This window comes from Atractosteus spatula, unplaced genomic scaffold, assembly GCF_055471065.1.
Source record: "Atractosteus spatula isolate fAtrSpa1 unplaced genomic scaffold, fAtrSpa1.hap1 Scaffold_4, whole genome shotgun sequence".
Lineage (NCBI taxonomy): Eukaryota > Metazoa > Chordata > Actinopteri > Semionotiformes > Lepisosteidae > Atractosteus > Atractosteus spatula.
The window spans coordinates 121,466-193,554 of NW_028296868.1; the positions used below are offsets into that span (position 1 = coordinate 121,466).

A 72,089-nucleotide genomic window follows, 5' to 3' on the forward strand; every position below is an offset into this window, starting at 1 on the left:
TTCAGTTTTGTCATTTAAAGTGAAACTAGATGTATAACTGGAGCCTCACTTATGCAAATATTGCAAATTTACATAAGTGAGGCTCCAGTTCGACATCTAGTTTCACTTTATATGACAGAAGTACATCAGACTGTGCCGGACTGGGGGATCACTTCCGGTTATTTTTACCATCTTAAACATTTGAAATCCTCCCCTAGGCAATTGTGACACTTCATCTTGGCTCCACCTAGGACACTCTTCAATCTTCCATCACTTCTCTCTTCTCCCACAACACTCTCGTCTGTCGGCAGTATGTGGCGTCTTTGAATTACCACCAATCTCACCACAGCAAGAAAGCAACGGGTTTTGGCAAGAGAGGAGGAGACTACCTGGCCCGAACGGGGATCGAACCCGCGTCCTTGGCGTTATTAGCACCACGCTCTAACCAACTGAGCTAACAGGCCTCGTGCCCGCTGTCCTCTCTGTGCTGCAAAAAATGGAATTCAGGGAAGTTTCTTTTGTCCTTCTTTGAATAGAAAGCCCTGCGATTCAGTGTACGGGCTTTCTCGTGCTGTTTAATTGTTCTTGTAACCCAAATCCTACACTGGCCTGAAGTGCCCCCCCATTTCACAGCATTTTTCAGCTGATTTCAAATGTACCTAAAGGAGAAGCATTATTGAAGACCATCAATTACCAAGAGCTTTTGTCAAAGGTTTTGGTGGTCACTTTTAATGACCACAGAGAGCTATGACCTCGGTTTTACATCTCATCCAAAAGACGGCGCCTTTTTACCACACAGCGTCTCCGTCACTATACTGGGGCATTGGGACCCGCACAGACCTCAGGGTGAGCACCCCACAGCTGGCTCCATTAACACCGCTTCCAGCTGTAAGCTTTGCTTTTCCCTGTAGGTCACCCTCATCCGGGTACTGACCTGGCTCACACCTTCTAAGCTTTAGTGGGTTTTCAGTTGCGAGTTGAAAGGGGATGCAAGTGATGGAGCCGCTCGCTGCAAAAGCCACTGGATTGGCCGGGAATTGAACCCGGGCCTCCCGCGTGGCAGGCGAGAATTCTACCACTGAACCACCAATTCACGCTGCAAGGGGCTCCAAAAAAGACGCTTTTTTACCACTCTGTGCTGGATGTTGGGTCCCAAGGGAACTTCTGGACGAGTGAGAATTTTCTGCTATCAAAATTTGGTTTCGGAGACTTTTGGCAGCCTACAGATGCAGCCATTCAAAATGCGCGGGCGATACCGCGTTATTTTGCGGTACGCTGTACGCAGTCTACCGCAAGCTACCGATAAATACCGCGAGTTACCGTAAATTCTCCTATAATACGACAAGCAAAATAATAGTATCCGGAATTTCCGCAAGGTGGAGCTAATAAAGCTCAACCTCTCATGTTTGAGCTGTGGCCATCAAAGTCTTTAACGAAGATATTACTAATAGTATTAATAATGAATGACCTTGGACAAGCTGTAAGTGTAAACTCAAAGTATTGCCCTGGTCAACATTCTTTTTTTCATTGACCGTCTTTGTAAAAGTAACACCACAGCATTTCGCAATCACGCATTTGTTTCCAATCATGCAAAGTACAGTAATTTTTGAGAATCGATTCACCATGCCTTTCACATGCTCATAAAAGAGATTGATTTAGGAACATAAACATATTACCGTATGAAAACTGTACTGTATACAGTATGTATATGTATATTTAATGTCTTAACTGTGCCCGTTTAAGTATTGAATATTCATATCTGATTTTACCACTGAAGGGAAATCTTAGTAGCTGAGCATAAAAAGAATAGGAGCATACTGCAACGCGTGTGAAGGCCATAAACGATATTAATTTTGGAACATAAACATAGAGTATATGGCTGGTCTCGGTACTTTAAAGAAAACTTACACGAAACATGGTTTCATTATGACCAGAATCGGTCTTGAGATATTTTTAACTTGATTTACAGTATTTGAGAGGTATGTCTTAACACCGATACTACAGTGCTTAAGTACTGCTCACGTATATGTTTCTAGGTTTATATTATGCATTTCATACGGTCAAATTACTTTTGAGCAACTAATAAGAAGCGCGAAACGGTATGCGTTTTAGTTTCGTTTTGGGCTGGGACCCGTGGATTGATTAGAGATATCAAGTACATACAAGTCATTTTTTAAATGTTGTAGTTCGTCTTGAAAAAATGTTACGAGTACATCATCTATCAACAATTACACAGGTTCTGTTTCCATATTGCGGATTTTGGTTACGTGATATTATTTTCTAGATTTCACGTTGTGATTATATGATATGGGCAAACAGAGCCGCAAAGAAGTACATTATGGGTTGCTGTTGTTTTTTTTGCAGTTTTATCTAGAACAAGCGATGCTTAAACCTTTGTCTGATTCTTGTGAAACTATCCACACGACAGTTACAGTACCTAGGAGTTGACTTCAGTGATGTCACTGATGGGATGTTTCTAAAAATCCATCCTCTGTAAAACGTCTTCTCTAGTTGTCCTGCATATGTATTCGCTAATGAAGCTGTGTGTTCTGAGCCTGGATCTCTACATTTCTGTATGAACCAGCTTAGAGGGCTAAAGACAGCTTGTGTTTAAATTGAGTGTAAGGCAATTTATGCTTCTAAAGTCATGGTCAGCATTTATTATTGTACTGTGCTGTAAACTTGTTCTGTGCCTAGTCACATTATTTTATAGCGTTTATATAGTGTTATCAAATCCGGTGGCGCTGTGTGTTAGTTTCCTGACTCCCATGTCACATGGTCTGTGATTGAAACCTGTGAAACCGGTTTAATTCGTCACAGCCAGCACTCCGGCAGAGAGGGGGTTGTGCTCGTAAAGTAGAAGCAGGCGAGATTTCCAGCGAAAGACACCTCCCCCCCCACCCTCATACGATTCGCATTGTAATTACACATTGTAATTGTATTACACATTGTACACATGCTTAAAAGAGAAGAGAGAAAACGCAAGCCTTCTTCAGGTGTGAGGGTCTTCTGCTCAGAATGAAACGCTAAAATGTAATGTAGGCTCTGAATGGGTTCAATTATGATTTGGGCTTGATTAAGGTCGCTGCCTTTCATCTAAAACCCTACTTGAATCCTTCGAAACTAAAAATCAGTGTTTGTGAGTTCTAAATAAAGAGGTATCCAGGTAACAGTGATACGGGCGGACAGTCTGGGGAGATCGCCCGTTTTCCATGTAAATAGTTCCCTGGTTCCGCACCCCTTGGTGTTTCTCTCGCTCTCTCTCGGGTCACCTGATCATTAGCTCGAAAGATTTCAGTGCTTTGTGTATATTCTAATGGTAGTGGGGGCAGGGTGTGTGCGAACAGGTTTGGTTGAAATTGCATTGGAGATCTATGTTCTTCACACCTGAAACATTTCCTCTGAAAGCATTTTCTTCGCAGTTTAACCGATCTTGTTACAGCATGTTACAGTTTACTATTATTAACCATATTAATTTTAAGTGCTTAATGCCATTTTTTGACCAGGCACGAATATTCTTAAGTCCATATCTTCGCAAGGGAATCAGTGCGAATTGCAATACTAATTAAATTAAAACTACTAACTACTAACTAATACTAATTAAAACAAACCAGAAACGTGTTGTTCTGTCTAATGACATTACAAGTGGAAAGATTACAGATTTTAATCGTCTTTAATTTTGTTACGTTATACATTTTAGAAACGTTTCATCCATACAAACACCACAAAACTATTTTCGATTGTATTTCTGAATAGTATGTTACACTTAGTTCACTGTTTTAAATACATCTAATTAAGAAAGTTAGGTGTTAGCATAAACTATTAGCAATCAATAATATTAAATTTAGCACTGTAATAAGCTGTTGCACTTTCCCCCGCATCTTGTAAAAATATATTTTCATTGTTCAAATATACATTAAGTCTGACTATCATATAATAAGTTAAATACAAAACTAAAGAAAAAATAGGGTTAAATATAATTCAAAATATTTTGCTAACAATGTTAACTGTTTATGAATAATAAAATGTATTAACTAAGGAGTAGGATGGCACAGTTGTTAGTATGTTTTTTGTTTTGTTTCTTTTTCATAAATACAACAGTAGTACCTGATGTCTCAGTGGCTTTCAAAATTAAATTATGCATGCAAACCTGTGAACCAGAAAGATAACTAAGATACCCATCCATTTATAATGGTGGCGAAGTGGTTAGCATTGCTATCTTGCAGCACTGGGGTCTTAGATTCAATTTCTGCCATCCTGTGTGTGTGGGGTTTACATGTTCTCTCTGGGTTACATGGTTTTTCTCCATATGTGTGATATGACTCCCTCTCGCACTCCGAAACATACTGGTAAGTTAATTGGTTTATGGGAAAACTGGCCCTGGTGTGTGTGTGTTTGTGTCTGTCTGTCCTGTGATGGACTGGCGCTATGTCCAGGGTGTATTCTGCCTTGTGTCCGTTGCTTACTGGGATAGGCTCCAAATCCTCTGTACTGGATAAAGAGATTAGAAATGGATGGAAGTAAAGGCACTGTGTGGATGGAACTATACACAGTGTTAGAAACCCACGATGAAATGGCAGCATCTCACTGAGAATAAAATATTTTATAGTGCTGGCTTAAGGAAACAGCCTTTCCACCTCTCTTGCACATCAGTATCCATACCTAGTTATTTAAACAAATTGCCTCTAATTATAAACATCTTAATATGCTGGCTCTGTGGATCCGCATCAGCTATGTTTGCCCATTCCTTCAATTCATGTGCATCCAACACACAGTTCAATGCCAGCAACTACACATAATCTAAAATACAATCCTTATTTCAGTATCTATGTAAACATATAGTCTGTTAACTTCATCATCTTCATCAAAAGTATGCCTAACCCCATTAGGAAGTGTTCTTGTTATAAGTGTATTCCTCAGCTTTCCCCAAATTATCTTCTTCTTGCCAACATCTCTAGTCTTTTATCCTGCAATAACTCAGCCAACACTTAAATCTCCAAAAGCTGCTTGTGTTAATTTCTTTAAATCACAAATATCATGTGTAAATACTGGCCATGTAATACTCTGCATTGCGGAATAATAGTTTATTTTAAAGGGAACTAGAGAAATCAAGAAAAGCTTTTTTTCTAGAATTAATAAATGCACATCCTGTTCACTGGGGAAATTAAATCCACACTGAGCAATCTTCAATATGTTCAGAATATGACAGCAAGAATCCTATCAGGGATGCATTACACCTGTTTTCAAGTCCTTGCACTGGTTACCTATCAGATTTCGAGTCAACTTCAAAATCCTTATCCTCCTTATATACTGTCCTACAACTGTTATTATTGATCACCGAATTATTGTACTTGACATGACTTCATTCAGCCTTTCCTGAACGTCTATGACAGGCAGAGAGAGTGCTGTTTCTGGTGCGATCTTTTGCAGCTGACATTTCACTGTTTTAAACGAACAAGAAATTAGATTGCTCATAAATCAGTTATTCTATATAAACACAGCCCTCCGAAATCTATATAAATTGCCCTCCGAAAATCCTCTTTTTCTTGTTCGTTTTAGAGACCTTGATCGAAACTGATTTTAGATGTCAGAAAGGATTTATTTTCTCTGTATTTCCTACATTGCTTTGTCGAGATTTTAACTTTATATCTAAATTTATATCTAGGCTCAGATTTCAACTATAAATCGAACAGTAATTAATAGCAGTAAATACTGATGTTTTGCGCCCTCTTACCACAAAAATATATGTTTTGTAGTTGGTATTAACTTTATTTCGTACGCGTAGCTACTCCGATTCGGACACCGAACAGTTAAAGATGGCGGCAAATCAGACACCCAGAGAGGGGGGGGGGGGGCGTCTTCTTGCCTCCATAACTAAAATGCCAAATAGGAGTGGCTTAAGCGACATACACAGTCGTGTAACTGACAGTTTGAGGTAGTCTATCGTGTAAATTTCGCTTTGTTGCTGATAGGTTAAGCTTTCGAAACTCTGCCCCAAAGTCATGTGACTGATTTTTCGCCCTGTTTCGTTGGTTAAACGCAATGATCACAAGCACCACCGTGGTAACTGGGATGTGTAGTTTTTAATTCCGTTTGAATTATAACTGTACGTACTGTCTTCATATTTGGCCAGGGCTTTAAAGAGAAGGCGCGCCAAAAAAATTCGGTGCCGTCGTCTCCGCATTAAAGGTACCCCCGTGCTGGAAGAATTTGACCTCGGAACGTTTGCCCAGCGTAGTTATAGTGGACATAAAAACAAGAGTTCGCTGGCATTATATCCTAGAAGACACAGACCGGCACCAGACCGGTAAATGCTTGATGAACTAGGGATTGGACAGTTTCCAAGTGCTTGTACAATCGATGGAAATGTTCAAATAAATGTGCAAAAGAAATAAACAAAATAATTATTTATTTCTTTATCATATTGGCTAGCTAATGTCCTCTCTTTGCTAGTTAGTGGCTGTGTTTCTGCGTTGGGTAGCAACGGGTGACTGTTCTCAGGCGGAAGATGTAAACAGCTTAATTTTCGTGTTAAATAATTTTTAAAAATTAAAATTCATTCTATACAGCAATCACATATTTGGGTACCGTTTCATAAAAATTTCATGCTTAAAATGTTTAGGGAGAAATGGAAGACTGGTGTGTATTTTTTCTTTAAACTATTGTAGTGGCAATGCTTGTTAATAAGACAGAATTAAGCGTTGGTATGCTCCTAAAGGAGGCCCCATCTCACCCTCCATCTCTGTGGTGCAGCCACAGAGAAAGAATTCATGCAAGCTGATTTAAGATGTTTTTCTTTTGATAACAAGCAAGCTCCCAGACGGGGATGCAATTAGCTAAGCCTGGCTATCATGATCAATGGTCATCCACTGGCGCCTATCTGTCTAGGGAGTGCCGAATGGACATCTGGACTGCATTTCTAAGTGTCAAGAGTAAGTGACTTATATCTCACCTTGACCAACCAATCAGGGACTGGCAGGGCGTGGTAATACCACGTGGGTCTCCAATGCCCGCCAAACTCTCAACCAATCAGCACACATCTGGGTCTTGATCAAAAAGGGAGCGCAAGCTCAGTTCTGGGCTCTCCTTGGCCATTTTCACGCATCCTCAGAGACAATCACGTGACAACTGCTGTTGTCTGCAAAAGGACTTGGACTTTGTTCTAAGCGCGAGGCCGAGGATCCCGTACGTATTCAGAATTCTACCAACGTGAATGCTCCGCTTGATCAACGGCAGCCTACAGTTGGACCCTCGTCGACAACCTGAATAGCTTATTCAGAAGCAGCGCTGGACCGGGAACGAACCAGCTTCTTCCCAGGCAAAAGAGTGACTTGTGAGGACTCGCGGTCACACTCTGTGCATAGAGACTTTCTACTAGCCAGCCGGACTGCTGGTAGATCCCCTCGGAGCAACGACTGCCCTGCGCGCCGCAGTCAGATTCCTCCGCCCGTCCTACTCCGAGCTGCACCTCGACTGGTTGGCCGGTAGCCAGAGGACGCCGACACAACGCCCATTGGACAACCGCTGCAACAGAGCCTGTCAGCTGGTTTGGTGTTCGTGCCGGGAAATTCCAAATCCAAACACAGTGGATAAGTAAACCCCATGTTCTACATTGCGTCTCGAGAATTTAATTGTACCTCAACACAAGTTGTTATCAATTTAATTCATGAGTAATGTATTTACTTCCGAGTTTAGAGTAACAGTGGGTAATAACACTGATTAGCGATTTGGTAACCGAACGATATATATTGACATATATTCTCTGTTGTGTATCTCTTTGTGTTTGCATCTCTTCGAGATTATATACCTTGTATATTGATAACCCTCACAGTAAGGTCTGCCGCTCGTATCCAGGCAGACTAGTATATGTTTGGTGCACAGTTTATATTAATAAATGTATCTCGTGTATTGAACCCGTGTGTGTGCGTTGTTAGTTGTTCTGACGATTGATTTTCTAAAAGCCCCAACGAACAACCTCGTGATTACTGCTACAATTGATAATTGTCTCAGTAAACCCATCAAACCACTACATTTAATGGCGTCCCTGGGTGGGCGAGTTTAGAATGAAATGAGAATCAATCGCACAGAATAACTGATATTGCTGTGAGTTCAAGTTCAGCACAGCACCGCGGCTTCTATACGCGAATACCGGGTGTGCTGATAACTGCGTAAAGAAATCCCCCTGTTTTCTAGCGTTTAGTGTAACGTGTACTGATTGGAAATCCATCTGCTCGGGTGTTTAGATTCCATACTGTATTTTGGTAAAAGAAAAAAAAGTAATACTCTTAAAGTTTCTCTGACGTAATGACAATGGCTGCTAAAATGTCTGAAGTGGAGTCGCTTATAAGTACTATTTCTAGCGACGACAATCCTGGTTACTGGAGCGGTATCGAAAAGTTGAACTTTGATGATATTGAGAAGCTGCAAGTAGATTTAGTAGCTAAGGTAGCGAACCAGCTTAACACAGGAGGGTCCGTGAACGCAGTTCAGGTCCTATCGAGTTTCGCCTTAAATCTAGCTAAACAGCTGGAACTGTCTTTGTCCGAGCTGACAAAGTTTCAAAAGCTTCAGGGAAAGCTAGAAAGATATAAGGCGGAGCGAGTTGAGTTGTTGGATATAATCAGAGAAAAGAGAGTGAAAAATGAGGAAAGTGAAGACAGACTCAGGGAAGTTTTAGGTAAATTAGATGACCTGTCTGCTAGAGAAACTGCGGCTGAGGTAGCTAGGAGAGACCTGGAAGCGAGCTTGAAAGAAAAAGAAAAAGAAATTGAGCGTTTAAATGAGCTCAGCCAGGAAAGGCAAAAGGAGTTAGATGCTGCCGTACTGGAAGCAAAACAGGCTAGATCCCACTTGCATGCCAGCCCACCTAGCAGCCCGGAGCGCTCACCCAGCGCGCCGGGAGGAGGTTTCTCCCGGCCAGGGTCTGTGGTCGGATCGGCATGGGGGAGATCGCCGAGTCCTGCGCGAGACGCAAGGGCGATGCAATTCAGGCATAGACCCCCTGCTCCTGATCACGGCCGTCCCCCTGCCCGCGGAGAAACCGTAAAAATTAACCTCCACTCCCTGAGGCAGTTAGCCAAAGATGTAGAAAGGTTTGACCCGTCAGTGTCAGGGAATAATGTGGAAACCTACATCGATGAGCCGAGACATACTTTGCAGTTTATGCCCGGAGCGTCCGAACAGGAAAAGGCTATGTTAGTAAGGAAAACTACTAGCCGAGCGGTCCACGAGTGGATGTCTAGACAAGGACCGGAGGTCTGTAATAGCTTTGAGGAGCTGTGTCAGGCAATGATCGGAGAATTTTCGGCTTTTATCGATCCCATAGCTGCCGTGGCCGCTGCGCACCATATTAAGCACGAAAAAGCTGAAGCCCCTCGCGACTATTATGAGAGGCTTAGGCGCACTTATTTTGCAGGGCGGAATGAAGAGGGTTGCGAAGAGAACGTGAATTTCAAAGGTTTATTCATTGCTAATCTGCATCCCTCAATCAGGAAAATGATTGTGATGCACACTGATGCAAAAGCGATGAAAATGGCTGACATTAGAAGGTTGGCTCAAAAAGCCTGGGGAGCTGAAGTCTCTGCTTCCTCAGAGCGAAAACCTGCTAAAACGGCCGTGTTCGCCACTAAAGCCAGCAGGGTTGACGACTCGCCTCAGCTCGAGGGAGCTGAGGTTCCTGAGCCCGCTAAGCCCCGGCGCAAAATAGGCAGGCAGGACCGCACTAAGCGTCAGAGCCGCCGTGAGCGCTACGGGGAAGGCAAGGGCACAGGCAGAGCCTATCAGAAGGCTGGACGAAGGGAGTCGACTGCAACCCGCCTGGCCAGGCTTGAACAAGCCCTGCTTGAGAGATCAGGACAGGGTAAACCTTCCGCACTGAATGCCGGAAGCGTGAATGAGCTTAGTGGGACCACGCCCCTTCTCACTGGAGGAGGCGGGGATCCATCCCAAACCCCTCCCTCAGTCTATCTGATTGGGTGGGAGGGTTCCTGCCTGGAAGAAGGCTGTGACTCTGAGTTGGGCGCTGACCCCGCCCCTGAAGTCAAAGAAAAGGCAGGCTTCCAACAATTCTTAGGGAATCTCAGCCAGAAAGGCAAAGCAAGGCGTATTTATATCAAGGTTTCTCTTGAAAACGTCTTAGATAGAGAAGCACTGGTTGACACTGGGGCTGAAATTAGTTTGATGTCAGCCGATCTACTCAGCGAGCTCAAACGAGTAGCGAAAGGAAAAGGCATCAGACTTAAGGTAGAACCGTGTAAGATAGATATTTCCAGCTATACCCAGGATCATGCCAGGATCACACACCGAGTGTGGGTGGCACTTAGGTTCGGGCCAATGAACGTGGTGCATCCTGTTTACATCTCTAGGTTTAAAACAGAGCCACTACTCATTGGCCAAGACCTGCTTGACAGGCTGGAGCCTCTGGTGGACTGCCAGCGTGGAAAATTGTGGGCTCAGGTCAAGCACCCTAAGCCTGTCGTACAGCAAAAAGGGGGGTTCAGTGGTTATGCTGTGATCACACAGTGCCCACTGAACACCATAGCTGAGTTGGAGGATTCTCCTGGTTCCTCTGGACGAGAAATAAATGTCTCTTCTTGCTTTCCAAAACTACAGGGAAGTCCTGCCCAGGCCAGCACTCCCACGGTCTCCCAACTACAGGAGCAGTGCTCCGAGCAGCTGCTTGACCCGCCAGGTAAAGCACACCCCTTTTTCATCCCTGAAGAAGAGTGGATCTCCCTGTCCGGTAATGAATGGGAGTCCTTTCTGTGCGCCCTGGTACCTCAGGGGGACAAGGACTACCACCCCATGGTGGTGGGAGGGGTCCAGGTGGCAGAAGTGCAGGTTGATGATGTAATTCTCAGCCTCAGCTCTGAGAAGTCCATAATCAGTGAAGGTCTGTTCGAGGACCTGTCGCGAAGCCGTCAGGTGACCCTGGTGACGCAATCACAGGGTCTGTGGTGGGCACCCCCACCTCATAGGTCCATTTGGAGCAAAGGAAGCTGTGCAGCTTCCATCTCCATCGGAAAAAGGAAGTTTGCTCACTACTTCCAGGTAGCACCTCAGCTGACCCATTCGGTCTGTATTGGTGCAGACCTGTTGGTTCGACTGGGCGCCCAGCTGGACACAGTAAACAGTGTGCTGTGGACACGGGTGAACCCAGATGCCCACTCTCTAAGCGGCGACCCCGAGAACATTCGGTCAGGTCAGACGATTCCTCAGGCCTGCCAGGTAGTAAACGAATCGGACCTGATCGTTCCTGCGTCAACAGCAGGGTTTCCGGTACGCCTTGTCCTAAAGAAGGGACAGAGGATGGATGCTGGCCGAGATCAGGCATGTGTTGACCCAGCTCTCCCGTGCAGGGGCCAAACTGTCTCTGGCTAAGGGACAGTGGTGTAGGACCCAAGTGGAGTACGTGGGACTATTGGTTGGAGCCCAAGGCATACAGCCACAGTCCAGCAGAGTCCAAGCTATCCAGAATATGAAGTCGCCCACTAACCTGTCTGAACTGCGCAGCTTTCTGGGAGTATGTAATTATTCCCGGCAGTTCATTGAGGATTACGCTGAAATAGCAAGGCCCCTCCACAAGCTGCTGCAGAAAGACGTGCCCTTTGAGTGGGGACCTTCCTCAGAACAGGCTGTGATGGAGCTGAAGCGCAGACTCGGTAGTGCGCCGTGCTTGGCCTACCCTGACAAAAATAAGGTCTTCTACCTTGAAGCAGGGTTCTCAGAGCACTGCCTTGGGGCTGCTCTGAGTCAGGAATATGACCAAGAGCGAAGGGTGGTGGCGTATGCCAGTCGAGCCCTGAACCCAGTGGAGCAAAAGTTCTTGGACTGCGAGAAGGCCCTGTTGTCTACGGTCTGGTCGGTAGAACACTTCCGTAGTTATGTAGGGGGACAAAAGATCATCATCGAAACCTGCCACCAACCTGTGACATTCCTGCATAGCCAGAGACTGAAAGCGGGCAGGGTGTCAAATAGCAGGATTGTGGCATGGATGATGGCCCTACAAGGCTATGAGATAGAGGTACGTTATGCACAGAGCAAGAAAATGTACCTGGGACAGGGCCTGGCTTTGGGCCAAGTGTGTCACGGCTGTGACACTGACATGGAAGCTCCAGAAACAATTCCCGCTGCTGAGCTACCGAACAATCACCGGTACTACGATGAAAACGTGGGCCAGGGCTTACCCATGGCCTATGTTGACGGTTGCTCTTTTCGCCACGAACAGCAGGTGCTAGCAGGGGTAGGAGTAGTCTGGCAAGACAATACTCCCTGTGGGCCGACCCGCTATAAGCTAGGACCAAAGACTAGTCAGTATGCGGAAGTAGCTGGGGTGCTGATCACCCTCCAGCAGGCCCTGACAAATGGCCTTAAACAATTTGTCATCTGTAGTGACTCGAACTACGCCCGACATAGCTTCGTGTCCCATCTTCCGTATTGGAAGGGTACCGGCATGAAAAATGCCCGGGGCAAGGAAGTAAAGAACAAAGAGTTGTTCCTGGCCAGTGACAAGCTCACGACCGAGGCTGGAATGATGGTTTACTGGAGGAAGGTGAAGGGACACTCCCAGGTGAAGGGACCCGACAAAGACGGGAATGATGAGGCCGACCGGCTGGCTAAATCTGGCGCCTTAGAGGGTGAACCCTGGCAGTTCCAGCAGGAATGGCTACCCCCAGAAACCGTGGCTGAGGTCAAGGCGGTCACCCGAAGCAGGGCTAGACAGGATGTCGGAGCTGACCCTCAATCTGTAGTGCTTGGGTCACAGGGTTTTAACACCGATCTTGCGGAAATGCAGAAACAGGACCCAGCAATTGGGCTAATGTATCAGCATATCGCTGACCCAGTGCGTCAACCTCTTTCGGAGCAGGTGCTGAGCCAGTCTCCAGAGCTGAAGGAGCTGGCAGAGGTGAAAGACAACCTAAAAATTATAAAGGGGTTGTTGGTTTGTGTACCAGTTGCACAAGGTGTCCCAAAGTGGGTAGTTCCCCGCTGCCATCGGGGGGTCATGATCCAACACGCTCATGACGAGCCCTGTGGGGGTCACCGGGGAATCAAGGCCACGTACGACACTATCCAGCAGGTGGCATTCTGGCCTCACATGGGCCAAGACATCGCCGCGTATGTAAAGGGGTGTCTGACGTGTAGCCAGTTCCAACCATCACGGCCCTTGCACCGTGCACCACTCCAGAAAAAGGGCATGACATTCCCCTGGTCCAATCTACAAATGGATTGGGTGGGGCCGCTGGTGAGGTCATCCAGAGGGAACAAATATTTCCTCACGGTTACGTGTGCATTCACAAAATGGATTGAGTGCCTCCCAGCACCCAACGACACGGCAGAGACAACTGCAGTGCTGTTGGTGAACCATGTGTTCAGTCGATGGGGACTCCCCCTGACCGTGGACTCGGATCGGGGAACCCATTTCACAGCTACAGTAATGGCAACCCTGTGGAATATGCTTGGGGTCAAGGCCCAGTTGCATATCTCCTACCACCCTCAATCCTCGGGCCAGGCAGAAAGGGCAAACCGAACGGTGGTTAGTATGCTCAAAAAGTTTGTCTCCACCAGCAGTAGGGACTGGGACATTAAGCTGCCCCTGGTTCTGATGGCCATCCGAGCCACGCCCCATTGCTCTACGGGGGTCCCACCTTTTGAGATGATGACAGGTCGGAAGATGACTCTTCCCCTACACTGTCTTTATGGGGTGGAGGACCTGAGCACGACGGGGGCTGCTACGGCCCATCAGTATGTGTCAGCAAGCACATCTGCAGGCAACCTTTGCTTTTGCCCAGAACAATCTGGGAAGGAGTGCAGAGGGTAGGAAAGCATACTATGACCGAAAGGCAGTTAACCAGGAACTCCAAGTAAGAGACAAGGTCCTGTACTTCCAATTTGCCAAACCCACAGGGGTGGCCCGGAAATTCTTACCCAGTTGGACAGGACCCCACGAGATTGTCGATAAGGTATCACCGGTAGCTTATCGAATTCGGATTGAAAAAGGAAGGCAATCTCTGGTCTATAAGTGGGTGCATCGCAACCACCTCCGGTTGTATCGCCCACCTCAAATGGCGCCGGAGGACACAGAATAGGGTTAAAAGTCTAAACCCGATCAAGAGGGGGGTGCCCCTTTGTAGCTGCAGGTAGTTAGGTACTGTAGTGTAGGTCCTCCTAGGAAAATATATTCAAAATTATAGTGGAACTGTACCATGTGCCTCATCTGTGTTCCAGAATGGGAATCCTAAAACTGCCACGGCTGGTCCTGACAGTGCTGTGGATCGCTTCGACACAGCCCCTTGAAGTTGTGGAACCCGGTCCTCCTACCGGCATAGTCCTGCAGGACGCTCCCGGATTGTTGTTAACAAATTGCAGAACATATACTCAGCGAGTGTATGTGCGGCTGGACCCAAGTGATGTGTTTCGGAAGCACATCAACATGAACAGTAGGGTGTCCCATCATGGCAGGCAGTGGGCTAAGGATGCTGTATGGCATGCCCAGCTAGACACTATACACATGCTCCGCCAGCTGAGGAAGGCAACAGTCAGCCAGGAGGAGATGACAGGCCTCAGCCGCCCCAAAAGGTTCTTGGGGGGTCTGATTGCTGCGGCCTCCGCCGTGGGCTCGCTATTTTCAGCTGGTCTGTTTGCTGCTTACACTGTCACCCTGACCACCCTGAGAAGGCAGGTGTCTGGGTTACTTAAGGAAATGCCAGAAATTCAGGACAGGCTGTATCAACAGCAGCAGCGGCTGGAAAGCCTAGGGAAAACCTTACAGGGCACAATATTAGCAGTAAACCTTCATGCAGCAGTGTTAAATAACACCCTCCACACCGTGGGCAGGATTGTCGACGTGTTACAGTGGGATTATGCTTACGTGCAACAGGTCAGGATGCTGATGCAGGATTTGCTTAGGGAGCTTAGTGCCAAGATAACTAGCTTAGCCATGGGACAGATTCCAACTTACTTGGTTCCACTGTCCTTAGTAGAAGAAGTACTTAGGACAACCACTTCTGAGATGGTGCAGCCATTACAGGTACATTTTGCATACAGTCTAGGCAGTGCCATTCCTATACATGTCAACCCTGAAGCCAAGGAAATAGGTTTCCTGTTGAACCTTCCCATCGTGAGTGGCAAGGATATCTATAGACTCAAGTCTATATCGAACGTTGGCTTCTGGAGGGGGGACATGCATGTGAAGTTGACCACCCCACCGCTCGTAGCTTACCAGGAGGATGATCCAAATTTGTATCTTGTTCCAAACCTGGAACTGTGTATATCAACCAAGGATATCCACTGGGTATGCCCAAGTAAGCCATTCCTTAGGGACACAACTCAGAGGTTGTGTGGTATCAGAAAGGGGGCTGCCACTGAAAAGTGTAAAGCCACAGTGACGAGCAAAAGTGAGGTTAACGAACCCCAGGTTGAGCAGGTGGGAAAGAAATGGCTGGTCAGCACACCACAGTTAACGGTTACAATAACATATGACAGGCATGATACAGCTACCGAAGTGCAGCTACCCAACCAAACAGTTTTTCTACAAGTTCCTGAAGGAGCGATAGTGCATCTCAACGATTTAGCACTGTATCACCTGGAGTCAGAACTATACGAAACGGAACTCGAGATTGTGGACGCTTTCAGAGGACACGGCATTGACTTGGATGAGAGAATCCAAGAGACAGTAAGTCTTGAGGGTGTACAGGTAGTCGAATTTGTTCTTAACGACACAAACTTAAAAACTACACTGGTAGGTCCCAAGCACAGTCGTTGTGGATCCTCTGGGGCGCTAGGAACAATAAACGTGGTCATCTTGACACTGCTGCTGGGTAGCTGGATCATGGCTGGGGTAATGTGTTGGATGCTGTTCTCTTGTATCAAAGCCTTGCGGGGTAGTTTGAATGAGACAAAGAGAGCAATGGTTTATCACCGAAATCAGGTAACCACTCCCAAACGTCTGCCTGCTGCAGAGCTATCCGATACTGATAGTGAACTGCCGGAAGTTTAAGGTCTAGAGCTAATGATGATGCCCAATGCCTCATTCCTAGGTACCTTATAACTGAGAGCAGGTATACGCAACGTTCTTTCCAACACTATTTCCTGTACAAATTCTCGAGAGGTAATGTGAATATTGGGTGGTAGAATCCACCGTGGTACAACAAACATCACTTAACTCTGTTTTTGTTTTGAAGGCAACAACGCCTCAGGACCTCGTGACCTTCAAAAAGGGGGGATATGTAGCGGCAATGCTTGTTAATAAGACAGAATTAAGCGTTGGTATGCTCCTAAAGGAGGCCCCATCTCACCCTCCATCTCTGTGGTGCAGCCACAGAGAAAGAATTCATGCAAGCTGATTTAAGATGTTTTTCTTTTGATAAGAAGCAAGCTCCCAGACGGGGATGCAATTAGCTAAGCCTGGCTATAATGATCAATGGTCATCCACTGGCGCCTATCTGTCTAGGGAGTGCCGAATGGACATCTGGACTGCATTTCTAAGTGTCAAGAGTAAGTGACTTATATCTCACCTTGACCAACCAATCAGGGACTGGCAGGGCGTGGTAATACCACGTGGGTCTCCAATGCCCGCCAAACTCTCAACCAATCAGCACACATCTGGGTCTTGATCAAAAAGGGAGCGCAAGCTCAGTTCTGGGCTCTCCTTGGCCATTTTCGCGCATCCTCAGAGACAATCACGTGACAACTGCTGTTGTCTGCAAAAGGACTTGGACTTTGTTCTAAGCGCGAGGCCGAGGATCCCGTACGTATTCAGAATTCTACCAACGTGAATGCTCCGCTTGATCAACGGCAGCCTACAGTTGGACCCTCGTCGACAACCTGAATAGCTTATTCAGAAGCAGCGCTGGACCGGGAACGAACCAGCTTCTTCCCAGGCAAAAGAGTGACTTGTGAGGACTCGCGGTCACACTCTGTGCATAGAGACTTTCTACTAGCCAGCCGGACTGCTGGTAGATCCCCTCGGAGCAACGACTGCCCTGCGCGCCGCAGTCAGATTCCTCCGGCCTTCCTACTCCGAGCTGCACCTCGACTGGTTGGCCGGTAGCCAGAGGACGCCGACACAACGCCCATTGGACAACCGCTGCAACAGAGCCTGTCAGCTGGTTTGGTGTTCGTGCCGGGAAATTCCAAATCCAAACACAGTGGATAAGTAAACCCCATGTTCTACATTGCGTCTCGAGAATTTAATTGTACCTCAACACAAGTTGTTATCAATTTAATTCATGAGTAATGTATTTACTTCCGAGTTTAGAGTAACAGTGGGTAATAACACTGATTAGCGATTTGGTAACCGAACGATATATATTGACATATATTCTCTGTTGTGTATCTCTTTGTGTTTGCATCTCTTCGAGATTATATACCTTGTATATTGATAACCCTCACAGTAAGGTCTGCCGCTCGTATCCAGGCAGACTAGTATATGTTTGGTGCACAGTTTATATTAATAAATGTATCTCGTGTATTGAACCCGTGTGTGTGCGTTGTTAGTTGTTCTGACGATTGATTTTCTAAAAGCCCCAACGAACAACCTCGTGATTACTGCTACAATTGATAATTGTCTCAGTAAACCCATCAAACCACTACACTATCAAGACCAGCCATACACAGTACAGTTTATGTACATACAGTAATGTTTATGTTCCTAAATTAATATCGTTTATGACCTTCAGATGCGTTATGCTCCTCTTCTTTTTATGCTCAGCTACTAAAATTTCCCTTTAGTGGTAAAATTCCATATAAATATTCAAAACTAAGCGGATTGAAATGTGCACAGTAAAGACATTAGATGATGAAATCTTTTCACTACCAACCAATGCACCACGAGTGCCCCTGTCGGTCATTTTGGCCAGCCAATCACTTACCGCGGTGCCCTACGGTGCCCTGCGGGTTGGTTACTGTACCACGGGTTTTTACCGCTCATTTTGAATGGCTGCATCTGTAGGTTGTCTCTCGCAGTGTTCAGGAATTGCATTCCGAAACTGAGTCAGATCAAAAGTTGTAAGAAAAGCACCTATGGTGTCGGTTCTAACAGCTTTATTGATTCGATGTTAAAGGCCGGAAATGGGGCACAAGACACGCGACCGCAAAAAGCGTCGCCATCTGCTTCCAGCTGCAAAATGCCGTTTGCGGAAGCTGAAGCATTTGAACTTGAACTTTATTGCCATATGTAACCGGTACTGGTACAATGGAATTCTTACTTACAGAAGGTCTCTTGATTGTAAAACAAGTGTAAAAAACAAGACAAAGTGCAAACAGTGCATCAAGACAATGTACAAACAAACAATAGACAATGTGCAAGTAAACATGTAGACATTTCTTTCCAAGGCAGCGGGTACAAGCGATCTCGCGTTTTTAAACCACCAGGAAAAGCAAAAAGGCACTTTTCCTTGCTTGCGCCGGCACACAACGACGTGAGGAGGACACCGTAGTCAGCAGGATTCGAACTTGCGCGGGGAGACCCCAATGGATTTCTAGTCCATTGCCTTAACCACTCGGACACGACTACAGCGAGCGCCGCCATTGCTGCGTTCTTGCTACAATCTCACATGGATCGCGAGGCGCCGGCGGAAACCTTTTTCAAAGTCGTTCTCCATTAAAAAAAAAACTTTTCCAAAATACAAGCCTTGCAGACAGACACACCTCAGAGGACTTAAGGGTTGCTTCATGTGGGAATGATAAAGTCTCCCCGTCCGGACAGGAAAATGGCACTTTGTTAGACACAAAAAAACAATCAACAACAGACAAATGTCTACAAGCATTTTAGAAGCCGCTCTTGAAATAGCTCTTACATTCGTGTTAGACGCAGGAATCGCCTTTTTATTGACGCTCTTACGAACGCCATGGAAAGCAAAACAAAGCAAAGCAGAGCAGAACAAAACGAACAAAATAAAACCCTCACGTCCTGCACTTGAATATAATGCCATTACGTTCCGAAGCGGTATTGGACGTCATCCTAGCACTGCAACCCGGGGCGTACGGTATATGGGAACGAGCACACGTCACGAATTGTCTCTAATCACTCTCTGCACTGTAAGGCGCCTTGAAGCGTGCACCCTCAGCATTCATCTTTGCGCATCTGTGAAAGGTAAACTCTTGAGCAAACTCTGAACCAGACACTCAAACTCCAGCTAGCATTAGGGGTAGCATTCCCACGCTACTTGAACACTTTGTTTACGCTCAGTGCTGGATTTTGGGAACTTTAGGACGAGTGGGACTTTTCTTCTATCTGTCAATTCGTTTTGTTTTGGAGACTCTTGGCTGTCTGTGTTGTATAGTGCAGCTTAAATAAAACGTTTTCGAAAACTGTGCCGGCTCAAAAGTTGTAAGAAATCCTCTCCAGCTCTTTTAAGTCTCTTCAGTTTTGTCATTTAAAGTGAAACTAGATGTATAACTGGAGCCTCACTTATGCAAATGGTGAGGCTCCAGTTCGACATCTAGTTTTACTTTATATGACAGAAGTACGTCAGACTGCGCCGGACTGGGGGATCACTTCCGGTTATTTTTACCATCTTAAACATTTGAAATCCTCCCCTAGGCAATTGTGACACTTCATCTTGGCTCCACCTAGGACACTCTTCAATCTTCCATCACTTCTCTCTTCTCCCGCAACACTCTCGTCTGTCGGTAGTATGTGGCGTCTTTGCATTACCACCAATCTCACCACAGCAAGAAAGCAACAGGTTTTGGCAAGAGAGGAGGAGACTGCCTGGCCCAAACAGGGATCGAACCAGAGACTTTGGCGTCACTAGCACCACGCTCAAACCAACTGAGCTAACAGGCCTTGTTCTCACTGTCCTCTCTGTGCTGCAAAAAATGGAATTCAGGGAAGTTTCTTTTGTCCTTCTTTGAATAGAAAGCCCTGCAATTCAGTGTACGGGCTTTCTCGTGCTGTTTAATGGTTCTTCAAAAATTCAAATTCAAATCCTACACTGGCCTGAAGTGCCCCCCCATTTCACAGCATTTTTCAGCTGATTTAAATGTACCTAAAGGAGAAGCATTATTGAAGACCATCAATTACCAAGAGCTTTTGTCAAAGGTTTTGGTGGTCACTTTTAATGACCACAGAGAGCTATGACCTCGGTTTTACATCTCATCCAAAAGACAGCGCCTTTTTACCACACAGCGTCTCCGTCACTATACTGGGGCATTGGGACCCGCACAGACGTCAGGGTGAGCGTCCCACCGCTGGCTCCATTAACACCGCTTCCAGCTGTAAGCTTTGCTTTTCCCTGTAGGTCATCCTCATCTGAGTACTGACCTGGCTCACAGCTTCTAAGCTTCAGTGGGTTTTCAGTTGCGAGTTGAAAGGGGATGCAAGTGATGGAGCCGCTCGCTGCAAAAGCCACTGCATTGGCCAGGAATCGAACCCGGGCCTCCCGCGTGGCAGGCGAGAATTCTACCACTGAACCACCAATGCACACTGCAAGGGTCTACAAAAAAGACGCTTTTTTACCACTCTGTGCTGGATGTTGGGTCCCAAGGGAACTTCTGGACGAGTGAGAATTTTCTGCTATCAAAATTTGGTTTCGGAGACTTTTGGCAGCCTACAGATGCAGCCATTCAAAATGCGCGGGCGATACCGCATTATTTTGCGGTACGCTGTACGCAGTCTACCGCAAGCTACCGGTAAATTCCGCGAGTTACCGTAAATTCTCCTATAATACGACAAGCAAAATAATAGTATCCGGAATTTCCGCAAGGTGGAGCTAATAAAGCTCAACCTCTCATGTTTGAGCTGTGGCCATCAAAGTCTTTAACGAAGATATTACTAATAGTATTAATAATGAATGACCTTGGACAAGCTGTAAGTGTAAACTCAAAGTATTGCCCTGGTCAACATTCTTTTTTTCATTGACCGTCTTTGTAAAAGTAACACCACAGCATTTTGCAATCACGCATTTGTTTCCAATCATGCAAAGTACAGTAATTTTTGAGAATCGATTCACCATGCCTTTCACATGCTCATAAAAGAGATTGATTTAGGAACATAAACATATTACCGTATGAAAACTGTACTGTATACAGTATGTATATGTATATTTAATGTCTTAACTGTGCCCGTTTAAGTATTGAATATTCATATCTGATTTTACCACTGAAGGGAAATCTTAGTAGCTGAGCATAAAAAGAATAGGAGCATACTGCAACGCGTGTGAAGGCCATAAACGATATTAATTTTGGAACATAAACATAGAGTATATGGCTGGTCTCGGTACTTTAAAGAAAACATACACGAAACATGGTTTCATTATGACCAGAATCGGTCTTGAGATATTTTTAACTTGATTTACAGTATTTGAGAGGTATGTCTTAACACCGATACTACAGTGCTTAAGTACTGCTCACGTATATGTTTCTAGGTTTATATTATGCATTTCATATGGTCAAATTACTTTTGAGCAACTAATAAGAAGCGCGAAACGGTATGCGTTTTAGTTTCGTTTTGTGCTGGGACCCGTGGATTGATTAGAGATATCAAGTACATACAAGTCATTTTTTAAATGTTGTAGTTCGTCTTGAAAAAATGTTACGAGTACATCATCTATCAACAATTACACAGGTTCTGTTTCCATATTGCGGATTTTGGTTACGTAATATTATTTTCTAGATTTCACGTTGTGAATATATGATTTGGGCAAACAGAGCCGCAAAGAAGTACATTATGGGTTGTTGTTGTTTTTTTTGCAGTTTTATCTAGAACAAGCGATGCTTAAACCTTTGTCTGATTCTTGTGAAACTATCCACACGACAGTTACAGTACCTAGGAGTTGACTTCAGTGATGTCACTGATGGGATGTTTCTAAAAATCCATCCTCTGCAAAACGTCTTCTCTAGTTGTCCTGCATATGTATTCGCTAATGAAGCTGTGTGTTCTGAGCCTGGATCTCTACATTTCTGTATGAACCAGCTTAGAGGGCTAAAGACAGCTTGTGTTTAAATTGAGTGTAAGGCAATTTATGCTTCTAAAGTCATGGTCAGCATTTATTATTGTACTGTGCTGTAAACTTGTTCTGTGCCTAGTCACATTATTTTATAGCGTTTTTATAGTGTTATCAAATCCGGTGGCGCTGTGTGTTAGTTTCCTGACTCCCATGTCACATGGTCTGTGATTGAAACCTGTGAAACCGGTTTAATTCGTCACAGCCAGCACTCCGGCAGAGAGGGGGTTGTGCTCGTAAAGTAGAAGCAGGCGAGATTTCCAGCGAAAGACACCTCCCCCCCACCCTCATACGATTCGCATTGTAATTACACATTGTAATTGTATTACACATTGTACACATGCTTAAAAGAGAAGAGAGAAAACGCAAGCCTTCTTCAGGTGTGAGGGTCTTCTGCTCAGAATGAAACGCTAAAATGTAATGTAGGCTCTGAATGGGTTCAATTATGATTTGGGCTTGATTAAGGTCGCTGCCTTTCATCTAAAACCCTACTTGAATCCTTCTAAACTAAAAATCAGTGTTAGTGAGTTCTAAATAAAGAGGTATCCAGGTAACAGTGAAACGGGCGACAGTCTGGGGAGATCGCCCGTTTTCCATGTAAATAGTTCCCTGGTTCCGCACCCCTTGGTGTTTCTCTCGCTCTCTCTCGGGTCACCTGATCATTAGCTCGAAAGATTTCAGTGCTTTGTGTATATTCTAATGGTAGTGGGGGCAGGGTGTGTGGGAACAGGTTTGGTTGAAATTGCATTGGAGATCTATGTTCTTCACACCTGAAACATTTTCTCTGAAAGCATTTTCTTCGCAGTTTAACCGATCTTGTTACAGCATGTTACAGTTTACTATTATTAACCATATTAATTTTAAGTGCTTAATGCCATTTTTTGACCAGGCACGAATATTCTTAAGTCCATATCTTCGCAAGGGAATCAGTGCGAATTGCAATACTAATTAAATTAAAACTACTAACTACTAACTAATACTAATTAAAACAAACCAGAAACGTGTTGTTCTGTCTAATGACATTACAAGTGGAAAGATTACAGATTTTAATCGTCTTTAATTTTGTTATGTTATACATTTTAGAAACGTTTCATCCATACAAACACCACAAAACTATTTTCGATTGTATTTCTGAATAGTATGTTACACTTAGTTCACTGTTTTAAATACATCTAATTAAGAAAGTTAGGTGTTAGCATAAACTATTAGCAATCAATAATATTAAATTTAGCACTGTAATAAGATGTTGCACTTTCCCCCGCATCTTGTAAAAATATATTTTCATTGTTCAAATATACATTAAGTCTGACTATCATATAATAAGTTAAATACAAAACTAAAGAAAAAATAGGGTTAAATATAATTCAAAATATTTTGCTAACAATGTTAACTGTTTATGAATAATAAAATGTATTAACTAAGGAGTAGGATGGCACAGTTGTTAGTATGTTTTTTGTTTTGTTTCTTTTTCATAAATACAACAGTAGTACCTGATGTCTCAGTGGCTTTCAAAATTAAATCATGCATGCAAACCTGTGAACTAGAAAGATAACTAAGATATTGTCATGGAAATATAACTATCAAGGAAGCCACAAAAGAGAGTTCTCACCTGAGTAAGGTCTTTATTTCAATATTGCAATATTGGGAGCCCTGCTGCCACTTCGCAAAGTGCAACCAGAGACTCAATTTGTTACAAGCAGTACAGGGTTTTTATAAGACGTTGCGCTGTAAAAAAGTTCAGCACTTGGTCCCTTCTAAAACTTCCCCTTTCTCTAAGAGAAAACAGATTACATCATAGAGCGAGAGAAGAAAAACTAGATTTGTTATTCAACGCTTATCGGTTACTTTCAGCTAATTCTAATGACCCAGACAGCATATATTGTTTTGGTACATTGTCTTCTAAACTAACCTAAACAGTGTACTTTGTTGACGAACTGTTTTCTAAAATTCTGCACGCACTGTAGCACAGCAGTTACATCCTTGAAATATATTATCTAAAAGCACCAATATATTTTTTTCAAAGCTCTCTACATTTTTAAGAATCAATTTACTTATTAGATTTCCACTTCAATATCCATCCATTTATAATGGTGGCGAAGTGGTTAGCATTGCTATCTTGCAGCTGAAGAAAGATGTGAAGACGGGGGTTTGAATTTAATCCTTTCTGTAGGGGGTTTAGACTTCTAAGTCACAAGCTGGGGTTTATGCCAGGAAAGGGGGTTAACTGATAAGGATTGCAGATGCAAGCTAGGAACCCCCCTGGGTGTAAGGTTAAACTGACCATTTGCCCAGAACATCGTAAACTGGCCAAATACCATGAACCCCCCTCTTTACCATCAGACCGAGTGACGTCAGAAACGGAGAAGAAAACACTATATAACCCAAAAGTTTGTAACAGTACGTTGAACAATGCTTCGGTTTTGTTGTTTCTTGCGGGAAACAAGACTTCGGCTTTATTGTTCCTTGCATGCAATAAACTCATCTGTTTTACTTCATCTCAGGATCAAGAACCTTATTTCTTCTGTTACAACAAATTTGGCGTAGTCGGCGGATGCTCCAGAAGGCGCAGAACTTCCCATCGGCAGGAGAGACGGTCAGCGCGCACATAACTAAGAGGTAAGGACTCCTCTTTTATTTAAAAGTCCCGACTCTCTCTGACCGATTGGGAAATCTCTGCTCCCTGCGAGAATCGCCCGAGATGACGGAGTAAACGTGAGTTTCTGAATTCCTCTGGCCCGGGGAAGGCACCGGTGTATGTAATGGGTTGGTTGCTGTAAGCCCAGAATTTGGTCTGGCAGGGGTTCCGCGGTATTGTGTACAGGCGTTCGAAGCTGGTGTATGCCTTAATTGCGCGTGGAGTTTTGAACGGGTTTTGGACCCTTACCGTGAAGTTCAGGACTGGTGTGGGTCTTAATTGCACCCGGAGTTCTGAAGGTCAGAACTGGTTTGGGTCTTAATTGCACCCGGAGTTCTGAGGCTCGGGATCGGTGTGGGCCTTAATTGCGCCCGGGGTTCTGGAGCTGAGTGGTGCATTAAATGCACGTATAATCCAGGATTGGTGTGGGCTTTAATTACGCCCGGGGTCCTGAGATTAGCTACGCCTTGATCGTGCACAGATTGGAGTGGCGTGGTTTCTGGCGTGGGTTTTTTTGTTTTAAAGGAAACAGGAGTAGAAGAGATATATGCATGTATGTTTTTGGTGTTTTCCTTGTTTGTGAAATACATATACACACGCACGACACTAACATAAACACACCTCATAATAAAAGAGCAAAGCATTAAGTAGCAGGATTTAAAGGACGTTGAGACCCGAGAATCGCCCTGATTGAGCTCAGTGCGTAAGTCCACCCCGGGGCAAAAGCAGCGATGCTGGCGTTCTGGGGATGGTGAATTACTGATCAAGAAAGGGGGTTTTCGAGGTCTCGTTTCTTACCTGTGAACAGTGCGGTGTAAATCCTCTCTAAAGTCTCTGAGAGGTATTTAGATCCGGAGGTAACAGACGCCCTTGGCTGAATGAGTGCAGGAATGCACAGGTTTTTCAAGTGAAAGCATCCCCCTACTGAATGAGCTGTTACCTCACACACGACAAAAGTAAATCTTAAAGAGACCGAACATGTGCGCTAACTGATGGTTTGAGAAAGTGGTGGAAGGGTCCGTTTAAATATCGGAAAAGTGTAAGTTGACGGAAAAGAAGGAGAAAAATATGGAAAAAGCTATGTTTGTCAGAGGGAATTTGGGGCGAAGACGCCTGTAAAGAAAGCATATGAGTATTGATTGGCAAAAGCACAAGCATGTAGCTCCCACCCTGGTGCACGGCCGGCACCAGTAGTGGCAGATACATGACGAAAAAGAAAGAAATTGGGATGTGACTTAAAAGTGTGTTTACGGGGAAAATAAAAACCCGGAAGAAAATATACTTTACTCGCTACGAAAGAGTATAGAAAATAAAAGCTAAAAGAGGCAGTACAGGAGAATGAGAAACTAAAGAAGGAATTAACTTCTGGTCACGCTGCACTGGTTAATGTGCTGCAGCCAGCGACTAAGTTATATCCTGCTCTCCCACAGGGGAACAAACAGGCAGGAAACGAAAATAATTGGGATCAATTCCCTCAGTGGCCATATGGAGAAGGGGGGTCTGATTGGGATAACACTTGGTATGAGTGTGATAAAGACGGATCAGGGTCTCCCCTGTTAGAGGGAGGGCGCCCGCAGATCTGTACTCTCACTCGAAGTGGGAAAGGACTTGATGTAGCAGGGGCTGGCGCCGTTGATGACAGCGCCACTCTAACACTGTCTCGCACCCCGTCGAGGGGGTCTGCAATCGCACCTACCTTCCCTGATTTCCCCCATACGATCAAATCCAAAACCGTAAGATATTGACCGGTGGGCTAAAGTACCGCACCCGAAATTAGAAATGCAGCGAACCTGGAGTGCGCTTCAGGAATTAAAAGGATTCATGTAGAAGTAAAACAAGAATACAGCACATTGTATTACGAAGAGAAAAATATATTCTCGATGTGTATGTGTGTTTTATGAATTTGTGTGCCGGCATGTATGTGTGTAACTGTGAGTTTTGGTATACTAAATGACGGTGTGAGTGTGTTTAGCCAGCGGGACTGGCTAGAGACGTAACTAAAGAGACTTGACGAAAATCAACTTAAGGAGATTGGAAAATATAAGAGCGTCTGAAACGTATAAGTACAGTACAGGTGGACGTAAAAGTAGTTAAACAGTTTTTGTATTATTATAAATTATTATAAATTGTAATTTATACAATTAGTTGCAATAGTGGAAACAATTTGGTTTTATTCGAATGTCTCGAAACCAGACATGCTGAAACGCTGTAGGTTTAGAATCGAGACTGGGGAGAATAACGTCTTGTGAGAAAATCTGTTTACCTAACGATTAGATCCTGTAAATCCCTTGTAGCCTCCCTAAGTCTGTCCCAGTCCAGTGGATAAAAATGTACTGTTAATGGAGTGTTGGTTTCTCTGTTAGGGGATACTGGAGCACTACTGTCCTGCTTGTTTCACTCCTCTGTTCAACAGTGTACTATAGAGCAATGTATAGGGGAAGATGGCAGGAGGCCACAGGAGTATTGGAACAGCAAGTTTTACTTGCCGAGTACCAGATTTTAATGGGTGGTTTTATTCCAGATCTATTGGGTTGGAATATTATGCATTACAAAGAATGACTATGCAGAACAGGGTATCACGTAGCTTCAACTGGCTGTGATCACTCAGTATGTTGATGGTATTCTGAGTGCTTCCCCTGATGAGGAAACCCACAAGTCTGAGTTGCTTCAGCTTTAGAGTGTCTAATAGAAGCAGTTATGATAAGGCCCTTTTGTGTCTAGCATTGTGAAATTGTAACAGGGCCTGGGTGCAATGTTTTTTACAGGGTGAGCACAACTCTTAACAGATCTGCTTAAGGGGGGAGTGCAGTACAAGGACAAGATTGCCTTGGTTCCCGCAGCAAAAGCCGCCTTTAATAATTTGAAACAAGTTCTCTTACAGGTGCTGAGACTGGGGTTTCCTCAGATGGATCAACCATTCCTTTGTATTATTGCAAGTTGCTGACAGAGGCCACCCAAGGAGCCCGCGAGCAGGTCCTGGAGGCGTGGGGACCACCACCTGAAGGAGGGCACAACCTCATCCCAGGAGAGTGGGTGTGGATCAGGAAATTTCCTTCACAGGTTCTCCAGCCCAGGTGGGACGGACCCTACCAGATCCTGTTGACAACCGAGTCTGCGGTTCGAGTGGAAGGAAAAGATCGCTGGATCCACGCGCCACACTGCCGACGAGCCTCATCCCCATTTACAGACTCAGAAAGAAATCATTTCTGTTTATAAGAATAATTGTTGCTGTAGGACTATGTTCCGCAGGAATTAATGATCATCTCTCCCACAAAGGAGAACATGGAATTAATTCCTTTTTAGGCCTCTCCTATCTGACAGCTAAGAAAACCAACCAAAGTGCCTGCTGGGTGTGTGCCACATTACCCAAATATGTACAGGGAGGACTTCCTATGGGAGCCATTCCTTGGCGTCTCGAGGAAGTCATAGGCATGATCATTTGGAGGGATAATTTAGGAGATTTTAATATGACAAACTATGGGGGGTTGCCATAACACGACTTTAACCTGCACAACATTACAATATCTACAGGAGCGAGGCTTAGAGCCCACGAGTTTCACAGGCTCTTACGCTCCTAAATATAACAGAAGCCATACACCACCATACCTGACTCTCAATAAGGAACGTGAGGGAAACATATGTTTTCAGCACACTAATTGGTCTGCACTTGGTTGGATGGAGTCGTTGCAACCTTACCATCGCTGCAAATATATCCACCTCTACCTTCCAAATTCCAGGATGGGATCGGCACACCCCACAATTCAGTATAAGCTTCTTGTTTTCAGAGGCATGGGGAGCGCCAAACGGAACATCTTTCATTTGTGGAAAACGAGCCTACCCATGGTTGCCAGCCCAGTGGTCTGGCTCATGTTATTTAGGATATGTGGTTCCTCATATCCGTGTTCAAATCCACAGCCCCTTCGGACCTAACCACAGACCACAAAGAAAATTGGCTGATTGGGAATATTATTTAGGTATAATATTTCCACAAGCCGGCATGAACTTTCTGAGTCGAGAGTTAATTCAAATGGCCTCGACTTTAGAAGAATTAGCAAATTCTACCTCATCTAGTCTGAAGGCTGTTAATGATGAGATGGTAGCCCTCAGAACAGTGGCCATGCAGAACCGACTAGCTTTAGATTATGTACTGGCGGCCCAAGGAGGAACTTGTGCAGTAATTGACACTGAATGCTGCACATATATTCCTGATAATTCTGAGCACGTCTCAGATCTGGCCCAACACATTTACAATGAGGGACAGAAATATCAGGACTATTATACTGAAAATTGGGGAATTGGGTCTTGGGTAAAGTCTGTGTTTGGGGCCTGGGGTGGAACCTTTTTATAGTGTGTATCTGTAGGAGTAGTATTGTTTATATGTATAATTGTAATCATCACATTCACAAAAACATGTATCACATCTTGCTATAACCGTGGAACGTACAATGACATGGCAATACATACCTGTTCGCCAAGAAAGGAAAGATCTGCCCTGACATTGTATGTATAAAAATAGGCTACACTGACGTATGCCATATTTTATAAGGGGGGAATGAAGAAAGATGTGAAGACGGGGGTTTGAATTTAATCCTTTCTGTAGGGGGTTTAGACTTCTAAGTCACAAGCTGGGGTTTATGGCAGGAAAGGGGGTTAACTGATAAGGATTGCAGATGCAAGCTAGGAACCCCCCTGGGTGTAATGTTAAACTGACCATTTGCCCAGAACATCGTAAACTGGCCAAATACCATGAACCCCCCTCTTTACCATCAGACCGAGTGACGTCAGAAACGGAGAAGAAAACACTATATAACCCAAAAGTTTGTAACAGTACGTTGAACAATACTTCGGTTTTGTTGTTTCTTGCGGGAAACAAGACTTCGGCTTTATTGTTCCTTGCATGCAATAAACTCATCTGTTTTACTTCATCTCAGGATCAAGAACCTTATTTCTTCTGTTACAACACAGCACTGGGGTCCTAGGTTCAATTCCTGCCATCCTGTGTGTGAGGGGTTTACATGTTCTCTCTGGGTTAGATGGTTTTTCTCCATATGTGTGATATGACTCCCTCTCGCACTCCAAAACATACTGGTAAGTTAATTGGTTTATGGGAAAACTGGCCCTGGCGTGTGTGTGTTTGTGTCTGTCTGTCCTGTGATGGACTGGCGCTATGTCCAGGGTGTATTCTGCCTTGTGTCCTTTGCTTACTGGGATAGGCTCCAAATCCTCTGTACTGGATAAAGAGATTAGAAATGGATGGAAGTAAATGCACTGTGTGGATGGAACTATACACAGTGTTAGAAACCCACGATGAAATGGCAGCATCTCACTGAGAATAAAATATTTTATAGTGCTGGCTTAAGGAAACCTTTCCACCTTTCCACCTCTCTTGCACATCAGTATCCATACCTAGTTATTTAAACAAATTGCCTCTAATTATAAACATCTTAATATGCTGGCTCTGTGGATCCGCATCAGCTATGTTTGCCCATTCCTTCAATTCATGTGCATCCAACACACAGTTCAATGCCAGCACCTACACATAATCTAAAATACAATCCTTATTTCAGTATCTATGTAAACATATAGTCTGTTAACTTCATCATCTTCATCAAAAGTATGCCTAACCCCATTAGGAAGTGTTCTTGTTATAAGTGTATTCCTCAGCTTTCCCCAAATTATCTTCTTCTTGCCAACATCTCTAGTCTTTTATCCTGCAATAACTCAGCCAACACTTAAATCTCCAAAAGCTGCTTGTGTTAATTTCTTTAAATCACAAATATCATGTGTAAATACTGGCCATGTAATACTCTGCATTGTGGAATAATAGTTTATTTTAAAGGGAACTAGAGAAATCAAGAAAGGCTTTTTTCTAGAATTAATAAATGCACATCCTGTTCACTGGGGAAATTAAGTCCACACCGAGCAATCTTCAATATGTTCAGAATATGACGGCAAGAATCCTATCAGGGATGCATTACACCTGTTTTCAAGTCCTTGCACTGGTTACCTATCAGATTTCGAGTCAACTTCAAAATCCTTATCCTCCTTATACAGATGCAGCCATTCAAAGTGCGCGTTACAGACACGTACCGCAGGTGGCGTCGCTCAGTGTGACGCAAGATGACGCGTGGCACCGCAGTACGTGATTGGTTGACCAACAGGGGCACTCGTGGTCCGTTGGTCTGTCGTAGAAAGACTTACAGTACAGTAAACGTCTTTGCTGTGCCCGTTGTAGATATTGAATTTTACCACTGAAGGGAAATCTTAGTAGCTGAGCATAAAAAGAATAGGAGCATACTGTAACGCGTGTGAAGGCCATAAATGATATTAATTTTGGAACATAAACATACAGTATATAGCTGGTCTTGGTACTTTAAAGAAAAAAATACACACCAGTATTCCATTTCTCCCTAACGATTTTAAGCATCGAAGTATTTAACTAGCATGTGAAATAGCGTGTGAAAAAGTGGTAGTTTTAAGCTTTTCTGCTAATATAATATGGAATCGCGTATCTAAAGAATTTAATAACGGTATTCGTATGCTGCGACAGGGCTGTGTAGGGCTGTTTCGCCTGCCTGTTCATGCGTGCTGTCTTGTAGCCGACTGGTCTAGGTGCGTGACTACCAGCTGGCAGGTTGTGTGTTCGAATCCAGCTGGTGCTAGACTCTTCTTTTAACAAACATTTCTTCGAAAAAATAGAATAGCGATATTATGGACAATCAATTGACTTTTATATTTCAAAATATCGCAACATGATCGATATTTGCGATATTTTGAACATATCTTCCCTTCTGACAGTGGCTCCTGCTTCTATTGTGTGTGTGTGTGCAACAGAGTAAATTTTTATAGAGAAATGGAGGCTGGACAGTATGCGTTACAATATAAACATTTATATTGATTTAAATCGTGTTCTGATTTAAATCGCAAACGCGTGTTTAATTATATGTGTTTTTTAATCATAATCAGGCTAATGCAACATAAATTGATACAGTATCTTTGTCTTCTAAGTATCTTAATAAACTTTCAGCATAGCTTTCTACCCGTCAAGATTTATATTTCTTGGGATTTTGGGATCAAATGTGGAAGGATTAGATTATAATCGTTTTTATTTGTCAAATACGTGATTGTATTTCTGAATGTTATGTGACACCTACAGCAGTTCACTGCTTTAAATACATCGAATTAAGAAAGTTATGTGTAGCACTTTAGAACTTTTTTCTGAACCAGGGAAAATCTGATCATGTTTCTCTATAACAATAATAAAAAACTTTATTTTACATATCGCCTTTAAAAGTGGCATCTCAAAGCAATACAGTAGATCGAAAAACAGTTAAAAGGGACCAAATTAAATACCAGACAATCGCAAACGCGTTTTCAATAAAATTATTTTATTCATTCAGCAGTTTGTGAGAGGGACATCCAGCAGGGAGAGACACACACACCGGTTTTCATTGACAAAATTGTTTTTTTTCAATTCCTCTTGTCTAACAGGAATGTTTTGTTTGTGGACAGACTGTTAGACAAGAGGAAAAGACCGCCTCCTCCTACGAAGCATTAATCGCGTATCTAAGGAAAATTGCAGTATACCTTTGTTCATGCACATCATTATACAGTACAGTATCTCAATTTGTATTTCGATTAAAAAAAATCGTTTGCCCAGCCACTACTGTTGTTATTGTTTTTATCCTGTAAAGCGTTTCCTTTTTCTGCGTTTTCCATTTCCTTTTTCTTATCACTCGCTTTCTGGATACACATCTCACCTGTCCTGTTCTTTGTTTTCCTGGTTTTGCTGATTATGCCTGCTGCGGTCCACTCCTACCCTCACTCCTACCCTAATTTAAAATACTATTTTAAATTTCTTGGCGCAGTTCATTAACCCTTGTATGTGCTGTCCGCGCCGAAAATGCAATTAAAAAAAAGTCAAAAAACGCGCTCAAAATACAATTTATAGCTTAATAAGATACACTCCACAGGCAAATTTAATTGTGTGTTAGTTTCCTGACTCCCATTATTTAAACTGCGACACTGATCATTCATCTCTAAATAAACTTTATTTTATATAGCGTTTTATGCGAATAGGTAATTAGATTGCTCATAAACCTAATCGCTTTTTCTACATAAACACAGCGTGATTGCTCTCTGAAAATGCTTTTCCTTTATTTTTAAAGTAGGCTCAGATTTCAACTATAGATCGTATTATTATAAACTTTCTTGGAAAAATGTATTTTATGTAAACCATGTTTGCTATTAATTCATTTAGGGCTAAAATACGTTCATTGTCTTCCAATCGAGTCGAGTTGACATTGGAAGCCTGCCACACCCGGACTGTTAAACCAACGCATTAGCACGTCAAAGCCCGTATTGGTATTGAGCCAGTATTGTCTTTAGTATTCCCCCCCTCTCCCCTCAATTCAATTCAATTCAAGGTGTTATATTTGCATGACAGATGGGTACAAGCAGTGTTGGGTATGTATATTGTAATGCTTTCGGCAGACAGGCACTGTGTAAGAGCCGGCGCACCAGAGGAGCGCACTGAGGGAGCGTCTGCATTTATAACTTAGTTTTTAAAATTAGTCAAGCAATATGAAGCATCTCCTTTTACGTTTAAGTCCCTTAAATACATTGAGCCAGCCACTACTGTTGTTATTGTAGTGGTTTGTCATCACTTAAGATTGCTTTTGATACCATCCTTACACAAAGCAGAAGGGAGATCTTAGTGCCTAAGCATAAAAAGAATAGGAGCATACTGCAACGCGTGTGAAGTCCATAAACGATATTAATTTTGGAACTTAAACATACAGTATATGGCTGGTCTCGGTACTTTAAAGAAAACATACACACCAGTATTCCATTTCTCCCTAAACATTTTAAGCATCGAAGTCTTTAACTAACGCGATACCGGAGTCAACAAGCATACTTTTAGAATTTGATTAAAAGGGAATATAATATGGAATCGCATATCTCAAGAAATTAATAACGATATAATTATGTTCATGTTGCAAAAGAACTGCAACGGACATAAAAACTCCCTTGCCTTTAACAGAGCGTTCCATAATTTCTAACTACGAAAATGCCAGGTGAAAGGATTTGTAAACATATTTTGTTAAAGCGAGTCAGTTTTTTCCGCAACACATAAAAGACATTTTTCCAAGAAAGTTTAGCCTTTGTCACTAATGAAACCACTAAATAAAGACATAAATCTAGAAATCTTAAGATTTGTTTTATTTAATGTTGGTAGCAGGATGAACTGTCAGAGTGTATATTTTGTCGCAGAGTTGCTGCAAGATGTTAACAGTGAAAAAGGTATTTAGAAATGAGTTATTTCAAGATGAAAATTTTCAGAATAATTGCAAATCTAGCAGGATAGAGAAAGCACAGAAAACTGGCAGTTAGATTGATCAGACTAGTATGAAAAGTCATTTAGCAAAGGGAATGAGAAGAGTGACAAACTAGTATACTTTAGATCTTTTTAAATCTGATCATGTTTCCCTATAACAATAATAAAAAACTTTATTTGATATATCACCATTAAAGGTGGCATCTCAAAGCAATACAGTAGATGTAAAAACAGATAAAAGGACCACAGATTACAAAGTAAATGCATATAAGAAAGACAAGCAGTTAGAGGTGCTACCAAAATTAGAAAATGAAGCAGATACAGACACTAAGTCTTCTGAAAAGAAAGGTTCTGAGGTTAGATTTAAACTGGCCCTGGTGTGTGTGTGTTTGTGTCTGTCTGTCCTGTGATGGACTGGCGCTATGTCCAGGGTGTATTCTGCCTTGTGTCCGTCGCTTACTGGGATAGGCTCCAAATCCTCTGTACTGGATAAAGAGATTAGAAATGGATGGAAGTAAAGGCACTGTGTGGATGGAACTATACACAGTGTTAGAAACCCACTATGAAATGGCAGCATCTCACTGAGAATAAAACATTTTATAGGGCTGGCTTAAGGAAACAGCCTTTCCACCTCTCTTGCACATCAGTATCCATACCTAGTTATTTAAACAAATTGCCTCTAATTATAAACATCTTAATATGCTGGCTCTGTGGATCCGCATCAGCTATGTTTGCCCATTCCTTCAATTCATGTGCATCCAACACACAGTTCAAAGCTAGCAACTACACAAAATCTAAAATATGAGCTCTACTTGCCACTTACAATACCAACAGTACCAGCTAACTTTAGTAGTGACATTTTCATGGATCTTTTTAACAATAAAATTTACAACATCAGACTTCAGACACAATTAAACAGGGCTCAAAAAAGTCTGGTACAAACATTTTCAGCATGGAATAAACCTTTACTTTAATGGTATAAACCTTAAATGGATTCATATTCTCAATAAGATTTGGTGCTCAGTAACATGACTTAGAAAATGACAGAAGACATACGTATCATGCTTATCCTTCTATTTTTCATAATTGTAAACTCCTTAAGGCAGTTACATTTTCTCTGTTCTGACCTGGAGTTACAGAGAAATTTAAATTCTAATAAGAGATTTGTAATGAGGAAAGTCATACCAATCACTCATACCAGGATTTGCAATCACAATACAAATACTTTCTTTCCGTATGTGTTTATTTTGCAGTTTGAGTCTATGGCATTCCTTTGGGGGTCTATACTCCAAGGCATGACTTTTTTATGGGAACATGACATTTTTTTTAAAGTCTTTTAATGCAAGCTTCATATAAACCCTTAGCAGTGGTTACTGTCTGGAGCAGGTACTTGAATGGCACAGATTCATTGAAATGATTCAATTTCTTTTGAAAATATTTGGGATAATACATATTCCAGAAATCACAGCCGTTGAATTATCCAGAAATTAATTTCTCTCAGGGTGTATTTAACCCCTCATGGATGGCATTGTATGAAATGAGTTTGAAGTTCCCCATTTGCCTCTATTATGAGATGCTGTGGACACTATTTTATACATTTTAGGAGTGTCCATAGGAAGGTATGTTCTAGAAAGAGTGAACTTCTGTTTTGCCATTATTTTTAATAGGGGCGTTACATGTTTACACTTGGTGCTCCTACTAGAGGAGAGGATATGATTAATCTAGGCTTATCACAGAAACTGAAACACATCTGGTTGGTGAGTCTACTGTGGGTAAAATGTTACTGGTACCGCATGTTGTAAAGCTCGGTATTTTCTCTCTTGGCCTGACTTTTTTTAATGTCTGAGTGTTAGAATCCATGTTGTTGCTGGTAAGGGAATGGTAGGTGCTGTGATTGACACAGTCAAAGCCTTGTACAGAGATAGCTGTTTGACAGTATTTTAGATGCCCTTAGTTAAAAGCATGGGAGGAAGTACTGCCAAGGGAAGGGGGGGGAGCAAGGATTTTTTCTTTGATTTTGTGAGGTTATTTTTTGTTATATTGTGTTTCAGAAAGCAAGAAAATAAGATTTACTGTATGATAAAAAGAGAAAGAGCTGGAGTAGATCCTCAGATCAGTTTGCTACCAGCAATCAAACAAAAAAATGGAAAGAATTGTCTCCTCCTGATTGGAACCTTTCTTACTGTCTTATTATAATTTATCAGGCTATCTTTTAATTTCCACTGAGAGAAGGAAGTCACTTGTCATGCAGCTATTTTATTCTTCATTGCACAATATGCTCTAAGTTAGCAAATGAAACATGAAATAAATCAAGAATACGATTAACATGAATGTATAAACATCCAAACTATACTTTATCACATTTAATTATTGGGTTAGCTTTTTATTGAGCCAAAATGTTATAAATGTGTGAACGTCTGTAAAATGGAAATATTTATATTTTTCTCTTTTCTGTTACCTGCCTGACAGCATTTTGTATCCCATTCAGTATATTACTGGAAAATATTAGACCCAACCTAAAGAATTCATGGGGGTAGTGGGACACAGTACTGCAAAGAGTCTCCTAAAGGGACAGAGCTATTAGTACTTATGTGTTTGAGTCTGGAGAATATAGTAAACTCTAAACATTAAGGGAATGCATGGAATCGGAAAATATAAATTGCATAGTACACAAGACTTAACTGGTTTTATTCTAGGAAAGCAGACAAGACTGAGTCATGGGACTCAGAGGATCCAAGGCTAGACTGAGTATAATAGGCTTCGGGCTTCTATTGTGACATCTACTGTAAATTACAAAAATGTTAAAAGTAAACAAAATAAAGTAACTAGAATGTGGTCTGAAATCACCCCTTTAGACACCCCTTTTACTTCACTGGAGTCAGATATGAAAGGCAATAGTCTCCCGTTCTGTCTGCTGTGTGTTGCAGCAGAGGGACTCCCTGCAGCTGAAAGGGGCAGAGTAACTTGCATGCCCTCTAGTACAGTTTACACATGCACGACTTTAAAAGCTAGCAAGACAGGTTTCGATTCACATTAGCTGGCGAGCCTTGTTAAAAAACGAATGATAATGTAACATGCCACTGTTCATGAACAAAGTTATACTGAGATTTCCTAAGATACGTGATTAAAAAATAAATAAATAAAAATTTGAATCTCCTGCGGAACACATTCCATAAGAATCAGCGGTTTTACAGTATATATCGCCTTTAAAGGTGGCTTCTCAAAACGCTTTACGGGATAAAAACAACCAGAACAGCAGCAACAACAATATTGTATTTCGTTGCATTTTGAAAACCAAGTAATAACTTAACTATACAGTACGTGCAAACGTTTCGTATGTTGCTGTCGTGAATGCCTGCGTACCCATAAGTATTTTATTTGCCTTGAGTCTGTCTACAGTATCTCTGTCCCACTACCCCCCTCTCTCCCTCAATTCAATTCAATTCAAGGTGTTTTATTTGCATGACAGATGGGTACAATTCTTGTTGGGAATGTATACTTTGATATTTACACCCGGCGCGGCACCGAGGGAGCGTCTGCATTTATAACTTGGTTTTTAAAATTAGTCAAGCAATATGAAGCATCTCCTTTAACTTTTAAGTCCCTTAAATACATTGAGCACAGCTTTCTCACCATCCTTACACAAAGCAGAAACTGTCCGATGACTCACAGTACAAGTGGAAAGATTACAGATTTTAATCGTCTTTAATTTTGTCTTTAATTTTGCCTGTGGAGTGTATCTTATTAAGCTATAAATTGTATTTTGAGCGCGTTTTTTGACTTTTTTTTAATTGCATTTTCGGTGCGGACAGCACATACAAGGGTTAATGAACTGCGCCAAGAAATTTAAAATAGTATTCTTTAGGTGTGAGGGTAGGAGTGGACCGCAGCAGGCATAATCAGCAAACCAGGAAAACAAAGAACAGGACAGGTGAGATGTGTATCCAGAAAGCGAGTGATCAGAAAAAGGAAATGGAAAACGCAGAAAAAGGAAACGCTTTACAGGATAAAAACAATAACAACAGTAGTGGCTGGGCAAACGATTTTTTTTAATCGAAATACAAATTGAGATACTGTACTGTATAATGATGTGCATGAACAAAGGTATACTGCAATTTTCCTTAGATACGCGATTAATGCTTCGTAGGAGGAGGCGGTCTTTTCCTCTTGTCTAACAGTCTGTCCACAAACAAAACATTCCTGTTAGACAAGAGGAATTGAAAAAAAACAATTTTGTCAATGAAAACCGGTGTGTGTGTCTCTCCCTGCTGGATGTCCCTCTCACAAACTGCTGAATGAATAAAATAATTTTATTGAAAACGCGTTTGCGATTGTCTGGTATTTAATTTGGTCCCTTTTAACTGTTTTTCGATCTACTGTATTGCTTTGAGATGCCACTTTTAAAGGCGATATGTAAAATAAAGTTTTTTATTATTGTTATAGAGAAACATGATCAGATTTTCCCTGGTTCAGAAAAAAGTTCTAAAGTGCTACACATAACTTTCTTAATTCGATGTATTTAAAGCAGTGAACTACTGTAGGTGTCACATAACATTCAGAAATACAATCACGTATTTGACAAATAAAAACGATTATAATCTAATCCTTCCACATTTGATCCCAAAATCCCAAGAAATATAAATCTTGATGGGTAGAAAGCTATGCTGAAAGTTTATTAAGATACTTAGAAGACAAAGATACTGTATCAATTTATGTTGCATTTGCCTGATTATGATTAAAAAACACATATAATTAAACACGCGTTTGCGATTTAAATCAGAACACGATTTAAATCAATATAAATGTTTATATTGTAACGCATACTGTCCAGCCTCCATTTCTCTATAAAAATTTACTCTGTTGCACACACACACACAATAGAAGCAGGAACCACTGTCAGAAGGGAAGATATGTTCAAAATATCGCAAATATCGATCATGTTGCGATATTTTGAAATATAAAAGTCAATTGATTGTCCATAATATCGCTATTCTATTTTTTCGAAGAAATGTTTGTTAAAAGAAGAGTCTAGCACCAGCTGGATTCGAACACACAACCTGCCAGCTGGTAGTCACGCACCTAGACCAGTCGGCTACAAGATAGCACGCATGAACAGGTAGGCGAAACAGCCCTACACAGCCCTGTCGCAGCACACGAATACCGTTATTAAATTCTTTAGATACGCGATTCCATATTATATTAGCAGAAAAGCTTAAAACTACCACTTTTTCACACGCTATTTCACATGCTAGTTAAATACTTCGATGCTTAAAATCGTTAGGGAGAAATGGAATACTGGTGTGTATTTTTCCTTTAAAGTGCCGATTCCTGGAATCTGACTGGCTGACACCCCTCTGAAGTGGTTCCATAAAATCTGGTATACGGAAAAGAAATCGTTGATAAATACAAGTGTCTTTTAATACACTCTTTGCTGTGCTCTTGAGGATCCTTGTGATATTTTAAGCTCTAGTTGAATGATAGGTGTCGCATTTTAAATCATTTTCGTAGTTAGAAATTATGAAACGCCCTGTTAAAAGCAAGGAAGTTTTTATGCCCGTTGAAGTAAAACAAAATGCCTGACAAAGTATGGCTTGGACAGATTCCAAGTGCTTGTACAAATGTGCTAAAGAAATTATACTTTGAGTATACAGCTTGTCCAAAGTCATCCATTATTAATACTATTAGTAATATCTTCAGTAAAGGCTTTGATGCATAAATATTTCTGATAAAGGTAGGTTGTGTACTTTTGTCCAACTGAGCAATCTTGCTTTCATAAAATATACCAACATTTTAATGACTGATGATTAACATGCTGTAATACACAGTTCAAAATTAAAGGCTCAAATGCTGTACATGAGAGGTTAAGCTCCCCCTGGCAGTTTTACAAGGCGACGCCGGATAGTTAACCACGTGACACCACGTTAACTGCGTCATACTGCGTGATACTGCGACACGCCCACCGGGGTATGCCGCGAAATACCTCACTCATTTTGAATGGCTGCATCTGTATACTGTCCTACAACTGTTATTATTGATCACCGAATTATTGTACTTGACATGACTTCATTCAGCCTTTCCTGAACGTCTATGACAGGCAGAGAGAGTGCTGTTTCTGGTGCGATCTTTTGCAGCTGACATTTCACTGTTTTAAACGAACAAGAAATTAGATTGCTCATAAATCAGTTATTCTATATAAACACAGCGTAATTGCCCTCCGAAAATCCTCTTTTTCTTGTTCGTTTTAGAGACCTTGATCGAAACTGATTTTAGATGTCAGAAAGGATTTATTTTCTCTGTATTTCCTACATTGCTTTGTCGAGATTTTAACTTTATATCTAACTTTATATCTAGGCTCAGATTTCAACTATAAATCGTACAGTAATTAATAGCAGTAAATACTGATGTTTTGCGCCCTCTTACCACAAAAATATATGTTTTGTAGCTGGGATTAACTTTATTTCGTACGCGTAGCTACTCCGATTCGGACACCGAAAAGTTAAAGATGGCGGCAAATCAGACACCCAGAGAGGGGGCGTCTTCTCGCCTCCATAACTAAAATGCCAAATAGGAGTGGCTTAAGCGACATACACAGTCGTGTAACTGACAGTTTGAGGTAGCCTATCGTGTAAATTTCGCTTTGTTGCTGATAGGTTAAGCTTTCGAAACTCTGCCCCAAAGTCATGTGACTGATTTTTCGCCCTGTTTCGTTGGTTAAACGCAATGATCACAAGCACCACCATGGTAACTGGGATGTGTAGTTTTTAATTCCGTTTGAATTATAACTGTACGTACTGTCTTCATATTTGGCCAGGGCTTTAAAGAGAAGGCGCGCCAAAAAATTTCGGTGCCGTCGTCTCCGCTTTAAAGGTACCCCCGTGCTGGAAGAATTTGACCTCGGAACATTTGCCCAGCGTAGTTATAGTGGACATAAAAACAAGAGTTCGCTGGCATTATATCCTAGAAGACACAGACCGGCACCAGACCGGTAAATGCTTGATGAACTAGGGATTGGACAGTTTCCAAGTGCTTGTACAATCGATGGAAATGTTCAAATAAATGTGCAAAAGAAATAAACAAAATAATCATTTATTTCTTTATCATATTAGCTAGCTAATATCCTCTCTTTGCTAGTTAGTGGCTGTGTTTCTGCGTTGGGTAGCAACGGGTGACTGTTCTCAGGCGGAAGATGTAAACAGCTTAATTTTCGTGTTAAATAATTTTTAAAAATTAAAATTCATTCTATACAGCAATCACATATTTGGGTACCGTTTCATACAACTTTCATGCTTAAAATGTTTAGGGAGAAATGGAAGACTGGTGTGTATTTTTTCTTTAAACTATCAAGACCAGCCATACACAGTACAGTTAATGTACATACAGTAATGTTTATGTTCCTAAATTAATATCGTTTATGACCTTCAGATGCGTTATGCTCCTCTTCTTTTTATGCTCAGCTACTAAAATTTCCCTTTAGTGGTAAAATTCCATATAAATATTCAAAACTAAGCAGATTGAAATGTGCACAGTAAAGACATTAGATGATTAAATCTTTTCACTACCAACCAATGCACCACGAGTGCCCCTGTCGGTCATTTTGGCCAGCCAATCACTTACCGCGGTGCCCTACGGTGCCCTGCGGGTTGGTTACTGTACCACGGGTTTTTACCGCTCATTTTGAATGGCTGCATCTGTAGGTTGTCTCTCGCAGTGTTCAGGAATTGCATTCCGAAACTGAGTCAGATCAAAAGTTGTAAGAAAAGCACCTATGGTGTCGGTTCGAACAGCTTTATTGATTCGATGTTAAAGGCCGGAAATGGGGCACAAGACACGCGACCGCAAAAAGCGTCGCCATCTGCTTCCAGCTGCAAAATGCCGTTTGCGGACGCTGAAGCATTTGAACTTGAACTTTATTGCCATATGTAACCGGTACTGGTACAATGGAATTCTTACTTACAGAAGGTCTCTCGATTGTAAAACAAGTGTAAAAAACAAGACAAAAACAAGACAAAGTGCAAACAGTGCATCAACACAATATACAAACAAACAATAGACAATGTGCAAGTAAACATGTAGACATTTCTTTCCAAGGCAGCGGGTACAAGCGATCTCGCGTTTTAAAACCACCAGGAAAAGCAGAAAGGCACTTGCTTGCGCCGACACACGACGACGTGAGGAGAACACCGTAGTCGGCAGGATTCAAACCTGCGCAGGGAGACCCCAATGGATTTTAAGTCCATCGCCTTAACCACTCGGCCACGACTACAGCAAGCGCTGTGGTTGCTGCGTTCTTGCTACAATCTCACATGGATCGCGAGGCGCCGGCGGAAACCTTTTTCAAAGTCGTTCTCCATTAAAAAAAAAACCTTTCCAAAATACAAGACTTGCAGACAGACACGCCTCAGAGGACTTAAGGGTGGCTTCATGTGGGAATGATAAAGTCTCCCTGTCCGGACAGGAAAATGGCACTTTGTTAGACACAAAGAAACAATCAACAACAGACAAATGTCCACAAGCATTTAAGAAGCCGCACCATGTTCTTGCTACAATCTCACACGGATCGCGAGACGCCGGCGGAAATCTTTTTCAAAGTCGTTCTCCGTTAAAAAAAAAAAACCTTTCCAAAATACAAACCTTGCAGACAGACACGCCTCAGAGGACTTAAGGGTTGCTTCATGTGGGAATGATAAAGTCTCCCCGTCCGGACAGGAAAATGGCACTTTGTTAGACACAAAAAAACAATCAACAACAGACAAATGTCTACAAGCATTTTAGAAGCCGCACTTGAAATAGCTCTTATATTCGTGTTAGACGCTGGAATCGCCTTTTTATTGACGCTCTTACGAACGCCATGGAAAGCAAAACAAAGCAAAGCAGAGCAGAACAAAACGAACAAAATAAAACCCTCACGTCCTGCACTTGAATATAATGCCGTTACGTGCCGAAGCGGTATTGGACGTCATCCTAGCACTGCAACCCGGGGCGTACGGTATATGGGAACGAGCACACGTCACGAATCGTCTCTAATCACTCCCTGCACTGTAAGGCGCCTTGAAGCGTGCACCCTCAACATTCATCTTTGCGCATCTGTGAAAGGTAAACTCTTGAGCAAACTCTGAACCAGACGCTCAAACTCCAGCTAGGATTAGGGGTTGCATTCCCACGCTACTTGAACACTTTGTTTACGCTCAGTGCTGGATTTTGGGAACTTAAGGACGAGTGGGACTTTTCTCCTATCTGTCAATTCGTTTTGTTTTGGAGACTCTTGGCTGTCTGTGTTGTATAGTGCAGCGTGAAGAAAACGATTTCGAAAACTGTGCCGGCTCAAAAGTTGTAAGAAATCCTCTCCAGCTCTTTTAAGTCTCTTCAGTTTTGTCATTTAAAGTGAAACTAGATGTATAACTGGAGCCTCACTTATGCAAATGGTGAGGCTCCAGTTCGACATCTAGTTTCACTTTATATGACAGAAGTACGTCAGACTGCGCCGGACTGGGGGATCATTTCCGGTTATTTTTACCATCTTAAACATTTGAAATCCTCCCCTAGGCAATTGTGACACTTCATCTTGGCTCCACCTAGGACACTCTTCAATCTTCCATCACTTCTCTCTTCTCCCGCAACACTCTCGTCTGTCGGCAGTATGTGGCGTCTTTGCATTACCACCAATCTCACCACAGCAAGAAAGCAACGGGTTTTGGCAAGAGAGGAGGAGACTGCCTGGCCCGAACGGGGATCGAACCCGCGACCTTGGCGTTATTAGCACCACGCTCTAACCAACTGAGCTAACAGGCCTTGTGCCTGCTGTCCTCTCTGTGCTGCAAAAAATGGAATTCAGGGAAGTTTCTTTTGTCCTTCTTTGAATAGAAAGCCCTGCGATTCAGTGTACGGGCTTTCTCGTGCTGTTTAATGGTTCTTGTAACCCAAATCCTACACTGGCCTGAAGTGCCCCCCCATTTCATAGCATTTTTCAGCTGATTTCAAATGTACCTAAAGGAGAAGCATTATTGAAGACCATCAATTACCAAGAGCTTTTGTCAAAGGTTTTGGTGGTCACTTTTAATGAGCACAGAGAGCTATGACCTCGGATTTACATCTCATCCAAAAGACGGCGCCTTTTTACCACACAGCGTCTCCGTCACTATACTGGGGCATTGGGACCCGCACAGACATCAGGGTGAGCGTCCCACCGCTGGCTCCATTAACACCGCTTCCAGCTGTAAGCTTTGCTTTTCCCTGTAGGTCACCCTCATGCAGTTACTGACCTGGCTCACAGCTTCTAAGCTTCAGTGGGTTTTCAGTTGCGAGTTGAAAGGGGATGCAAGTGATGGAGCCGCTAACTGCAAAAGCCACTGCATTGGCCGGGAATCGAACCCGGGTCTCCCACGTGGCAGGTGAGAATTCTACAACTGAACCACCAATGCACACTGCAAGGGTCTCCAAAAAAGACGTTTTTTTACCACTCTGTTCTGGATTTTGGGTCCCAAGGGAACTTCTGGACGAGTGAGAATTTTCTGCTATCAAAATTTGGTTTCGGAGACTTTTGGCAGCCTACAGATGCAGCCATTCAAAATCCGCAGGCGATACCGCATTATTTTGCAGTACGCTGTACGCAGTCTACCGCAAGCTACCGGTAAATACCGCGAGTTACCGTAAATTCTCCTATAATACGACAAGCAAAATAATAGTAGAGAATAAATAAAATAAATAATAAATAAGAGAATCGCTTCACCATGCCTTTCACATGCTCATAAAAGAGATTGATTTAGGAACATAAACATATTACCATATGAAAACTGTAATGTATACAGTATGTATATGTATATTTAATGTCTTAACTGTGCCCGTTTAAGTATTGAATATTCATATCTAATTTTACCACTGAAGGGAAATCTTAGTAGCTGAGCATAAAAAGAATAGGAGCATACTGCAACGCGTGTGAAGGCCATAAACGATATTAATTTTGGAACATAAACATACAGTATATGGCTGGTCTCGGTACTTTAAAGAAAACATACACGAAACATGGTTTCATTATGACCAGAATCGGTCTTGAGATATTTTTAACTTGATTTACAGTATTTGAGAGGTATGTCTTAACACCGATACTACAGTGCTTAAGTACTGCTCACGTATATGTTTTATATTATACATTTCATACGGTCAAATTACTTTTGAGCAACTAATAAGAAGCGCGAAACGGTATGCGTTTTAGTTTCGTTTTGTGCTGGGACCCGTGGATTGATTAGAGATATCAAGTACATACAAGTCATTTTTTAAATGTTGTAGTTCGTCTTGAAAAAATGTTACGAGTACATCATCTATCAACAATTACACAGGTTCTGTTTCCATATTGCGGATTTTGGTTACGTAATATTATTTTCTAGATTTCACGTTGTGAATATATGATTTGGGCAAACAGAGCCGCAAAGAAGTACATTATGGGTTGTTGTTGTTTTTTTTGCAGTTTTATCTAGAACAAGCGATGCTTAAACCTTTGTCTGATTCTTGTGAAACTATCCACACGACAGTTATAGTACCTAGGAGTTGACTTCAGTGATGTCACTGATGGGATGTTTCTAAAAATCCATCCTCTGTAAAACGTCTTCTCTAGTTGTCCTGCATATGTATTCGCTAATGAAGCTGTGTGTTCTGAGCCTGGATCTCTACATTTCTGTATGAACCAGCTTAGAGGGCTAAAGACAGCTTGTGTTTAAATTGAGTGTAAGGCAATTTATGCTTCTAAAGTCATGGTCAGCATTTATTATTGTACTGTGCTGTAAACTTGTTCTGTGCCTAGTCACATTATTTTATAGCGTTTTTATAGTGTTATCAAATCCGGTGGCGCTGTGTGTTAGTTTCCTGACTCCCATATCACATGGTCTGTGATTGAATTTAATTTGTCACAGCCAGCACTCCGGCAGAGAGGGGGTTGTACTCGTAAAGTAGAAGCAGGCGAGATTTCCAGCGAAAGACACCTCCCCCCCACCCTCATACGATTCGCATTGTAATTACACATTGTAATTGTATTACACATTGTACACATGCTTAAAAGAGAAGAGAGAAAACGCAAGCCTTCTTCAGGTGTGAGGGTTTTCTGCTCAGAATGAAACGCTAAAATGTAATGTAGGCTCTGAATGGGTTCAATTATGATTTGGGCTTGATTAAGGTCGCTGCCTTTCATCTAAAACCCTACTTGAATCCTTCGAAACTAAAAATCAGCGTTAGTGAGTTCTAAATAAAGAGGTATCCAGGTAACAGTGAAACGGGCGGACAGTCTGGGGAGATCGCCCGTTTTCCATGTAAATAGTTCCCTGGTTCCGCACCCCTTGGTGTTTCTCTCGCTCTCTCTCGGGTCACCTGATCATTAGCTCGAAAGATTTCAGTGCTTTGTGTATATTCTAATGGTAGTGGGGGCAGGGTGTGTGGGAACAGGTTTGGTTGAAATTGCATTGGAGATCTATATTCTTCACACCTGAAACATTTTCTCTGAAAGCATTTTCTTCGCAGTTTAACCGATCTTGTTACAGCATGTTACAGTTTACTATTATTAACCATATTAATTTTAAGTGCTTAATGCCATTTTTTGACCAGGCACGAATATTCTTAAGTCCATATCTTCGCAAGTGAATCAGTGCGAATTGCAATACTAATTAAATTAAAACTACTAACTACTAACTAATACTAATTAAAACAAACCAGAAACGTGTTGTTCTGTTTAATGACATTACAAGTGGAAAGATTACAGATTTTAATCGTCTTTAATTTTGTTACGTTATACATTTTAGAAACGTTTCATCCATACAAACACCACAAAACTATTTTCGATTGTATTTCTGAATAGTATGTTACACTTAGTTCACTGTTTTAAATACATCTAATTAAGAAAGTTAGGTGTTAGCATAAACTATTAGCAATCAATAATATTAAATTTAGCACTGTAATAAGCTGTTGCACTTTCCCCCGCATCTTGTAAAAATATATTTTCATTGTTCAAATATACATTAAGTCTGACTATCATATAATAAGTTAAATACAAAACTAAAGAAAAAATAGGGTTAAATATAATTCAAAATATTTTGCTAACAATGCGACACCGAACAGTTAAAGATGGCGGCAAATCAGACACCCAGAGAGGGGGGGGGGGGGGGGCGTCTTCTCGCCTCCATAACTAAAATGCCAAATAGGAGTGGCTTAAGCGACATACACAGTCGTGTAACTGACAGTTTGAGGTAGTCTATCGTGTAAATTTCGCTTTGTTGCTGATAGGTTAAGCTTTCGAAACTCTGCCCCAAAGTCATGTGACTGATTTTTCGCCCTGTTTCGTTGGTTAAACGCAATGATCACAAGCACCACCATGGTAACTGGGATGTGTAGTTTTTAATTCCGTTTGAATTATAACTGTACGTACTGTCTTCATATTTGGCCAGGGCTTTAAAGAGAAGGCGCGCCAAAAAAATTCGGTGCCGTCGTCTCTGCATTAAAGGTACCCCCGTGCTGGAAGAATTTGACCTCGGAACGTTTGCCCAGCGTAGTTATAGTGGACATAAAAACAAGAGTTCGCTGGCATTATATCCTAGAAGACACAGACCGGCACCAGACCGGTAAATGCTTGATGAACTAGGGATTGGACAGTTTCCAAGTGCTTGTACAATCGATGGAAATGTTCAAATAAATGTGCAAAAGAAATAAACAAAATAATTATTTATTTCTTTTACATATTGGCTAGCTAATGTCCTCTCTTTGCTAGTTAGTGGCTGTGTTTCTGCGTTGGGTAGCAACGGGTGACTGTTCTCAGGCGGAAGATGTAAACAGCTTAATTTTCGTGTTAAATAATTTTTAAAAATTAAAATTCATTCTATACAGCAATCACATATTTGGGTACCGTTTCATAAAAATTTCATGCTTAAAATGTTTAGGGAGAAATGGAAGACTGGTGTGTATTTTTTCTTTAAACTATTGTAGTGGCAATGCTTGTTAATAAGACAGAATTAAGCGTTGGTGTGCTCCTAAAGGAGGCCCCATCTCACCCTCCATCTCTGTGGTGCAGCCACAGAGAAAGAATTCATGCAAGCTGATTTAAGATGTTTTTCTTTTGATAAGAAGCAAGCTCCCAGACGGGGATGCAATTAGCTAAGCCTGGCTATCATGATCAATGGTCATCCACTGGCGCCTATCTGTCTAGGGAGTGCCGAATGGACATCTGGACTGCATTTCTAAGTGTCAAGAGTAAGTGACTTATATCTCACCTTGACCAACCAATCAGGGACTGGCAGGGCGTGGTAATACCACGTGGGTCTCCAATGCCCGCCAAACTCTCAACCAATCAGCACACATCTGGGTCTTGATCAAAAAGGGAGCGCAAGCTCAGTTCTGGGCTCTCCTTGGCCATTTTCACGCATCCTCAGAGACAATCACGTGACAACTGCTGTTGTCTGCAAAAGGACTTGGACTTTGTTCTAAGCGCGAGGCCGAGGATCCCGTACGTATTCAGAATTCTACCAACGTGAATGCTCCGCTTGATCAACGGCAGCCTACAGTTGGACCCTCGTCGACAACCTGAATAGCTTATTCAGAAGCAGCGCTGGACCGGGAACGAACCAGCTTCTTCTCAGGCAAAAGAGTGACTTGTGAGGACTCGCGGTCACACTCTGTGCATAGAGACTTTCTACTAGCCAGCCGGACTGCTGGTAGATCCCCTCGGAGCAACGACTGCCCTGCGCGCCGCAGTCAGATTCCTCCGCCCGTCCTACTCCGAGCTGCACCTCGACTGGTTGGCCGGTAGCCAGAGGACGCCGACACAACGCCCATTGGACAACCGCTGCAACAGAGCCTGTCAGCTGGTTTGGTGTTCGTGCCGGGAAATTCCAAATCCAAACAGTGGATAAGTAAACCCCATGTTCTACATTGCGTCTCGAGAATTTAATTGTACCTCAACACAAGTTGTTATCAATTTAATTCATGAGTAATGTATTTACTTCCGAGTTTAGAGTAACAGTGGGTAATAACACTGATTAGCGATTTGGTAACCGAACGATATATATTGACATATATTCTCTGTTGTGTATCTCTTTGTGTTTGCATCTCTTCGAGATTATATACCTTGTATATTGATAACCCTCACAGTAAGGTCTGCCGCTCGTATCCAGGCAGACTAGTATATGTTTGGTGCACAGTTTATATTAATAAATGTATCTCGTGTATTGAACCCGTGTGTGTGCGTTGTTAGTTGTTCTGACGATTGATTTTCTAAAAGCCCCAACGAACAACCTCGTGATTACTGCTACAATTGATAATTGTCTCAGTAAACCCATCAAACCACTACATTTAATGGCGTCCCTGGGTGGGCGAGTTTAGAATGAAATGAGAATCAATCGCACAGAATAACTGATATTGCTGTGAGTTCAAGTTCAGCACAGCACCGCGGCTTCTATACGCGGATACCGGGTGTGCTGATAACTGCGTAAAGAAATCCCCCTGTTTTCTAGCGTTTAGTGTAACGTGTACTGATTGGAAATCCATCTGCTCGGGTGTTTAGATTCCATACTGTATTTTGGTAAAAGAAAAAAAAGTAATACTCTTAAAGTTTCTCTGACGTAATGACAATGGCTGCTAAAATGTCTGAAGTGGAGTCGCTTATAAGTACTATTTCTAGCGACGACAATCCTGGTTACTGGAGCGGTATCGAAAAGTTGAACTTTGATGATATTGAGAAGCTGCAAGTAGATTTAGTAGCTAAGGTAGCGAACCAGCTTAACACAGGAGGGTCCGTGAACGCAGTTCAGGTCCTATCGAGTTTCGCCTTAAATCTAGCTAAACAGCTGGAACTGTCTTTGTCCGAGCTGACAAAGTTTCAAAAGCTTCAGGGAAAGCTAGAAAGATATAAGGCGGAGCGAGTTGAGTTGTTGGATATAATCAGAGAAAAGAGAGTGAAAAATGAGGAAAGTGAAGACAGACTCAGGGAAGTTTTAGGTAAATTAGATGACCTGTCTGCTAGAGAAACTGCGGCTGAGGTAGCTAGGAGAGACCTGGAAGCGAGCTTGAAAGAAAAAGAAAAAGAAATTGAGCGTTTAAATGAGCTCAGCCAGGAAAGGCAAAAGGAGTTAGATGCTGCCGTACTGGAAGCAAAACAGGCTAGATCCCACTTGCATGCCAGCCCACCTAGCAGCCCGGAGCGCTCACCCAGCGCGCCGGGAGGAGGTTTCTCCCGGCCAGGGTCTGTGGTCGGATCGGCATGGGGGAGATCGCCGAGTCCTGCGCGAGACGCAAGGGCGATGCAATTCAGGCATAGACCCCCTGCTCCTGATCACGGCCGTCCCCCTGCCCGCGGAGAAACCGTAAAAATTAACCTCCACTCCCTGAGGCAGTTAGCCAAAGATGTAGAAAGGTTTGACCCGTCAGTGTCAGGGAATAATGTGGAAACCTACATCGATGAGCTGAGACATACTTTGCAGTTTATGCCCGGAGCGTCCGAACAGGAAAAGGCTATGTTAGTAAGGAAAACTACTAGCCGAGCGGTCCACGAGTGGATGTCTAGACAAGGACCGGAGGTCTGTAATAGCTTTGAGGAGCTGTGTCAGGCAATGATCGGAGAATTTTCGGCTTTTATCGATCCCATAGCTGCCGTGGCCACTGCGCACCATATTAAGCACGAAAAAGCTGAAGCCCCTCGCGACTATTATGAGAGGCTTAGGCGCACTTATTTTGCAGGGCGGAATGAAGAGGGTTGCGAAGAGAACGTGAATTTCAAAGGTTTATTCATTGCTAATCTGCATCCCTCAATCAGGAAAATGATTGTGATGCACACTGATGCAAAAGCGATGAAAATGGCTGACATTAGAATGTTGGCTCAAAAAGCCTGGGGAGCTGAAGTCTCTGCTTCCTCAGAGCGAAAACCTGCTAAAACGGCCGTGTTTGCCACTAAAGCCAGCAGGGTTGACGACTCGCCTCAGCTCGAGGGAGCTGAGGTTCCTGAGCCCGCTAAGCCCCGGCGCAAAATAGGCAGGCAGGACCGCACTAAGCGTCAGAGCCGCCGTGAGCGCTACGGGGAAGGCAAGGGCACAGGCAGAGCCTATCAGAAGGCTGGACGACGGGAGTCGACTGCAACCCGCCTGGCCAGGCTTGAACAAGCCCTGCTTGAGAGATCAGGACAGGGTAAAACTTCCGCACTGAATGCCGGAAGCGTGAATGAGCTTAGTGGGACCACGCCCCTTCTCACTGGAGGAGGCGGGGATCCATCCCAAACCCCTCCCTCAGTCTATCTGATTGGGTGGGAGGGTTCCTGCCTGGAAGAAGGCTGTGACTCTGAGTTGGGCGCTGACCCCGCCCCTGAAGTCAAAGAAAAGGCAGGCTTCCAACAATTCTTAGGGAATCTCAGCCAGAAAGGCAAAGCAAGGCGTATTTATATCAAGGTTTCTCTTGAAAACGTCTTAGATAGAGAAGCACTGGTTGACACTGGGGCTGAAATTAGTTTGATGTCAGCCGATCTACTCAGCGAGCTCAAACGAGTAGCGAAAGGAAAAGGCATCAGACTTAAGGTAGAACCGTGTAAGATAGATATTTCCAGCTATACCCAGGATCATGCCAGGATCACACACCGAGTGTGGGTGGCACTTAGGTTCGGGCCAATGAACGTGGTGCATCCTGTTGACATCTCTAGGTTTAAAACAGAGCCACTACTCATTGGCCAAGACCTGCTTGACAGGCTGGAGCCTCTGGTGGACTGCCAGCGTGGAAAATTGTGGGCTCAGGTCAAGCACCCTAAGCCTGTCGTACAGCAAAAAGGGGGGTTCAGTGGTTATGCTGTGATCACACAGTGCCCACTGAACACCATAGCTGAGTTGGAGGATTCTCCTGGTTCCTCTGGACGAGAAATAAATGTCTCTTCTTGCTTTCCAAAACTACAGGGAAGTCCTGCCCAGGCCAGCACTCCCACGGTCTCCCAACTACAGGAGCAGTGCTCCGAGCAGCTGCTTGACCCGCCAGGTAAAGCACACCCCTTTTTCATCCCTGAAGAAGAGTGGATCTCCCTGTCCGGTAATGAATGGGAGTCCTTTCTGTGCGCCCTGGTACCTCAGGGGGACAAGGACTACCACCCCATGGTGGTGGGAGGGGTCCAGGTGGCAGAAGTGCAGGTTGATGATGTAATTCTCAGCCTCAGCTCTGAGAAGTCCATAATCAGTGAAGGTCTGTTCGAGGACCTGTCGCGAAGCCGTCAGGTGACCCTGGTGACGCAATCACAGGGTCTGTGGTGGGCACCCCCACCTCATAGGTCCATTTGGAGCAAAGGAAGCTGTGCAGCTTCCATCTCCATCGGAAAAAGGAAGTTTGCTCACTACTTCCAGGTAGCACCTCAGCTGACCCATTCGGTCTGTATTGGTGCAGACCTGTTGGTTCGACTGGGCGCCCAGTTGGACACAGTAAAGAGTGTGCTGTGGACACGGGTGAACCCAGATGCCCACTCTCTAAGCGGCGACCCCGAGAACATTCGGTCAGGTCAGACGATTCCTCAGGCCTGCCAGGTAGTAAACGAATCGGACCTGATCGTTCCTGCGTCAACAGCAGGGTTTCCGGTACGCCTTGTCCTAAAGAAGGGACAGAGGATGGATGCTGAGATGGTTTTCTTCCAACCATCAGCTCAGTTTATCAGACTGAACCTAGCAGTCTGTGGTACCCCCAGACTGGAAAGGAATGGCCGAGCCACCTGCCTGTTGGTGCAAAACATAGCAAAACAAGATGTCAAAATCCCTGCTCGCACTGACATGGGACTGGTAATTGACAATGGGTTCTATGATTTCGAACTGGCCATCCCAGTACTGGGGCAGCTCCCTGGTCCCTTGGCCAGGGAGGGGGGGACCGAGCAGGTGTACTACACCTACCCCCGGCGGATGATTGCAATTATGCCAATAGAGGGATTCTGCAACCAGGAGGTGTGCAGAGTGGACCTTAGCGATAAGGATGAGATGGTTGTGTATACAGTACACGCAGGGGTTCCGACGGACCACTCAGCCGAGAGTGCGACCCGGGATACCGCCATGCCGTCAAAAGCGGGGTTCCTAGAGCAGGTACAGGATCAGGTTGGTAAGGCAGATGCCCTGGAAACGGAAAGCCAGCGTCAGCAGCTGCATCAGATCTTCCAGGATTTCCAGGAAGTGTTTGCACGGGACGCCTATGACTGCGGGGTGACGGATTTGCACACAGTGCGCATTCCTACGGCCCCTGGCGCCCGCCCAACCTATGTCAGGCAGTATCGCATTCCCCTCACGGCATACGAGTACATAAAGCAGACGTTGGATGCTCTACTAGAGCGTCAGATCATAAGGGAGTGTAACTCCACTTATAACTCCCCACTGTGGCCGGTGCTGAAACCCAATGGTAAGTGGCGTCTGACCATTAACTACCGGCAGTTGAATAAACAGGTTCCTTTGTCACGATGGCCAATGATCTACCTAGATCGGGAGTTAGCCAAGGTGACAACAGCAAAATATTTCACCACAGTGGATGTGGCCAATGGGTTCTGGACCCTTAAGGTAGAACCAACAGACCAGTACAAACTGGCCTTTTCCTTTGGAAACAGGCAGTTCACCTGGAATCGATGCCCCTTTGGGTATTCCAACTCCCCAGCGGAGTTCAACATATTTCTGCACAAAGCCATGAGTGATGCAGCCGCCAGGGGCAACCTGGTCTATGTGGACGATATTCTGATGCGGAGTCAGACCTGGGAAGAACACATGGCCGAGATCAGGCATGTGTTGACCCAGCTCTCCCGTGCAGGGGCCAAACTGTCTCTGGCTAAGGGACAGTGGTGTAGGACCCAAGTGGAGTACGTGGGACTATTGGTTGGAGCCCAAGGCATACAGCCACAGTCCAGCAGAGTCCAAGCTATCCAGAATATGAAGTCGCCCACTAACCTGTCTGAACTGCGCAGCTTTCTGGGAGTATGTAATTATTCCCGGCAGTTCATTGAGGATTACGCTGAAATAGCAAGGCCCCTCCACAAGCTGCTGCAGAAAGACGTGCCCTTTGAGTGGGGACCTTCCTCAGAACAGGCTGTGATGGAGCTGAAGCGCAGACTCGGTAGTGCGCCGTGCTTGGCCTACCCTGACAAAAATAAGGTCTTCTACCTTGAAGCAGGGTTCTCAGAGCACTGCCTTGGGGCTGCTCTGAGTCAGGAATATGACCAAGAGCGAAGGGTGGTGGCGTATGCCAGTCGAGCCCTGAACCCAGTGGAGCAAAAGTTCTTGGACTGCGAGAAGGCCCTGTTGTCTACGGTCTGGTCGGTAGAACACTTCCGTAGTTATGTAGGGGGACAAAAGATCATCATCGAAACCTGCCACCAACCTGTGACATTCCTGCATAGCCAGAGACTGAAAGCGGGCAGGGTGTCAAATAGCAGGATTGTGGCATGGATGATGGCCCTACAAGGCTATGAGATAGAGGTACGTTATGCACAGAGCAAGAAAATGTACCTGGGACAGGGCCTGGCTTTGGGCCAAGTGTGTCACGGCTGTGACACTGACATGGAAGCTCCAGAAACAATTCCCGCTGCTGAGCTACCGAACAATCACCGGTACTACGATGAAAACGTGGGCCAGGGCTTACCCATGGCCTATGTTGACGGTTGCTCTTTTCGCCACAAACAGCAGGTGCTAGCAGGGGTAGGAGTAGTCTGGCAAGACAATACTCCCTGTGGGCCGACCCGCTATAAGCTAGGACCAAAGACTAGTCAGTATGCGGAAGTAGCTGGGGTGCTGATCACCCTCCAGCAGGCCCTGACAAATGGCCTTAAACAATTTGTCATCTGTAGTGACTCGAACTACGCCCGACATAGCTTCGTGTCCCATCTTCCGTATTGGAAGGGTAACGGCATGAAAAATGCCCGGGGCAAGGAAGTAAAGAACAAAGAGTTGTTCCTGGCCAGTGACAAGCTCACGACCGAGGCTGGAATGATGGTTTACTGGAGGAAGGTGAAGGGACACTCCCAGGTGAAGAGACCCGACAAAGACGGGAATGATGAGGCTGACCGGCTGGCTAAATCTGGCGCCTTAGAGGGTGAACCCTGGCAGTTCCAGCAGGAATGGCTACTCCCAGAAACCGTGGCTGAGGTCAAGGCGGTCACCCGAAGCAGGGCTAGACAGGATGTCGGAGCTGACCCTCAATCTGTAGTGCTTGGGTCACAGGGTTTTAACACCGATCTTGCGGAAATGCAGAAACAGGACCCAGCAATTGGGCTAATGTATCAGCATATCGCTGACCCAGTGCGTCAACCTCTTTCGGAGCAGGTGCTGAGCCAGTCTCCAGAGCTGAAGGAGCTGGCAGAGGTGAAAGACAACCTAAAAATTATAAAGGGGTTGTTGGTTTGTGTACCAGTTGCACAAGGTGTCCCAAAGTGGGTAGTTCCCCGCTGCCATCGGGGGGTCATGATCCAACACGCTCATGACGAGCCCTGTGGGGGTCACCGGGGAATCAAGGCCACGTACGACACTATCCAGCAGGTGGCATTCTGGCCTCACATGGGCCAAGACATCGCCGCGTATGTAAAGGGGTGTCTGACGTGTAGCCAGTTCCAACCATCACGGCCCTTGCACCGTGCACCACTCCAGAAAAAGGGCATGACATTCCCCTGGTCCAATCTACAAATGGATTGGGTGGGGCCGCTGGTGAGGTCATCCAGAGGGAACAAATATTTCCTCACGGTTACGTGTGCATTCACAAAATGGATTGAGTGCCTCCCAGCACCCAACGACACGGCAGAGACAACTGCAGTGCTGTTGGTGAACCATGTGTTCAGTCGATGGGGACTCCCCCTGACCGTGGACTCGGATCAGGGAACCCATTTCACAGCTACAGTAATGGCAACCCTGTGGAATATGCTTGGGGTCAAGGCCCAGTTGCATATCTCCTACCACCCTCAATCCTCGGGCCAGGCAGAAAGGGCAAACCGAACGGTGGTTAGTATGCTCAAAAAGTTTGTCTCCACCAGCAGTAGGGACTGGGACATTAAGCTGCCCCTGGTTCTGATGGCCATCCGAGCCACGCCCCATTGCTCTACGGGGGTCCCACCTTTTGAGATGATGACAGGTCGGAAGATGACTCTTCCCCTACACTGTCTTTATGGGGTGGAGGACCTGAGCACGATGGGGGCTGCTACGGCCCATCAGTATGTGTCAGCGAGCACATCTGCAGGCAACCTTTGCTTTTGCCCAGAACAATCTGGGAAGGAGTGCAGAGGGTAGGAAAGCATACTATGACCGAAAGGCAGTTAACCAGGAACTCCAAGTAGGAGACAAGGTCCTGTACTTCCAATTTGCCAAACCCACAGGGGTGGCCCGGAAATTCTTACCCAGTTGGACAGGACCCCACGAGATTGTCGATAAGGTATCACCGGTAGCTTATCGAATTCGGATTGAAAAAGGAAGGCAATCTCTGGTCTATAAGTGGGTGCATCGCAACCACCTCCGGTTGTATCGCCCACCTCAAATGGCGCCGGAGGACACAGAATAGGGTTAAAAGTCTAAACCCGATCAAGAGGGGGGTGCCCCTTTGTAGCTGCAGGTAGTTAGGTACTGTAGTGTAGGTCCTCCTAGGAAAATATATTCAAAATTATAGTGGAACTGTACCATGTGCCTCATCTGTGTTCCAGAATGGGAATCCTAAAACTGCCACGGCTGGTCCTGACAGTGCTGTGGATCGCTTCGACACAGCCCCTTGAAGTTGTGGAACCCGGTCCTCCTACCGGCATAGTCCTGCAGGACGCTCCCGGATTGTTGTTAACAAATTGCAGAACATATACTCAGCGAGTGTATGTGCGGCTGGACCCAAGTGATGTGTTTCGGAAGCACATCAACATGAACAGTAGGGTGTCCCATCATGGCAGGCAGTGGGCTAAGGATGCTGTATGGCATGCCCAGCTAGACACTATACACATGCTCCGAGAGCTGAGGAAGGCAACAGTCAGCCAGGAGGAGATGACAGGCCTCAGCCGCCCCAAAAGGTTCTTGGGGGGTCTGATTGCTGCGGCCTCCACCGTGGGCTCGCTATTTTCAGCTGGTCTGTTTGCTGCTTACACTGTCACCCTGACCACCCTGAGAAGGCAGGTGTCTGGGTTACTTAAGGAAATGCCAGAAATTCAGGACAGGCTGTATCAACAGCAGCAGCGGCTGGAAAGCCTAGGGAAAACCTTACAGGGCACAATATTAGCAGTAAACCTTCATGCAGCAGTGTTAAATAACACCCTCCACACCGTGGGCAGGATTGTCGACGTGTTACAGTGGGATTATGCTTACGTGCAACAGGTCAGGATGCTGATGCAGGATTTGCTTAGGGAGCTTAGTGCCACGATAACTAGCTTAGCCATGGGACAGATTCCAACTTACTTGGTTCCACTGTCCTTAGTAGAAGAAGTACTTAGGACAACCACTTCTGAGATGGTGCAGCCATTACAGGTACATTTTGCATACAGTCTAGGCAGTGCCATTCCTATACATGTCAACCCCGAAGCCAAGGAAATAGGTTTCCTGTTGAACCTTCCCATCGTGAGTGGCAAGGATATCTATAGACTCAAGTCTATATCGAACGTTGGCTTCTGGAGGGGGGACATGCATGTGAAGTTGACCACCCCACCGCTCGTAGCTTACCAGGAGGATGATCCAAATTTGTATCTTGTTCCAAACCTGGAACTGTGTATATCAACCAAGGATATCCACTGGGTATGCCCAAGTAAGCCATTCCTTAGGGACACAACTCAGAGGTTGTGTGGTATCAGAAAGGGGGCTGCCACTGAAAAGTGTAAAGCCACAGTGACGAGCAAAAGTGAGGTTAACGAACCCCAGGTTGAGCAGGTGGGAAAGAAATGGCTGGTCAGCACACCACAGTTAACGGTTACAATAACATATGACAGGCATGATACAGCTACCGAAGTGCAGCTACCCAACCAAACAGTTTTTCTACAAGTTCCTGAAGGAGCGATAGTGCATCTCAACGATTTAGCACTGTATCACCTGGAGTCAGAACTATACGAAACGGAACTCGAGATTGTGGACGCTTTCAGAGGACACGGCATTGACTTGGATGAGAGAATCCAAGAGACAGTAAGTCTTGAGGGTGTACAGGTAGTCGAATTTGTTCTTAACGACACAAACTTAAAAACTACACTGGTAGGTCCCAAGCACAGTCGTTGTGGATCCTCTGGGGCGCTAGGAACAATAAACGTGGTCATCTTGACACTGCTGCTGGGTAGCTGGATCATGGCTGGGGTAATGTGTTGGATGCTGTTCTCTTGTATCAAAGCCTTGCGGGGTAGTTTGAATGAGACAAAGGGAGCAATGGTTTATCACCGAAATCAGGTAACCACTCCCAAACGTCTGCCTGCTGCAGAGCTATCCGATACTGATAGTGAACTGCCGGAAGTTTAAGGTCTAGAGCTAATGATGATGCCCAATGCCTCATTCCTAGGTACCTTATAACTGAGAGCAGGTATACGCAACGTTCTTTCCAACACTATTTCCTGTACAAATTCTCGAGAGGTAATGTGAATATTGGGTGGTAGAATCCACCGTGGTACAACAAACATCACTTAACTCTGTTTTTGTTTTGAAGGCAACAACGCCTCAGGACCTCGTGACCTTCAAAAAGGGGGGATATGTAGCGGCAATGCTTGTTAATAAGACAGAATTAAGCGTTGGTATGCTCCTAAAGGAGGCCCCATCTCACCCTCCATCTCTGTGGTGCAGCCACAGAGAAAGAATTCATGCAAGCTGATTTAAGATGTTTTTCTTTTGATAAGAAGCAAGCTCCCAGACGGGGATGCAATTAGCTAAGCCTGGCTATAATGATCAATGGTCATCCACTGGCGCCTATCTGTCTAGGGAGTGCCGAATGGACATCTGGACTGCATTTCTAAGTGTCAAGAGTAAGTGACTTATATCTCACCTTGACCAACCAATCAGGGACTGGCAGGGCGTGGTAATACCACGTGGGTCTCCAATGCCCGCCAAACTCTCAACCAATCAGCACACATCTGGGTCTTGATCAAAAAGGGAGCGCAAGCTCAGTTCTGGGCTCTCCTTGGCCATTTTCGCGCATCCTCAGAGACAATCACGTGACAACTGCTGTTGTCTGCAAAAGGACTTGGACTTTGTTCTAAGCGCGAGGCCGAGGATCCCGTACGTATTCAGAATTCTACCAACGTGAATGCTCCGCTTGATCAACGGCAGCCTACAGTTGGACCCTCGTCGACAACCTGAATAGCTTATTCAGAAGCAGCGCTGGACCGGGAACGAACCAGCTTCTTCCCAGGCAAAAGAGTGACTTGTGAGGACTCGCGGTCACACTCTGTGCATAGAGACTTTCTACTAGCCAGCCGGACTGCTGGTAGATCCCCTCGGAGCAACGACTGCCCTGCGCGCCGCAGTCAGATTCCTCCGCCCGTCCTACTCCGAGCTGCACCTCGACTGGTTGGCCGGTAGCCAGAGGACGCCGACACAACGCCCATTGGACAACCGCTGCAACAGAGCCTGTCAGCTGGTTTGGTGTTCGTGCCGGGAAATTCCAAATCCAAACAGTGGATAAGTAAACCCCATGTTCTACATTGCGTCTCGAGAATTTAATTGTACCTCAACACAAGTTGTTATCAATTTAATTCATGAGTAATGTATTTACTTCCGAGTTTAGAGTAACAGTGGGTAATAACACTGATTAGCGATTTGGTAACCGAACGATATATATTGACATATATTCTCTGTTGTGTATCTCTTTGTGTTTGCATCTCTTCGAGATTATATACCTTGTATATTGATAACCCTCACAGTAAGGTCTGCCGCTCGTATCCAGGCAGACTAGTATATGTTTGGTGCACAGTTTATATTAATAAATGTATCTCGTGTATTGAACCCGTGTGTGTGCGTTGTTAGTTGTTCTGACGATTGATTTTCTAAAAGCCCCAACGAACAACCTCGTGATTACTGCTACAATTGATAATTGTCTCAGTAAACCCATCAAACCACTACACTATCAAGACCAGCCATACACAGTACAGTTTATGTACATACAGTAATGTTTATGTTCCTAAATTAATATCGTTTATGACCTTCAGATGCGTTATGCTCCTCTTCTTTTTATGCTCAGCTACTAAAATTTCCCTTTAGTGGTAAAATTCCATATAAATATTCAAAACTAAGCGGATTGAAATGTGCACAGTAAAGACATTAGATGATTAAATCTTTTCACTACCAACCAATGCACCACGAGTGCCCCTGTCGGTCATTTTGGCCAGCCAATCACTTACCGCGGTGCCCTACGGTGCCCTGCGGGTTGGTTACTGTACCACGGGTTTTTACCGCTCATTTTGAATGGCTGCATCTGTAGGTTGTCTCTCGCAGTGTTCAGGAATTGCATTCCGAAACTGAGTCAGATCAAAAGTTGTAAGAAAAGCACCTATGGTGTCGGTTCTAACAGCTTTATTGATTCGATGTTAAAGGCCGGAAATGGGGCACAAGACACGCGACCGCAAAAAGCGTCGCCATCTGCTTCCAGCTGCAAAATGCCGTTTGCGGACGCTGAAGCATTTGAACTTGAACTTTATTGCCATATGTAACCGGTACTGGTACAATGGAATTCTTACTTACAGAAGGTCTCTCGATTGTAAAACAAGTGTAAAAAACAAGACAAAGTGCAAACAGTGCATCAAGACAATGTACAAACAAACAATAGACAATGTGCAAGTAAACATGTAGACATTTCTTTCCAAGGCAGCGGGTACAAGCGATCTCGCGTTTTAAAACCACCAGGAAAAGCAAAAAGGCACTTTTCCTTGCTTGCGCCGGCACACAACGACGTGAGGAGGACACCGTAGTCGGCAGGATTCGAACTTGCGCGGGGAGACCCCAATGGATTTCTAGTCCATTGCCTTAACCACTCGGACACGACTACAGCAAATGCCGCCATTGCTGCGTTCTTGCTACAATCTCACATGGATCGCGAGGCGCCGGCGGAAACCTTTTTCAAAGTCGTTCTCCATTAAAAAAAAAACCTTTCCAAAATACAAGCCTTGCAGACAGACACACCTCAGAGGACCTAAGGGTTGCTTCATGTGGGAATGATAAAGTCTCCCCGTCCGGACAGGAAAATGGCACTTTGTTAGACACAAAAAAACAATCAACAACAGACAAATGTCTACAAGCATTTTAGAAGCCGCTCTTGAAATAGCTCTTACATTCGTGTTAGACGCAGGAATCGCCTTTTTATTGACGCTCTTACAAACGCCATGGAAAGCAAAACAAAGCAAAGCAGAGCAGAACAAAACGAACAAAATAAAACCCTCATGTCCTGCACTTGAATATAATGCCGTTACGTGCCGAAGCGGTATTGGACGTCATCCTAGCACTGCAACCCGGGGCGTACGGTATATGGGAACGAGCACACGTCACGAATCGTCTCTAATCACTCCCTGCACTGTAAGGCGCCTTGAAGCGTGCACCCTCAACATTCATCTTTGCGCATCTGTGAAAGGTAAACTCTTGAGCAAACTCTGAACCAGACGCTCAAACTCCAGCTAGCATTAGGGGTAGCATTCCCACGCTACTTGAACACTTTGTTTACGCTCAGTGCTGGATTTTGGGAACTTTAGGACGAGTGGGACTTTTCTCCTATCTGTCAATTCGTTTTGTTTTGGAGACTCTTGGCTGTCTGTGTTGTATAGTGCAGCGTGAAGAAAACGTTTTCGAAAACTGTGCCGGCTCAAAAGTTGTAAGAAATCCTCTCCAGCTCTTTTAAGTCTCTTCAGTTTTGTCATTTAAAGTGAAACTAGATGTATAACTGGAGCCTCACTTATGCAAATGGTGAGGCTCCAGTTCGACATCTAGTTTTACTTTATATGACAGAAGTACGTCAGACTGCGCCGGACTGGGGGATCACTTCCGGTTATTTTTACCATCTTAAACATTTGAAATCCTCCCCTAGGCAATTGTGACACTTCATCTTGGCTCCACCTAGGACACTCTTCAATCTTCCATCACTTCTCTCTTCTCCCGCAACACTCTCGTCTTTCGGTAGTATGTGGCGTCTTTGCATTACCACCAATCTCACCACAGCAAGAAAGCAACAGGTTTTGGCAAGAGAGGAGGAGACTGCCTGGCCCGAACAGGGATCGAACCAGTGACTTTGGCGTTACTAGCACCACGCTCAAGCCAACTGAGCTAACAGGTCTTGTTCCCACTGTCCTCTCTGTGCTGCAAAAAATGGAATTCAGGGAAGTTTCTTTTGTCCTTCTTTGAATAGAAAGCCCTGCAATTCAGTGTACGGGCTTTCTCGTGCTGTTTAATGGTTCTTCAAAAATTCAAATTCAAATCCTACACTGGCCTGAAGTGCCCCCCCCATTTCACAGCATTTTTCAGCTGATTTCAAATGTACCTAAAGGAGAAGCATTATTGAAGACCATCAATTACCAAGAGCTTTTGTCAAAGGTTTTGGTGGTCACTTTTAATGACCACAGAGAGCTATGACCTCGGTTTTACATCTCATCCAAAAGACAGCGCCTTTTTACCACACAGCGTCTCCGTCACTATACTGGGGCATTGGGACCCGCACAGACCTCAGGGTGAGCGTCCCACCGCTGGCTCCATTAACACCGCTTCCAGCTGTAAGCTTTGCTTTTCCCTGTAGGTCATCCTCATCCGGGTACTGACCTGGCTCACAGCTTCTAAGCTTCAGTGGGTTTTCAGTTGCGAGCTGAAAGGGGATGCAAATGATGGAGCCGCTCGCTGCAAAAGCCACTGCATTGGCCAGGAATCAAACCCGGGCCTCCCGCGTGGCAGGCGAAAATTCTACCACTGAACCACCAATGCACGCTGCAGGGGTCTACAAAAAAGACGCTTTTTTACCACTCTGTGCTGGATGTTGGGTCCCAAGGGAACTTCTGGACGAGTGAGAATTTTCTGCTATCAAAATTTGGTTTCGGAGACTTTTGGCAGCCTACAGATGCAGCCATTCAAAATGCGCGGGCGATACCGCATTATTTTGTGGTACGCTGTACGCAGTCTACCGCAAGCTACCGGTAAATACCGCGAGTTACCGTAAATTCTCCTATAATACGACAAGCAAAATAATAGTATCCGGAATTTCCGCAAGGTGGAGCTAATAAATCTCAACCTCTCATGTTTGAGCTGTGGCCATCAAAGTCTTTAACGAAGATATTACTAATAGTATTAATAATGAATGACCTTGGACAAGCTGTAAGTGTAAACTCAAAGTATTGCCCTGGTCAACATTCTTTTTTTCATTGACCGTCTTTGTAAAAGTAACACCACAGCATTTCGCAATCACGCATTTGTTTCCAATCATGCAAAGTACAGTAATTTTTGAGAATCGATTCACCATGCCTTTCACATGCTCATAAAAGAGATTGATTTAGGAACATAAACATATTACCGTATGAAAACTGTACTGTATACAGTATGTATATGTATATTTAATGTCTTAACTGTGCCCGTTTAAGTATTGAATATTCATATCTGATTTTACCACTGAAGGGAAATCTTAGTAGCTGAGCATAAAAAGAATAGGAGCATACTGCAACGCGTGTGAAGCCATAAACGATATTAATTTTGGAACATAAACATACAGTATATGGCTGGTCTCGGTACTTTAAAGAAAACATACACGAAACATGGTTTCATTATGACCAGAATCGGTCTTGAGATATTTTTAACTTGATTTACAGTATTTGAGAGGTATGTCTTAACACCGATACTACAGTGCTTAAGTACTGCTCACGTATATGTTTCTAGGTTTATATTATGCATTTCATACGGTCAAATTACTTTTGAGCAACTAATAAGAAGCGCGAAACGGTATGCGTTTTAGTTTCGTTTTGTGCTGGGACCCGTGGATTGATTAGAGATATCAAGTACATACAAGTCATTTTTTAAATGTTGTAGTTCGTCTTGAAAAAATGTTACGAGTACATCATCTATCAACAATTACACAGGTTCTGTTTCCATATTGCGGATTTTGGTTACGTAATATTATTTTCTAGATTTCACGTTGTGAATATATGATTTGGGCAAACAGAGCTGCAAAGAAGTACATTATGGGTTGTTGTTGTTTTTTTTGCAGTTTTATCTAGAACAAGCGATGCTTAAACCTTTGTCTGATTCTTGTGAAACTATCCACACGACAGTTACAGTACCTAGGAGTTGACTTCAGTGATGTCACTGATGGGATGTTTCTAAAAATCCATCCTCTGTAAAACGTCTTCTCTAGTTGTCCTGCATATGTATTCGCTAATGAAGCTGTGTGTTCTGAGCCTGGATCTCTACATTTCTGTATGAACCAGCTTAGAGGGCTAAAGACAGCTTGTGTTTAAATTGAGTGTAAGGCAATTTATGCTTCTAAAGTCATGGTCAGCATTTATTATTGTACTGTGCTGTAAACTTGTTCTGTGCCTAGTCACATTATTTTATAGCGTTTTTATAGTGTTATCAAATCCGGTGGCGCTGTGTGTTAGTTTCCTGACTCCCATGTCACATGGTCTGTGATTGAAACCTGTGAAACCGGTTTAATTCGTCACAGCCAGCACTCCGGCAGAGAGGGGGTTGTGCTCGTAAAGTAGAAGCAGGCGAGATTTCCAGCGAAAGACACCTCCCCCCCACCCTCATACGATTCGCATTGTAATTACACATTCTAATTGTATTACACATTGTACACATGCTTAAAAGAGAAGAGAGAAAACGCAAGCCTTCTTCAGGTGTGAGGGTCTTCTGCTCAGAATGAAACGCTAAAATGTAATGTAGGCTCTGAATGGGTTCAATTATGATTTGGGCTTGATTAAGGTCGCTGCCTTTCATCTAAAACCCTACTTGAATCCTTCTAAACTAAAAATCAGTGTTAGTGAGTTCTAAATAAAGAGGTATCCAGGTAACAGTGAAACGGGCGGACAGTCTGGGGAGATCGCCCGTTTTCCATGTAAATAGTTCCCTGGTTCCGCACCCCTTGGTGTTTCTCTCGCTCTCTCTCGGGTCACCTGATCATTAGCTCGAAAGATTTCAGTGCTTTGTGTATATTCTAATGGTAGTGGGGGCAGGGTGTGTGGGAACAGGTTTGGTTGAAATTGCATTGGAGATCTATGTTCTTCACACCTGAAACATTTTCTCTGAAAGCATTTTCTTCGCAGTTTAACCGATCTTGTTACAGCATGTTACAGTTTACTATTATTAACCATATTAATTTTAAGTGCTTAATGCCATTTTTTGACCAGGCACGAATATTCTTAAGTCCATATCTTCGCAAGGGAATCAGTGCGAATTGCAATACTAATTAAATTAAAACTACTAACTACTAACTAATACTAATTAAAACAAACCAGAAACGTGTTGTTCTGTCTAATGACATTACAAGTGGAAAGATTACAGATTTTAATCGTCTTTAATTTTGTTACGTTATACATTTTAGAAACGTTTCATCCATACAAACACCACAAAACTATTTTCGATTGTATTTCTGAATAGTATGTTACACTTAGTTCACTGTTTTAAATACATCTAATTAAGAAAGTTAGGTGTTAGCATAAACTATTAGCAATCAATAATATTAAATTTAGCACTGTAATAAGATGTTGCACTTTCCCCCGCATCTTGTAAAAATATATTTTCATTGTTCAAATATACATTAAGTCTGACTATCATATAATAAGTTAAATACAAAACTAAAGAAAAAATAGGGTTAAATATAATTCAAAATATTTTGCTAACAATGTTAACTGTTTATGAATAATAAAATGTATTAACTAAGGAGTAGGATGGCACAGTTGTTAGTATGTTTTTTGTTTTGTTTCTTTTTCATAAATACAACAGTAGTACCTGATGTCTCAGTGGCTTTCAAAATTAAATCATGCATGCAAACCTGTGAATTAGAAAGATAACTAAGATATTGTCATGGAAATATAACTATCAAGGAAGCCACAAAAGAGAGTTCTCACCTGAGTAAGGTCTTTATTTCAATATTGCAATATTGGGAGCCCTGCTGCCACTTCGCAAAGTGCAACCAGAGACTCAATTTGTTACAAGCAGTACAGGGTTTTTATAAGACGTTGCGCTGTAAAAAAGTTCAGCACTTGGTCCCTTCTAAAACTTCCCCTTTCTCTAAGAGAAAACAGATTACATCATAGAGCGAGAGAAGAAAAACTAGATTTGTTATTCAAAGCTTATCAGTTACTTTCAGCTAATTCTAATGACCCAGACAGCATATATTGTTTTGGTACATTGTCTTCTAAACTAACCTAAACAGTGTACTTTGTTGACGAACTGTTTTCTAAAATTCTGCACGCACTGTAGCACAGCAGTTACATCCTTGAAATATATTATCTAAAAGCACCAATATATTTTTTTCAAAGCTCTCTACATTTTTAAGAATCAATTTACTTATTAGATTTCCACTTCAATATCCATCCATTTATAATGGTGGCGAAGTGGTTAGCATTGCTATCTTGCAGCTGAAGAAAGATGTGAAGACGGGGGTTTGAATTTAATCCTTTCTGTAGGGGGTTTAGACTTCTAAGTCACAAGCTGGGGTTTATGGCAGGAAAGGGGGTTAACTGATAAGGATTGCAGATGCAAGCTAGGAACCCCCCTGGGTGTAATGTTAAACTGACCATTTGCCCAGAACATCGTAAACTGGCCAAATACCATGAACCCCCCTCTTTACCATCAGACCGAGTGACGTCAGAAACGGAGAAGAAAACACTATATAACCCAAAAGTTTGTAACAGTACGTTGAACAATGCTTCGGTTTTGTTGTTTCTTGCGGGAAACAAGACTTCGGCTTTATTGTTCCTTGCATGCAATAAACTCATCTGTTTTACTTCATCTCAGGATCAAGAACCTTATTTCTTCTGTTACAACAAATTTGGCGTAGTCGGCGGATGCTCCAGAAGGCGCAGAACTTCCCATCGGCAGGAGAGACGGTCAGCGCGCACATAACTAAGAGGTAAGGACTCCTCTTTTATTTAAAAGTCCCGACTCTCTCTGACCGATTGGGAAATCTCTGCTCCCTGCGAGAATCGCCCGAGATGACGGAGTAAACGTGAGTTTCTGAATTCCTCTGGCCCGGGGAAGGCACCGGTGTATGTAATGGGTTGGTTGCTGTAAGCCCAGAATTTGGTCTGGCAGGGGTTCCGCGGTATTGTGTACAGGCGTTCGAAGCTGGTGTATGCCTTAATTGCGCGTGGAGTTTTGAACGGGTTTTGGACCCTTACCGTGAAGTTCAGGACTGGTGTGGGTCTTAATTGCACCCGGAGTTCTGAAGGTCAGAACTGGTTTGGGTCTTAATTGCACCCGGAGTTCTGAGGCTCAGAATCGGTGTGGGCCTTAATTGCGCCCGGGGTTCTAGAGCAAGTGGTGCATTAAATGCACGTAGTTCAGGACTGGTGTGGGTCTTAATTGCACCCGGAGTTCTGTGGCTCGGGATCGGTGTGGGCCTTAATTGCGCCCGGGGTTCTGGAGCTGAGTGGTGCATTAAATGCACGTATAATCCAGGATTGGTGTGGGCTTTAATTACGCCCGGGGTCCTGAGATTAGCTACGCCTTGATCGTGCACAGATTGGAGTGGCGTGGTTTCTGGCGTGGCGTGGGTTTTTTTGTTTTAAAGGAAACAGGAGTAGAAGAGATATATGCATGTATGTTTTTGGTGTTTTCCTTGTTTGTGAAATACATATACACACGCACGACACTAACATAAACACACCTCATAATAAAAGAGCAAAGCATTAAGTAGCAGGATTTAAAGGACGTTGAGACCCGAGAATCGCCCTGATTGAGCTCAGTGCGTAAGTCCACCCCGGGGCAAAAGCAGCGATGCTGGCGTTCTGGGGATGGTGAATTACTGATCAAGAAAGGGGGTTTTCGAGGTCTCGTTTCTTACCTGTGAACAGTGCGGTGTAAATCCTCTCTAAAGTCTCTGAGAGGTATTTAGATCTGGAGGTAACAGACGCCCTTGGCTGAATGAGTGCAGGAATGCACAGGTTTTTCAAGTGAAAGCATCCCCCTACTGAATGGCTGTTACCTCACACACGACTTAAAGTAAATCTTTAAGACCGAACATGTGCGCTAACTGATGGTTTGAGAAAGTGGTGGAAGGGTCCGTTTAAATATCGGAAAAGTGTAAGTTGACGGAAAAGAAGGAGAAAAATATGGAAAAAGCTGAGTTTGTCAGAGGGAATTTGGGGCGAAGACGCCTGTAAAGAAAGCATATGAGTATTGATTGGCAAAAGCACAAGCATGTAGCTCCCACCCTGGTGCACGGCCGGCACCAGTAGTGGCAGATACATGACGAAAAAGAAAGAAATTGGGATGTGACTTAAAAGTGTGTTTACGGGGAAAATAAAAACCCGGAAGAAAATATACTTTACTCGCTACGAAAGAGTATAAAAAAAAAAGCTAAAAGAGGCAGTACAGGAGAATGAGAAACTAAAGAAGGAATTAACTTCTGGTCACGCTGCACTGGTTAATGTGCTGCAGCCAGCGACTAAGTTATATCCTGCTCTCCCACAGGGGAACAAACAGGCAGGAAACGAAAATAATTGGGATCAATTCCCTCAGTGGCCATATGGAGAAGGGGGGTCTGATTGGGATAACACTTGGTATGAGTGTGATAAAGACGGATCAGGGTCTCCCCTGTTAGAGGGAGGGCGCCCGCAGATCTGTACTCTCACTCGAAGTGGGAAAGGACTTGATGTAGCAGGGGCTGGCGCTGTTGATGACAGCGCCACTCTAACACTGTCTCGCACCCCGTCGAGGGGGTCTGCAATCGCACCTACCTTCCCTGATTTCCCCCATACGATCAAATCCAAAACCGTAAGATATTGACCGGTGGGCTAAAGTACCGCACCCGAAATTAGAAATGCAGCGAACCTGGAGTGCGCTTCAGGAATTAAAAGGATTCATGTAGAAGTAAAACAAGAATACAGCACATTGTATTACGAAGAGAAAAATATATTCTCGATGTGTATGTGTGTTTTATGAATTTGTGTGCCGGCATGTATGTGTGTAACTGTGAGTTTTGGTATACTAAATGACGGTGTGAGTGTGTTTAGCCAGCGGGACTGGCTAGAGACGTAACTAAAGAGACTTGACGAAAATCAACTTAAGGAGATTGGAAAATATAAGAGCGTCTGAAACGTATAAGTACAGTACAGGTGGACGTAAAAGTAGTTAAACAGTTTTTGTATTATTATAAATTATTATAAATTGTAATTTATACAATTAGTTGCAATAGTGGAAACAATTTGGTTTTATTCGAATGTCTCGAAACCAGACATGCTGAAACGCTGTAGGTTTAGAATCGAGACTGGGGAGAATAACGTCTTGTGAGAAAATCTGTTTACCTAACGATTAGATCCTGTAAATCCCTTGTAGCCTCCCTAAGTCTGTCCCAGTCCAGTGGATAAAAATGTACTGTTAATGGAGTGTTGGTTTCTCTGTTAGGGGATACTGGAGCACTACTGTCCTGCTTGTTTCACTCCTCTGTTCAACAGTGTACTATAGAGCAATGTATAGGGGAAGATGGCAGGAGGCCACAGGAGTATTGGGACAGCACGTTTTACTTGCCGAGTACCAGATTTTAATGGGTGGTTTTATTCCAGATCTATTGGGTTGGAATATTATGCATTACAAAGAATGACTATGCAGAACAGGGTATCACGTAGCTTCAACTGGCTGTGATCACTCAGTATGTTGATGGTATTCTGAGTGCTTCCCCTGATGAGGAAACCCACAAGTCTGAGTTGCTTCAGCTTTAGAGTGTCTAATAGAAGCAGTTATGATAAGGCCCTTTTGTGTCTAGCATTGTGAAATTTTAACAGGGCCTGGGTGCAATGTTTTTTACAGGGTGAGCACAACTCTTAACAGATCTGCTTAAGGGGGGAGTGCAGTACAAGGACAAGATTGCCTTGGTTCCCGCAGCAAAAGCCGCCTTTAATAATTTGAAACAAGTTCTCTTACAGGTGCTGAGACTGGGGTTTCCTCAGATGGATCAACCATTCCTTTGTATTATTGCAAGTTGCTGACAGAGGCCACCCAAGGAGCCCGCGAGCAGGTCCTGGAGGCGTGGGGACCACCACCTGAAGGAGGGCACAACCTCATCCCAGGAGAGTGGGTGTGGATCAGGAAATTTCCTTCACAGGTTCTCCAGCCCAGGTGGGACGGACCCTACCAGATCCTGTTGACAACCGAGTCTGCGGTTCGAGTGGAAGGAAAAGATCGCTGGATCCACGCGCCACACTGCCGACGAGCCTCATCCCCATTTACAGACTCAGAAAGAAATCATTTCTGTTTATAAGAATAATTGTTGCTGTAGGACTATGTTCCGCAGGAATTAATGATCATCTCTCCCACAAAGGAGAACATGGAATTAATTCCTTTTTAGGCCTCTCCTATCTGACAGCTAAGAAAACCAACCAAAGTGCCTGCTGGGTGTGTGCCACATTACCCAAATATGTACAGGGAGGACTTCCTATGGGAGCCATTCCTTGGCGTCTCGAGGAAGTCATAGGCATGATCATTTGGAGGGATAATTTAGGAGATTTTAATATGACAAACTATGGGGGGTTGCCATAACACGACTTTAACCTGCACAACATTACAATATCTACAGGAGCGAGGCTTAGAGCCCACGAGTTTCACAGGCTCTTACGCTCCTAAATATAACAGAAGCCATACACCACCATACCTGACTCTCAATAAGGAACGTGAGGGAAACATATGTTTTCAGCACACTAATTGGTCTGCACTTGGTTGGATGGAGTCGTTGCAACCTTACCATCGCTGCAAATATATCCACCTCTACCTTCCAAATTCCAGGATGGGATCGGCACACCCCACAATTCAGTATAAGCTTCTTATTTTCAGAGGCATGGGGAGCGCCAAACGGAACATCTTTCATTTGTGGAAAACGAGCCTACCCATGGTTGCCAGCCCAGTGGTCTGGCTCATGTTATTTAGGATATGTGGTTCCTCATATCCGTGTTCAAATCCACAGCCCCTTCGGACCTAACCACAGACCACAAAGAAAATTGGCTGATTGGGAATATTATTTAGGTATAATATTTCCACAAGCCGGCATGAACTTTCTGAGTCGAGAGTTAATTCAAATGGCCTCGACTTTAGAAGAATTAGCAAATTCTACCTCATCTAGTCTGAAGGCTGTTAATGATGAGATGGTAGCCCTCAGAACAGTGGCCATGCAGAACCGACTAGCTTTAGATTATGTACTGGCGGCCCAAGGAGGAACTTGTGCAGTAATTGACACTGAATGCTGCACATATATTCCTGATAATTCTGAGCACGTCTCAGATCTGGCCCAACACATTTACAATGAGGGACAGAAATATCAGGACTATTATACTGAAAATTGGGGAATTGGGTCTTGGGTAAAGTCTGTGTTTGGGGCCTGGGGTGGAACCTTTTTATAGTGTGTATCTGTAGGAGTAGTATTGTTTATATGTATAATTGTAATCATCACATTCACAAAAACATGTATCACATCTTGCTATAACCGTGGAACGTACAATGACATGGCAATACATACCTGTTCGCCAAGAAAGGAAAGATCTGCCCTGACATTGTATGTATAAAAATAGGCTACACTGACGTATGCCATATTTTATAAGGGGGGAATGAAGAAAGATGTGAAGACGGGGGTTTGAATTTAATCCTTTCTGTAGGGGGTTTAGACTTCTAAGTCACAAGCTGGGGTTTATGGCAGGAAAGGGGGTTAACTGATAAGGATTGCAGATGCAAGCTAGGAACCCCCCTGGGTGTAATGTTAAACTGACCATTTGCCCAGAACATCGTAAACTGGCCAAATACCATGAACCCCCCTCTTTACCATCAGACCGAGTGACGTCAGAAACGGAGAAGAAAACACTATATAACCCAAAAGTTTGTAACAGTACGTTGAACAATACTTCGGTTTTGTTGTTTCTTGCGGGAAACAAGACTTCGGCTTTATTGTTCCTTGCATGCAATAAACTCATCTGTTTTACTTCATCTCAGGATCAAGAACCTTATTTCTTCTGTTACAACACAGCACTGGGGTCCTAGGTTCAATTCCTGCCATCCTGTGTGTGAGGGGTTTACATGTTCTCTCTGGGTTAGATGGTTTTTCTCCATATGTGTGATATGACTCCCTCTCGCACTCCAAAACATAC

General features: G+C 43.7%; 4 non-coding genes across 4 annotated transcripts; all 4 read right to left on the bottom strand.

The window, feature by feature from the left end:
* Positions 1-369: 369 nt before the first annotated feature.
* Positions 370-443, bottom strand: trnai-aau (transfer RNA isoleucine (anticodon AAU)). The gene has a single exon. It is a non-coding gene; the product is annotated as a tRNA-Ile (tRNA).
* Positions 444-20,333: 19,890 nt separating this feature from the next.
* Positions 20,334-20,404, bottom strand: trnag-gcc (transfer RNA glycine (anticodon GCC)). The gene has a single exon. It is a non-coding gene; the product is annotated as a tRNA-Gly (tRNA).
* Positions 20,405-42,079: 21,675 nt separating this feature from the next.
* trnal-uaa (transfer RNA leucine (anticodon UAA)) lies at positions 42,080-42,161 on the bottom strand. The gene has a single exon. It is a non-coding gene; the product is annotated as a tRNA-Leu (tRNA).
* A 1,452-nt stretch (positions 42,162-43,613) lies between these two features.
* Positions 43,614-43,687, bottom strand: trnai-aau (transfer RNA isoleucine (anticodon AAU)). The gene has a single exon. It is a non-coding gene; the product is annotated as a tRNA-Ile (tRNA).
* Positions 43,688-72,089: the final 28,402 nt, after the last annotated feature.